General features: G+C 33.7%; 4 protein-coding genes and 1 pseudogene across 6 annotated transcripts; 1 reads left to right on the top strand and 4 right to left on the bottom strand.

The window, feature by feature from the left end:
* Nucleotides 1-975: 975 nt before the first annotated feature.
* On the bottom strand, nt 976-7379 carry LOC131606066 (aspartate--tRNA ligase, chloroplastic/mitochondrial-like; annotated as a pseudogene).
* Nucleotides 7380-21673: 14294 nt separating this feature from the next.
* On the bottom strand, nt 21674-22225 carry LOC131606065 (uncharacterized). The gene has a single exon (XM_058878350.1). It carries the CDS (start codon nt 22223-22225, stop codon nt 21674-21676), a length of 552 nt encoding a protein of 183 aa, XP_058734333.1.
* An 11924-nt stretch (nt 22226-34149) lies between these two features.
* Nucleotides 34150-35257, bottom strand: LOC131604062 (21 kDa protein-like). Its single transcript, XM_058876554.1, has one exon. It carries the CDS (start codon nt 35182-35184, stop codon nt 34537-34539), a length of 648 nt encoding a protein of 215 aa, XP_058732537.1. The 5' UTR covers nt 35185-35257; the 3' UTR covers nt 34150-34536.
* Nucleotides 35258-48747: 13490 nt separating this feature from the next.
* On the bottom strand, nt 48748-53351 carry LOC131604060 (uncharacterized CRM domain-containing protein At3g25440, chloroplastic-like). The gene is made up of 5 exons (XM_058876552.1): nt 53035-53351; nt 52769-52844; nt 51934-52387; nt 50854-51255; nt 48748-49434 (listed from the first exon to the last, which is right to left on the bottom strand). The coding sequence occupies exons 2-5, from the start codon at nt 52825-52827 to the stop codon at nt 49303-49305; spliced, it is 1047 nt and encodes a 348-aa protein (XP_058732535.1). The 5' UTR covers nt 52828-52844; nt 53035-53351; the 3' UTR covers nt 48748-49302.
* A 3685-nt stretch (nt 53352-57036) lies between these two features.
* LOC131604059 (pentatricopeptide repeat-containing protein At2g15980-like) lies at nt 57037-62454 on the top strand. 3 transcript variants are annotated; one of them, XM_058876551.1, is made up of 4 exons: nt 57037-57269; nt 57854-59747; nt 59850-60595; nt 61571-62454. In XM_058876551.1, the coding sequence occupies exon 2, from the start codon at nt 58052-58054 to the stop codon at nt 59477-59479; it is 1428 nt and encodes a 475-aa protein (XP_058732534.1). In that variant the 5' UTR covers nt 57037-57269; nt 57854-58051; the 3' UTR covers nt 59480-59747; nt 59850-60595; nt 61571-62454. The 3 variants fall into 3 exon arrangements, with proteins under 3 accessions (XP_058732534.1, XP_058732533.1, XP_058732531.1); XM_058876550.1 differs by adding an exon at nt 57387-57430 and having other exon boundaries at nt 57854-60595; nt 61571-62453; XM_058876548.1 differs by having other exon boundaries at nt 57854-60595; nt 61571-62453.
* Nucleotides 62455-72089: the final 9635 nt, after the last annotated feature.

The raw sequence follows: 72089 nt of genomic DNA, 5'->3' as shown, positions 1-72089 counted from the left end.
TCTTGTCTTTCTTGCTTTCATATTTTCTTACTAATAAACATTTTTCTTTCCGAAAACACCCATTTTTGAGTTTCGGAAGTATACTTCCGAAAAATGCTACTACAGTAACGAAATCATAATCAGGGTCAGTAATGCTACTACAGTAACGAAATCATAATCAGGATCAGTGACTAATGCTACTACAAATCCTAACCGAAAATTAAAAACTAAAACTAATTCACACTTTACAAAACAAAACCTATATAAATCAAAATAATCGATAGCAGTAACGAAAACGATTAAAAGCAGCTTAATTAAAATGGATTAAAATAAACGCAAATAATAATCAGAAATGAAGAAATTTTAACGAGGAAGAGGGTTATAGAGATGATAGGAGTCGAAGAAATGTGGGTGGAGAATGGATTTAGAGAAGAAAAAGCATAGAAAAATGGTGAAAGGGTTTTAGAAAACGCTACATAGAGGTTTTAGAAAACGCTACATAGTAGGTGTGGAATGAAAACACTACAAAAATGCATTACTTTCGAAATCCAAAAAATAAGTGTTTTCGAAAGTACATCTCCAAAAACACTCCTATTTGACGTTTTAGAAAGTGCATTTCTGAATTATAGAAAAAAAATTTAAAAAAAAATTATTTCGAAAATACATTTTCAAAGTAGGGATATTTTTTATTTTTCGCCGCGGGTGACTAAGAAGGTAGGGGGGTCTATAAAGAAAATCTCTTAATTTTGATCAAGAAATTTAAATATACCAAAAATCAGTTTTAAGTCTTCAAAATCACGTTCAATCTTTCCAAAAGTAAACCTATACCGATTTTTTATTTATTGATTTAGAATTGCAAATTATAAATATAAAAAATATGAGATTGAGATAAGAGATATTCAACAAACATAATCCAAAAGAATAACGCAATGATGTTTTCATTGACAAGTCCTCAAAGTTTCATTGGACTTTTCACCATATGAAGTTTATTTGTAACCCTTTCTGTCTAATGGGTTTGAATATTCCTTGTACTCATTTATGATTGTTGAACACAAGCCAAAAATAGTTGATACATTACAAGCACAAAGAACAAGTTGGCATTAGTTAGTGGAAAAGTTGTGTGGTGATAATGAATGATTGATTCTCCAACACAGAAATAACAAAGTGAATGAGTCAACACTGAGTTAATGCAGGTTTACATGGTACCCCTAATAAAAATACACATTGATTTAGTTAAATGTACATAAATTATTCCTTGGTAGAGTACAAAAATGGGTATGAGCAACAGAAACTATGAAGAGCGGAATACCTATCTACATAGTAATTGAAAGATCTTTCAGCTGCTGCGGATCCACTTCGGATGGTGACCTTGTGAGGGCACACTGTGCAGTAGTTGTTTTCGGGAAAGCAACATAACCAATCTGTCCAAACCAAAAGCTATGCCTCCTGCATTTGTTTCATTCATCAGCTACTAAACATATTGAGAAACAATCTGTGCGCTTCATGTTTCATAGTAGTGTTCGAATAAAGATACGGCGATTACTTTTATTGAAGAGTAGGGTCGCATAATTCTACTCACAGTTTTTTCGCCACCAATAAAACTAAAAAATTGCAGAACTATTTTCTGTTTCTGCAACTCTGGTCTCAACATAAGTTTGGTTCATATTAAATGTTTGATGTCTTATAAACATATCTATTGCTATAAACCATTTTAGAAGATTTACAAATGTACATACCATGCGGCGGAGCCCCCATGTCAAGCGCTTCAAGAAGATAACCAAACTTGGCTTCTGCCTGAAAATAAGTTATAAAGCATAATTCAGATCAGTCAGAGCTACACAAGCCTTCGAAGACAAATAAGACTAGGAATGGAGTTGCATTTACTAGCCTGCTCTATTGAGATGCCTACAATCTCCAAAACCTTTTGTTGTATGTCGCGTTTATAAATTCTCAAACTTCCTCCATCAATCTGATTATCTGACAGAAAATATAATATTGAGTTGTTTATGGAGACATCGGTCATGAAATTGTCAACCTCGGAGCTTAAAGAGAGAGAAAGGCAAGCCGAACTAAAGAGTTGAATTTGAGTACTTTTTTGCACCATTAGGTACACACAACACTTTTATAATTCCTCCACTCTCCAAGGAATCAGAGAAAACCTTGAAAGAAGACCCTGAGAAAATGTCAGATACCTGCAGCCAATGAGAAGTTCTATCTCAGCTAGATGAAGCAAATATAGGTAAGTTACTGCAATACGAAACTAAAACACAAAGTAACAGTGATTTCCAACACGGGTCTGCAGCGAGCAATGTCAAATGATAAAAAAAAGTGAGCATATAAGAGAAGATCAAAGTAACTACCATATGCTAGAAACCACAAAAAATACAGTGAAATAAAGAGCATTACATCTTTTAGTTCGAGATCAAATCTGGTATCTGGCCGGTCCGAACCATATCTATTCATTGCTTCAGCATAAGTAAGCCTAGGGAAAGGATTTGGTAATTCCACGCCCTTAATTTCAAGAAAAACCTGCAATAAACACTTCCTATTTTTAGACCAAGTAATGTGTCTATTCTAATCTACGAGATGAACAAACTCATATAACCATACAATATTTGTTCCCCTCATACAATATCTAACTTCAAAATAGCCATAACATACATTATTCAAATTTTTTAGTTTTCTTTATATAAAACCAAACACGTCCATAAAGATCTTTATCAAACAGATTTACCAACATTAACAGTTTCCCATTTCAAGATTTGTTTTTCCCTGAAATAAGCGAGACTACAAAAATCCATGTTTCTTTAGTTATCCTTTACAATTTCCCAACCAATATCAATACCTGCTTTATCATTTTTTTCCTCCATTCCAAAAAAATTATCTAATATAGTTTTGTTATTACTTCAAAAAAAAAAAATTTATACATGACATGAATTTATTTAACTTGTTAGAGAAGTGTGATTATAGATGACATAACTAACCTTTCTGATCAACTCTTCATTAAGAGTCAACATATCCTCTAAAGGAGTAAAAGCCATTTCCATATCTAGTTGTGTGAACTCCGGTTGTCTATCAGCTCTTAAATCTTCATCTCGAAAACATCTGATAAAAAGTAAATTGCATTTAATCCAAAAACAAACATGGTGACTTGCATCAAATATCTTTTAATTGTAAATCAGACAAACCAATTGCATATTTATAGGAAAAGGGGAAGAGTTTTACAAATCCTCCATAACATAGGCCAAGATATCAAAAGACAAGAAAAAGAATATCATGCCTTGCTACTTGATAATATTTATCGAAACCAGCAACCATTAGCATTTGTTTGAATAGCTGAGGGCTTTGAGGCAATGCGTAGAATGTTCCTGGCTTCATAATTTATGAGATAATGAATCAACAAAACATGACATAAATTACATATCTCGCAAAAAAAAAAAAAGTAGATAAAAATATCACATTGCTTTATATCTTATCAATGCTCCATTCATCGAAGATGCTATCCCGAGAAAATAAACTTATTCGGTGGCATAATACAGATTACTCACTTATGGGAAATTACTACAGTTTTTGCAGTCATTTTTACAGTCAAAACATAACAGATAAATATCAAAGGACAGTGCTTTTTGGGTTTAAGTATGAGGAAAAGGGTCAATGATGTGTCTACTGAGATGCATGCACAATGCAAACATGCATAAGCTACCTTAATGCCATTGAGGTATAGGTAATAGCTTTCGAAGATGGGATCATAAACCCTGTCAACTCCAAAATTCAAAATAGCAATATCTAATTGAACAATGAAAGAACAATTAATTGGTTTGATTATGCAAATATTTAAATTGCCTGATTGAACATTTGACGAGACTAATTTTTTCAAAGTCTGTTGTGTTGACTTATTTACTCTATTTTATTTAATAGCCATACTAAACAAAGAGAAACAAAGACTAACAATATATTAGAGAAATATAATAAAATTTAAATCTCATGCAATAGGTGAACAAATTTTACTACCTGGACTCTGGATGGAACTAAATAATCTCGGGCACCTTCTGGAGTGGATCTTGAAAGTATTGGAGTTTCAATCTACCTTATGAATAAAAAAAAGGTAAAGATCAACACAGGACACCAACTACCAAAGTATGGTGTGCAAGAGACTCAATAACTCAAGGGAAGGGACGAACCTAATGGACAGTACCTCCACAAAACCATGTATGTCTTCTAGATATCTTCGTATGAGTTTGACCACTTTATGACGCAGCAATATGTTAAAATTCATTTGCTGCCTTCTTAGATCAAGACATCCTGCAAATTAGTAAATGTATGCAATAAATCTCTCATATGCTTACATAATACAAAAATAAATGTGTTATGATGGAACCCATGATTTCATAATGGAAAATCTGTTTGTATTAAGAATGAAAATGGAGCAAAGCTCATTTACAGTGATGAAAGAAAAGATAAACTGGTGAATGAAAATGGAAAATCTGTTTGTATTGAGAATGAAAATGGAGCAAAGCTCACTTACAGTGCTGAAAGAAAAGTTAAACTGGAGTTCAAAAACTCCTAAACAGAGGTAAGCTCCTAACCAGAGAATACTTTCTCCTACCTGAATGCTAACAACTTTTCTGAATGAGCCTCTCACTCTCACCTCTTTCTCCTATAAACCCCCTTGCACATCCTAACCAACTCACGCTACATCAGCAGCTCTTTTCCTAACTATTCCGTAGGAGCTCTTTGCTCTCACTCTCAGCTCTTTGCTACAACAGTAGGAGCTTTGGCATAACCTTTCTTTAATATAGATCTTTGAAATCTATTTGCATGTCTCCATAAATGTTTAATAGCCCCTGATTGAATTGCATCACAAGCAGTTATCATGACTTTATTATTGTGTTGTTTAAGCCAGCGATCAATCTTAATTAGATTAATATACTTTCCAATTCCAATAAATACAACAACATAATGTTTGCTTAGCTCCTTGGTAGCATGGATATCCTTTTTTTTATTGTGGTAGCATGGATATCCTTTAATGTGTCAAACTGTCAACAGAATGACAAGGAATGAAAATTAAAACAAACCTTTCTTCAGTTGCAACATGAACTAATGTGAGCATCATAACTGAAGCCAGCTTTTTGCCTCTAAAACTTGTTAGCATAGCTTCGCATATTTCCTCAGCCTTAATATGGGCCCGACTCGTTAATTCCTGAATTAGCTTTAGCTGGAACCTTTGCAACCCCCACTCTGTTAAGTCTTGGACCCAAATGTTAATCTTAACATGGGGCAGCTTCAGCGGCTCTGCTCCGTTCCGAGTCTTAATTTATTTCCTTAACAAATTAGAATAACTTTGCACCTGGCCCATTTTGTCTAAAGTCAGACCCATGATATAGAAGAGTGCCAATCTGCACCTATTTTCATGGAAACTTCCCTATCGCAACAGCATCAAAACATACCAGAAAGGCATACAAAAAAGATGGCTCATCTGAGATGGATTGTTCCTGTTACAAGGAGATTGGTCGTCACCAGTGTCAATGGTTGGGGATGAGACCCCACCTGCAACCTGGTGTTCGGTGGTTCTTGCTCCGAAAGATGTGGGTTACAAACTGCATGGGTGGCAGTGGGGCTCACCGCGGTAGTGCAGTCGCAGGTCAACTGGTGTCCTGTGGTTTCGACGGAGGTCGCATGGATTCCAATTGACACCCAAATTGGCTCTCAACAGTAATAGTTGGTTCTTTCGATTGTTTCTCCTTCAGCAGAGTTTGATCTTTGAACATGAATTCCAATGGTGACTCATTCATTACCCCCCTTAAATCCTTGTGTGAGAACTTTGGTTCAAGTTGATGGGACACTGCCGTGGGTAGAACGGTGACAGGCGGTTCTGACTCACAAGGAGCCATCACAGGTTGGATGAAGTCCGGCAGCTCATGCGGAGGTAGCAAATTATATGATCTACCCGCATTTCCCTCCCCAGCGTGACTGGTTTAATCCCTTCATCCAGCTTCGTCAGGTTCACTACCAATACTTCTGGTTCATCACCAATACTTCTGCTCTCTTCTGTTGCATTTGGTTCACGGCCCTTGTCTTCTCAAATGTCATTAATGTGCCGCACATGTCGAACAGTATTACTTCTTTTCTTACTATATTTGTTCCAAGAGTTTGTGTATCAATTGTTTCCGTCTGGATCTACTTCTTCATTGTCAACTAGGATTTGAAAACCAAATTGTCAGTATAAGAGGATGAATGACCACCTTCCAAAAAAAGGACCATCTAACATTTTTGTGAACTCTGTTATTATGATTTGACAGCATTCCTCCATAGTTTGATGCCAAGAATTTTCCACATTTGCAAGTCGCACATTTGTTTGATCATTTTTGCGACATCTCCGGATCTTCACTAGCTCCTCTCAATAATCCAGCAGGTCGGACCAAGGATGGAACCCGGGAATTCATAATGGAAAATCTGCTTGTATTGTGTGTTAAAATGAAGCAAAACTAACTTACTATTGTGAGCATCATCCTAACCAGAGAATACTTTCTCCTAACTGAATGCTAACAACTTTTCTGAATGAGCCTCTTGCTCTCACTTTCTACCTATAAATCCTTGCATATCCTAACAAACTGCCACATCAGCAGCTCTTTTCCTAACTGTTATGTTCGTTGATAGCAGAATGCGCGGCTGGAAATTCATCTGGAAGGGTTGTAACCTGAATTTCAAGCTTAATTAGAATACACACAATGCTCAATTATAAACAACACTGATTGAAAAGTAGTCGATACATGATGAAATCATGAAAATGGAAATGGAATATAATGTAACAAACAATATGTTATGAGGACTAACAAGGGAGTATCCATTGAGAATGATGAGTTAGCAAAATACCACTGGACATGGACATTTAAGAGATCAAGCAGTTAAGAAATCACAAAGCAAGGAAACCTAGAAGGAGTAATAGTGTCAACTCAACAACAGCATAGCATAGCAAAGAATGTACCTGAATAATCCCGGTATGGTCTCTAAGATTAAGAAAAGTGAGTCCAGCATGGACTCTAATTGAAGTGCAACCCAACCACAAATCCGAACCTTTTTACCAACATGATTCAAAGACAATTCACCACAGAAATTCGTCCTTGAAACCCATTGAAGCGATTCATTAAAAGGTAAAGGCGGAGGTGGTGGTGGTGGTGGTGGTGGTATAGCATTGGAAGTAACTGTTTCAGAAGCAGAGGAAAGTGGATGAATTGAAGCAGAAAGAGAAGAAACGGTTGTGGTTGTTGAAATTAGCCTTGGAATTGAAGTGGAAATTACCGTAGAACGAAAGAAAAAGGATGGTTTTGGTCGGAGAATGATCAAAGGCATTGCTTTTAAGAACAGAGACATATCGTTGTTGGTCTCTAAGATTAAGAAAAGTGAGTCCAGCATGGACTCTATGAATTGAAAAAAGAATACACTCGTAAGAAAATATCAACAATTTTGTTTGAAAATTTCTTTAGCCACCTCCCTATGGAGGTCACCCCAGCGAAAATTTCAAAATACCCCGCTTCGGAAGTTCATTTCCGAAAGCGTTTTTTTTTAAAAAAATTGACTTATTTCGGAAGTTCATTTCCGAAAACATTATTTCGGAAGTTCACTTCCGAAATACTGCAATTTCTGCAGATTTATCAAAACACTCCCCCTCCCCCAATCATTTACACTAAATCAAAACAAAAAGTGGCAAAGGCGAAAATTTGTGCAAACAGAATTCCAAAGCTGCATCAAGGCTCCAATCACACTGTTAAACAACATTCAAAAGCCATCAATCCTAACACTTTGTAAGTTTTGAAATTTTTAGATCTATTATTCAAATGCATGTTATTTAGGGTTTTAATTGCATAAATGATATATGGTTAGGTTGTTAGTAGTATTTAGGTTGTTTAGAAGCATTTGGATTTGGTTTGAAGTTTGGTTTAGGGGTCTGCCATGGAAGTTGCAGAAAACTCCATCGCAGGGGTGTTTCGGAAGTTCATTTCCGAAAACACCTCCATCCCAGTTTTCGGAAATGAACTTCCGAAATGTATCAGAAGTTCAAATTTTTTTATTTTTTATTTTGTCTCGCATATTAATCGATTTCAATTGTTTACAGGAACATGTCAGACAATCAACCAGCACGCAGGACTGCGTCTTCTAGAGAGGGTAGGGAGTGTCCGTTTTAATTTGCAAGTACTTTATTTTTAACGCCTTTGTTTGTTGTGCCTGTTTCTTTGAAGTTTGTGTCCCTTTCTTCTTTTATAAAAGGAGGTCTCATGGACCTTTCTTTCTTCATTTTTACGCAGGAATGGGTGGCGCTAACAGAAGAAAGGGTTCTTCAAAGAAGGAGGTGAAGGAGGTGAAGGAGGCGAAGGAGAAGAAGAAGGTTTTGACTGGTTCTGCTTCTCGTCCCCTAGGGGTCCATGGCTCGGACGTGCAGACTCAGTCTTCAGGCGTGATCAACGCTGATGGTTCTGATACTGAGTGGGATGAGGATTGGTATAATTATCTTCATTCGGAGGAGTTCGCTCGTCGGGAAGAATAACGTGTTTTTATTTTGTTTGATGTGTATTTTGTAACGCTCGTCGGGCAGAATAACGTGTTTTTGTTTTGTTTGACGTGTTTTGTTTTGTTTTGTTCTGATTTCGGATTGTATCGCACAGTGTTTTTGTATTGGATTTATCATCTTAGTTTTTGGATTGTTCTGATTTCAATATGTAGATTCTTGGATTTCATCGCCGCGAACACTATCCATCTTCTGGATTATAAACATAGAACTTTGACTTTCCCAGCGCACCCCTTTGTTTGATTTTTTTGTAATGACGTCCCCTGATCAGGTAAGAAATGTGGACACATGTGCCTACGTAAGCCTTCTAAGACGGTTACCTTCTAAGAAATGTGGTAACACTTTCCTACTTAAAAGCCTACGTAACAAAAATTGGGAAGCTCCACAGCCACGCCCTATTTAAAAGAATAAAAAATCTTTTGAAATTTCGAAGTTCCCTTTTCCTTCTCCCCACCACTCTCAGACGGTTAACTTCTAAAACACTTTCCTATTTAAAAGCTTCTCACCCATTTTTCTTTCAAAATATCCCAAATCATTTTCGATCCTAAGTCTTCTTCTTTGCTTTAACGTTTTCTATCTCTTGTTACTGCTTTCATCACAATGTCTCGCCGCGGTGGAGGAAATCATCCCGAAAATCGCCGGAGTCAACCATCTCCTGCACATTCTCAACAATCATCCATCAATGCTGCAGGATCAGGCCGTGGTGGTGGTGGCCGTGGCTCTCGCGGTGGACGTACCTCCAATCCTTCTTCCTCCGGACATCCACCTTCTCCGTCATATGCTCCGGCCCCGGTTACCTCTCCTTCGTCTGTTGTTGCAGCTCCGGTTGTTCGTCCATCTGTTTCAGCGCCGTTTGTTCCATCTGTCGCAGCGCCGGTTGCTTCCTTGAGTTCGGCTCTGATCTCCATCGAGAGCCTGACTGCCGAAGTTAAACAGAAGGCTACTCTAGAGTCGGCTCCGTCGTCTCAGAAGGAAAATTGGGAAGGAAAATTGGGAAGGAAAATTCAAGTTCGTGCTAATCATTTTCAGTTGCGAGTGGCTGATAAGGATCTACACCACTATGATGTAAGTATAGTTTGCTCATAAGTTTTTTGTTGTTGTTTATTATGTTGGTAAGTTACAATGTGGTATGGATTTCTAGAGGATCAGGACTTTCTAACCTGTTGCAGCGTCTCCTCCATCGTCTTCATCCGATTAAATAAAGCGAATCGTTCTTGTTTGTTATTTTTCTTCTGTCCAGACCTTTTTTCGGAAGTGCATTTCCGAATTCCTCCAAGGGGGGGGGGAGTTCGGAGATGAACTTCCGAAACACCACATTTTCTGAAAATGTAACTTTATTTCGGAGATGCATCTCCGAAATCAATATTCTATATTAAAAAAAACACGTTTTCGGAAGTTCATTTCCGAAAACACCTTTTTTTCAAAAAAAAATACCTTTTCGGAAATGAACTTCCGAAACAAGGGGTAGTGTTGTAAATTCACCAGGGGTGAGCAAGAAGGTTAGGAGGTGGGTGAAGAAATTCTCTTTTGTTTTTCTCTTGTTGGTATTTATTATAAGAGAGGGACAAAATAATAAAGATCATGTGTAGAATTCTCCGATCATTGACATGATAAAATAAAATAATTTTTTTAGTAATTTAATAAATTGATAAAACAGATTGTAAATTGAAGAAAAAAATATGTGAATAAATAAAATATAAGAGAAAGAGAGACTAACATGTTTGCCAAAGGAAAAAAAATCCTTGTGTCTTTTATTATTGTTGCATTCTTGCTGTTTGTGTTCTTGGGTTGCAAAAAGTTTTAATCTAGAAACTCAATTCAAATCCCTCGTGTTCTTCAGTTTCTTCGCACCTTCAAGTTGCAATTGTGAACAAAAAGAGTGATAGACTTATGACATTGAAGACAAAGAATTTTGTGGGACCTGGAAAGAATCCCGGCGATCCACTTGTGATTCCTGAAGAATATTAACCAGAGTCAGGCAGCCAGCACTTAGTGTCACTACTAAGAGAATGAAGAGCTGAAAGGAAATTCAAAAGGGGTTTTCTCAATGATACAAAAGAAATTGAAGTTACGTAGTTTATGCATTTGTAGTTTATGTACTTTAGAGTTATGTATCAGTGGTGTGTACTTTGGAATTATGTATCAGTGGTGTGTACTTTGGAATTATATATATGTTTTAGTTTTATCTGTTTAGGTTGGATTTGTTTTTGAATTATGCCTTAGTGGTATGTACTTTAGAATCATGTGTCTTAAGTTGTATCTGGTCTGGTACTAGGGGTGGGGCGGGCCTACTTAGGTGTCCGAGCTCAAAAGTCATGCTCGCCCCGGTTACTAACGAGTCGGCGGATTGGTGGGCCGGCCCGCTAATTTTAATTTATTTTTTTATTTTACAATTTGATTTACCACATAATTTACAAAAAAATTTAATTATTACCAAAAAGGTCGATAAAAATTTTTTTTAACAACGCACAATAGAACTTCAACATGTCTCAAGTCCAAACACTTCAAAAAATAAAACAAATAAAGATCAATTATAACAAAAAAAATAACAAAATAAACTCAACCACAATAAAAAAGCGTATCAAAATAAGTAAATAAAGAATACATATCACTCTAATCCATTTTAAAGACTAACTACTAAAAAACCCAATTAAGAATTTACATAAGATACATTGATAACAATTACACCGCATAATACATTATGGTGCATAAATAAAATAGTAGTTCATAAAATATCAACACCTAACGTTCTCACTAATTACTTCATATAAACTTTTATATTAACCTATTCCTTAATAGTTAAATCCAAATTTTGCCACACTTATAGACTCATCAAATCTCTCATTTTCTTAAAATCAACATCTATTTCTAAAGAAAACATGTGAGCTAATGTATTAACAACTTAATAATTATGCAAGTTATACAACTATTCTTTCTTTCAAGCTTTTTCAATCAACACATGTATTAGAAAGTTATAGAAAGAATGTTACAATTATAATTCAATTTGTATGTATAATAATTTAGAATACAATTCAATCAACATAATTCTAAGAGAAGAGTGTTAATTTTATAGTTAAAGTTGTTTTAATTCTAAATTATTTTTTTTTAACAAAAAGCCCGCGGGCAAAACTCGCCCCGCCTCGGCCCGCTTTTTTAAGCGAGTAAGGCGGGGCGGGCCAACTTAAGGTACCGAGCCGAAAACCTCAGCCCAGCCCGCCCAAAATGGCAGGTCAAACGAGCCGACCCGGCGGGCCTGACCCGTTTTGCCACCCCTATCTGGTACTATGATAGATGTATGAATTTTACCCATCAATACTATCATGTGCTTTTATACACCAACCTATCTATTTTGACATTTTCTATCTAGTGTTACTATAAGCCAATTTCATAGCAGGTTTTTAATTAACAATTTCATAGTAGGTTTCTATACAACATTTCATACAGTGGCGGATCTATATGGGAGCTGGAGGGGACCATGGCACCCCTCAACTTTCTATGGCCAAGTGGGAAAGGTTATCTCTTTTCTACCAAAGGTGAAGAGTTCAACTCTTGCTAGCACCAATTTTGTAATATTTTTTCCAAAAAACAGTAGAAGAACCTTCATTTTTATAAAAATTTAAACATAAAATAATTGCCACATAAACTAATAACAAATAGTAGTAATTTTCTAAAATAATTTTTATATATTTTTTCATTTTTGGCACCCCTCAAAATTTCTTCCAAGATCCGCCACTGATTTCATACCATGTTTCTACACAACATTTCAAGGGGTTTCTATGCATCATTTCTAACAATTTCATAGCAGGTTTCTATACAATATTTCTAACTATCATCGCAAACATTAAGCCAACAACATTTATCTTTAAACTTAAAGTCAACATTTATCTTTGAATAAGCCAACATCTAACTTTGAATATTATGCGAAATTTCTGCGAATCTTAATCGAATTTCATTAACATAACATTGTCAATACGTAGAAAGTACACATTGAATAATACACTAATTCCTCTTAACATAATCCTTCAACATTTATGTTTGAATTATGAACTACAATTGAACATAAAATACATATTAAACATAAAAGAGATTACAATAAGTAACATTTTTATTTTTCAAAATATTCCTCTGCATTCAGTTTGTTCTTCAAACTCTTGTTATTCTTCTTTGCATCTTCATACAACTCCTTCAAATAACCCACAACTTCATTCATGTTTCTCCCATTTTTGTTTCCAACTTTTGCTACCATATCTTCATCCCATATGAACAATTCACAAGTGTCATCACCCCTCCAATGTGAACATCTCCAAAACAAAAAGCTTACCTTTGTTGGGTCGCTTCTTGTATCTATAGGATATCATTTGACCTTGACAACCATACAAATGTCCACAAAGATTTTTTACAGATGAAGATGAGTTGTACATTGCTTGAGTTGGTCTTTGAAGGTAAAATTGTTACAGCGACGAGGTTTTTAACTGGAAGAAACATGGAAGAGTAACAGGGATGAAGAAGAGGAAAACGGTAAAAAAATTAGGGCAACAATGTTATCCCTCATTTAAAATATAAAAAATAATAAACATTAAATCCACGTGGGAACACCAATAACTAAAATAAAATAAAAATCTACCTATAAAAGTCACGTCAGCTTCCGTTACTAACATCTAATGCAAGGACCAAAAGTGTGTGTGTGTGTGTATATAGCCTAGTGGTGAAAATACCTAACTTTATAGAAATCTTAAACATATTTAACCTTTTAATATATAAAAATATATTTGACACTATTTCTTTTACGTATAAACATTAGGTGAATGATGTAGAGTGTGTTATCATGATTCTTTATTACTTCTAATTTAAGTACAATCTCGTGACTCAATTATTATATATACTTATCAATTAGCAAATGCCTTTGAGATAAAGGACCATAAAATTCTCAACACCCTCCATAATCTATAGATAGATTGTTAAAAGATTTCACTAACAATTACAATATTATTTTATAAAAACTAAAAAATAAATTATCAATATTGATAAGTTAATTTATAGACGAGTCAAAGAACAACAAGAAAAAGACTCAACTTCATTGTTAGTTCCCGCCATCTCTAACTCAGTTTAAGCCACCACTTCAGTGTCAGGCCGAGTCTTAGTCTGAGTCTCTATATCCTCTTGAGTATCGGGCTCTACATCAAAATATCTGCCCAGTACAACTCTACTTTCTATACACTGAAGAGCATGATGTGAGAATCGGTGGGGACTATTATACCCTCTCGGAATTGGAAATCCTCTTCATCATCTACCCCTGCTCGACAAGAGGTCTCTGCGGTTTGGTGAGTCAGTCTAGAAACAATCATGTTGTCTCGTTCTTTGATCGTCACTACCAAAAAAATAAACAAAGAATATGAACTACCAATTTTTTTAGAAATCCAAAATTTTACATGGATTTACTATTTATTTTTGAAAAATATGATTATCAAAACTTCTTCTACAAGAATTCTTTAAATATTCGATCAACATGTATGCATTTTTACCGGTCATTTAAAATTTTCTAGTATGAATGCGTGTGTTTTAACCATATTTTTCTAAATCTTTTGTAAAAATACATGTAAATTATGAATTTTTATCGACTATTTTAAAAAGGCCGGTAAAAATGCATGATTTTTATAAATATAGTATTCAACATTAAATATTCGGTAAAAATTCAAAGAATGAACGTATAGTGGTGATTGCCGCTAGACTTGGTAGGGAGAACCACGGTTCGATCCCCCGTAACTGCGATCGAGAGGGGGCTGGAACCACTTGATGCCAGAACTGACCCCCGAACCAGACTAAACCGGTGGTGATAAAAAAAAAAATCTAGTAGAAGGTTTGAAATATCTAGTTAATTATACATGTTTTTTCAAAATCCAAAATCGGACTAATTATATGAGATTTTTCTTATTTTAGCCAAAGGGTAATATATGAAACACAAATTTTTGAGGGAGTGCTGATATAATTTTTAGTGGTGTCAGGTTAAATCCCCGTAAAATTATTTTGGACAAAAATTCATGAGAAGCCCAATTGTAAAAAAAGCCAATTATTTTCTTTTTATACTATTTCTCTTTCTTTCTTTTTTTAAAAGGTAGGATTATAAGAGATTTTGTCCTGCCACCCCCATTCATACCTAACATCCCCTTATTTTCATATTGACCAAAATGTCTTTGCCATTATTTACCTATTCTTAAATTATAGTTGGTCAAAAAATTTAACTTTGAAGAAGCTGTAAATTTTTAAAAACGATAGTTATTACAAAATTTTCAGAACTAAATTTTTTGTAATTTAGTGAAAACTTTGCATTGTTACCAATTTTTTAAAAAAATCTGTATTTTTAGGGGAAAATAGAGTTTTATCAAACTTTTAAAAAAATTCTATGCAATTATACGATAATTTTAAAAAAAAAAGTCTGATATTTTCTTGGGAAAACGATATTACACCTCATTTTTAGAATAATCCGGGAAGCCGCCAAATTTCCAAATTTATTGAAAATTTTGATATACCGGATTTTTAGTCTACTGTAAAAAATCTGGTAGTTCAATTTAGAATGCTTATTTGTCCAGATCCGAAAGGGAAATAAAAAGAGTAAAAATGGTTAAAAGAGTGATGTGCATCGTGATCCTTCATAGTGGGGGTTTGTTGAGGGCTCGTGAGGAAGTCAAACGACGAAGAAATCATGTACAAAACCAAATTCAAGTCAACTGTCTAGCTAGTCATCAAGATATCTTTACTTGAATAAGTTTCTTGCTTTCTTACATGGCTACATTAATGTTATTGTTGATGTGCAGCCTAATGGAAATTATGGTTTATGTGATATTGCATCTTTACTTAGCTTGGGAGTTCAAGGTTGTGACAAATGCATGACGATTCATGATATAGATTACCATATTACTTCTAGATACAATGTCATATTGATCTCGTTGTCCAAGAACATTAACATCACTTTCTTTCTACTATTGGTATCTCCATAAATGTTTGCAAGTAGACATAAGCTTATTGTAGTTGATTTTGTTAACAACAGTCATTAGGTTCAGGTAAATTTTAAATTTGATTGTCAATTGTCTCCCGTCACTAACTACTTGAGACAGAACTGTAGTGAAGGTGCAAGAGCATGAGAAACAACATATTGAGTCATGCAAGACACTGGGAAGAAGTTAGAAACTCAACATAATTTGTTTTGTATTGATATTATAGTACATTATTGGGTTAATTGTGATTGTACAAATACTTTCGATATGTTAATAATATTGTCATATGATTTTGTTAAAAATGTCAAAAATCAAGTTTAAAAAACATTTAAAAGTATCATTGTCAAAAAAAAATTTAAAAAATCGAAATTTTGGTATGTACCAGAACTTTTAATATATCTAGTATCTAATATAGGTTACCGAAATTTCTGAAAGATTTGTAACGAAACAATTGTCCAACACCGAATTTTTGGAAAATTAAATATAAAAGCACCAGATATTTGAAAATTTTAGTATTTTTTCATACTTTTTTTTAAAAACAATTTATTTTTATCTGATATTTGTTCATAAAAATTCATAAACTCCGATATCTTTAAAAAAAAAGTCTGATATAAACTATGTAAAATTCCAAAAACTAAAAAATTCAGTATTATATAAAAAAAATCCGATAATGACATCACATGACAAAATATCATATTATAATTGTTGGAATATAAGATTAACTTTTTTTAATTTAAAATTCCTTCTTAGTTTTTGGGCAACAAAGTAGCCCACATGATGTGGGTTTTGTCTCTTTTATCCCAAATTGAGGCAAGATTATAGAAAATTTGACCCAATCCCTTAACAATTCCCACTTCTACGATTTACTTAGTGCATGTTTGGTTTGACTTTTGAAAAGGCCAAAAGCAATTTTATAGGTGTAGAATCAATTCTGTGTGATTTTAAGATGTTTGGTTTGACAAAAGTAGAATTGATTCTGTCTCCAGAATTGATTCTACTTGAAGCTAGAATTTGTAGCTTCTGCCTCCAGAATTGATTCTGGATGATTTTTACACTGTAATTTATTATTTAACTCACTTTTACAAAAATGTATCCAAACATAAATCAATTCTGTTAAACTCAATTCTGCTAAAATCAATTCTACCAAACTCAATTCTACTAGAATCAATTCTGTCCACCGCCAATTCAAACACACCCTTAATTTAATCAAAATATTTTTATATTATATTTTTTTATTTAAAAGTTGCATTTTAGATAATTTATATGTAAGTTATCAGGCAATATAAAACAAATAAGTGTAGGTAACAATGAAAAATCATAGATTAAAATAAAGAAAACTAGTGGCTATTCTATTAAGTTCTCCAATTTTTTTAATAATAAATTCTCTAGTCTAAATTTTTTTTTTAATAAAATTATATTTCTAATAACTTATAAGTAAGTTATTCAATCATTAAACAAAAATGAGTTTGGATAACAATGAAAAAAATATAAGCTAAAGTAAAAAAAAAAAAAACGGTTATCTAAAGCCTTAGGCTACAGTACTTCAAATGTGAGATATACTATATACAATTTCATGCCTATTAAAATAAGCGGCGATTTGTTTTTTTACTTTATGCCAGTTGTTGCCTAAACTCATATTAATTGTAGTTATAATTATGTGGAATGTAAATTTTTAAAATAAAACTTCTAGACATAATATATGAATGAAAAAACTTAATAGAAAGACTTTTAAATTGTAGGATAAACAATAATTATTTTTATTTTAGACTGCAGTTTTTCATTTTTGGCTAAACTTTTTTTTAATGTCATCAGACAACTCATCTATAAATATTTAAAATATAATTTTTAAATTTTTTATAAATATTATACAGAGTATTTTAATTAAATTAAATAAATTATAAATATGTTTAGACAATTGTTGGGATACAATTTCCAGTAAAATACTTCATCCTTTTTCTTAATATATATATATATATATATATATATATATATATATATATATATATATATATATATATATATATATATATATATATATATATATATATATATATATTAAAAATGTATTCTAATTTATATCAAAATTACAAATATGACAACTGAATAAAAATAAAAATTTACGTAAAACTTAAAAATATAGTATCTAAAAATTAAAAAATATGATAGAAAATCAAATTAATTTTTTAGAGAATAGCTTAAACCAGCTTGACTGAACGATTGATTAATTCCACATATAAAAAAAACTTCATCTCTTTTATATTATAGACAAACAAAAATTATTTTTAAATAATTAATTTATAGACTAAAAATATTAATTATTTAATAAAATTTTAAAAAATAAAATGGGTTTATAAAGCACAGATTCCATTTTCGCTACCCCCTATCCCTTATTTGGCTGACTGAGCATAGAGAATCTGGTTACATGGCATCCACGTGGCGTTTTAATTATTTTTTAAATCCCAGTGGCATTTTTTTTAATCCCAGTGGAATTTTCCTTTTGTCACAGGTTATCCAACTCTAGGTCATTTATTTAATTTGTCTTATATGCATGTACACCCGCAAATGAATAAGATTTTCCACCTATAATCAAGAATCAAATTTAATCAATGGCCACAAATAAGGAAAATGTTGAGAATATTGTGACACATTATCTATATATATATATATATATATATATATATATATATATATATATATATATATATATATATATATATATATATATATATATATATATATATATATATATATATAAATATTTTGGCTCCATTTCTTTTATACATAAACATTAGGTGAATGACTCAATATGTGTTCTCGTGACTCTTCATTACTTCTATTTTAAGTACAATCTCGTGACTCAATTATTATACTATCCTTATCAACATAGGTAGATTGTTATAATATGTCACTAACAATTACAATATTATTTTATAAATATTAAAAAATAAAATATCAATATTATAAGTTTCTTTATTTATTTTGGGACCATAAAGAAACACTATTTCGTCTTGTACCTCTCTTGCTAGCGGAGCAAACTATTAAGCTGTCCATGTGGGAAATCTTATTATTATAAACTTTTTTTTCTTGTAAATATATTATTATAAAGTATAAAATATATAATGTTATAAACTTTTATGTGTCGTTTTTGTGTGTGGCTTTTATTTATGATAAGCATATAAAATAGCTATATGATGATAGATGATTAATTTGTGAGAGTCATAGTTGCTACTATCAACTTAGTTTTTAGTCTTTTCGTTCTTTTCACGGGATACTTATGTCTCGAAGCAAAATTCCAAGATTCTATGAGACAAAAGACAAACAATTTCCCAACATTGTCTACTTTGTCGCTATCATAACTATTTCTAAATGTTGATCGTGGAATTTTATATGAGTTACAGATTTTTGATGTTTAAAAAATTGGACCGATTATTAAATTAGTGAAGATATTGTGTCATTTGTTTATCGGTTGAATTACTGAGTTATTGGTCAAATCGCATAACTAAATCGAATTAAATTAGATAATTCTGTTGAATAAACTAGTATTTATAACAAAATTATATATTTATTAAATTGGTCGAACTGAATGATTCGGTCTCTAAAAAATATCACCACATCTAAAAAAATTTAAAATATCATAATTTCACGAGTTCAGTATTTAAATTCAAAATTTTAAACCTATAGAATCTGAAATAACACAATTGCCACTCTGAAATTCTAAACCTATAGAATCTGAAATTCTAAACCTATGAGAGTTTCTCAGAAGGTTGAATTTTGTAAATAGTTTGTTGGCGAATGAAAAAAAAAATCATCTCAAGTTTCTTAACAGAGAAAGATTAGGTTTAGATGAAATTTATGAAATTTCAAAAACATTCAATCTTTTATTAAGAGGTTTCTCTCTATTAGAAACTTATCTTTAAATTTTCACCATAATCTGTCAGACAGTTGTCATCACCCCTTTTATATGGGAGAACAAGATAGTTTAAAAAAGTGATAAATGTAAGGCATAAAAAAGAAAGAAAAGAAACAATGAGGTTGAGTCAAATCATGAGTTATTGTGATTTAAATCAAAGAAAGAATAATGTGAATTAATGGTAGTGAAGTGAAAAAAGTTTGTTACTGGTTGTATCTATTGTGTCTAACCAATTCAACATAAATGGTGAGTTCTCCAAGAAAATGGTTTCTAGAAGAGCGCTTAGACAAGGTGATCCCTTGTCTCCCCTTATTTTGTCATTATAATGGAGTATATGCAGAGATGTTTGAATAAGCTAAGATTTATTCCTGATTTCAATCTTCACTCTAAGTGAAAGAATCCAGTTGGTGAATCATAGTTTCGCTGATGACTTACTACTTTTCTCTAGAGGGGATGCTACATTAATGGATCTTATGATGAGATTGTTTAAGAGGTTCTCTGATTCTACAAGGCTGGTGGTGAACCCTAGTAAGTGTAAATCATGTTATGAGGGTGTGGATGAAGACACCAAACAGGTTATCAAAAACATTACAACTTTCAATGAAGGCCCCGCTTTCCTTTAGGTACTAAGGGATTCTACTCTCAAGTAAGAAGTTAAGTGTTCAACAATGCATGGTACTAGTTGACAAGTTGGTGAGTAGGATTTGTCACTGGAGCTCTAGAATACTCAGCTTTACAGGTAGATATCAGTTGATCAAAAGTGTCTTATTTGCTGTTAATAACAACTAGTTACAATCCCTCCATATGCCAAAGAAGGTCTTGCAAATAATTGGTTTGATCTATAGAAGTTTTCTCTAGACAGGTAAGGAGACCATATCCAAGAAATCCCTTATGGCATGGACATTTGTGTGCTCTCCCAAGAACAGTGGAGGTATGGGTTTAATTCACCTGACAAACTGAAACATAGCTAACTTGATAAAAATATTATGGAATATTGGTGGGAAAATAGATAGCATGTGGATCAGATGGATCCATGTGTATTACATCAAATTTATACTCAAGCAGAGATTGGTGGTTGATCAAAAAAACTTGTGGAATGGAGTGCTCAATAAACAAGAGGTCAAGAATAGAGATATCTGCCTTGAACTTCTTGAAGAGAAAGAGAAAGTACCATGGAGAAAATTGTTGTTTGGCAACATGGCAAGACCCCGAACTAGTTCTTCCTATGGATAGCATGCCATGGTAAAATTGCTAAAAAGGAAAGATTGAATAGTGTTAGTATGGTGACCGATGATAACTGATGTTTCTGTGATATAGAGGAAAAGTTACAGCTGCAACATAATCCTGGGAATTGGAAAATTGTACGCAGTTGGCTAGTGACGAGAAGTGGAGGCAACGGTTGAAAGGTCGGATTGTTAAAGCTTGCATACACATAAACTTTATATGAATGTGGGAAGTATAGAAATGGCACTTGTTTTAGAAATATTGTAAGTAATACGGGTATACGGGATAAAATCGTTGACACTGATTTATCGGGCTTGGATGAAGCCCAAGTTACGTAAACATATAGGCCAATTAATGATGCCCTAAGTTAGTCTCTGGTAGTTTTTTGGTTTGTAGGGTGGCGGGATCTTGTGATCGCCTTGTAATTAACAGTTTTTTGGTTAATGAAAGTATTCTTTGTTAAAAAAATGTATTTTTTTTAGAAAATTTGGAATGAGTTCACAAAACTCCTTGTTTGGAGAAAAAATATGAAAAAATTTTAAAATGATGAAATTTTATAAAATATTTTAATTTTATAAAATATTTTATAAAAGTTAAATTTTAGGAATTTCAAATGTCAATAATAACTAAAGAGTTTTAAATTGTATATTCACTTTGTATAATGTGAATGTTAAATTAATTATTATTAATTTTTCAAATTTTGCAAGATAGTTTTTATATTTTATAAAATTTTAAATTCAATTCAAAAATTACAAATAAGTCCTTAATAATTTTCAAATTGGTCTTTTGAAAATTGCAAATTGGTTTTTTGAAAATTACAAATTAGTCTTTTGAAAATTGCAAATTGGTTTCTATTTTTTATATTTTAAATTTTATAAAAATGATTACAAATTTATTTATTTTTTTGGAATAAAAGGATTTTATTAACCAAAAAACGATTAAATACTTGCGATAACAGTGATCCCGCAAATCATCAAGACAAAACTAGTAGCCTATACACCTAGGCTAGACCATCAATCTAGCAATATGGTGTCTAATAGCTTTTAAATTCCAACCCCTGTATATGATACTATCTATAATTATATCAACATTACTGGAGAAGTCACTTGTACCAAAGACAGCCTCATTTCTAAGGCCCCAAATGCCATAGATACTCTCTGCAAATGCTAATTTCAGGATTTTAGCTTTCCACCCTTTTTTCTTAGTCTCCTCAATAATCCATCTCAGTTCATTCTGTAGATCCAATGGATGATGATCCACCTCAATCCATTTCAGAATTTGAATCCATATATGTGAAGTGTTGCTGCAATTGAAGAAAATATGACTCATCGTTTCTGTTTCACTTTTACAGATGCTGCATATAGATTCAGTGATCAAACCAAACCTAATAAGTCTATCCTTTGTTGGTAATCTACCATGACAAAGCATCCAAAGAGTAAAGAGAGCCCAAGGCCTTGCAGGGTTGTGCTGAAAGAGACATCTCCAAGGAACTTTAGCATCGTCTTCTATAAGGGCAGTGTACACTTTCTTCATGGAAAATCTTCGGCTAGCAATCATATTATCCCATAACTATTGCAGCTGGTTTATATGGGCTTTTTGTTTCATAATTCTCTGAAACATCCATGACCAGGAGCTCTTCAATGTGGCTGCAGAGACTGAACTATGTTTCAGATAATAGGTATGAATCCACTGTACCCACGGATTGTCTGCTTTCCTATAATTGTTCCAAAGACACTTAAGAATTGTAACCTGGTTCCATATAGATATGTTGACAATATTAAGGCCACCATTAATTCTTGGCTTGTAGATATCTCTCCAAGCTAGAGGACTTTTCCTGCTGCTTTCATTTTTTTCCTGTCCACAAAAATGTCCTACATATACTATCAATTTTGTGCAGTACAAATTTAGGAATAGGAAAGCATTGGATCCAATAATGTGTGATAGCAAGTAGTACACTTTGGATTAACTGGACCCTTCCTGCATAGCTCAGCAGTTTGGACGTCCAATGCTTAATCCTCCAAACTATCTTGTCAATGAGAGGCAGATAGTGTGTGATGGTGAGCCTTTTGTTGGTCAAAGGGACACCATGGTATTTTACAGGCAACACTTCTTCTTCAAAGCCAGTATTCTCCTTCAGGATTGTTCTTGTAGTATCATCTACCCCTCCACAAAAGACCTTGCATTTCTGGGGATCAACAACAAGACCTGTGGACATAGAAAAATATGAACAATATTTAACATCATGTCAACTGAACCAATATCTCCTTTACAGAAGAGGAGTATGTCATCTGCAAATGTGAGATTGGATAAACCCAATTGCTCACACTTTGCATGGTAATTGAACTTGGCATCTTGATGCATCTTCATTAGTAGTCTATTTATATATTTCATCATCAGAACAAAAAGCAAGGGGGATATGGGGTCCCCTTGTCTAATACCCCTGTAGGCTTGCATTGGCTGAGTCATTTCTCCATTAATGTTGAAAGTATAGGATACTGAGGTCACTATAGCCATGATCCACTCTATGAATTTGTTAGGTATGCCCAGTTCCACCATAATACTCTTGAGAGCCTGCCAATCCACCATCTCATAGGCTTTTTGGAGGTCTACTTGCATCATGCATCTAGGAGGACCATTCTGTTAGAACAAGATTTGTTCTGATCAATTATCTTAGTTTTGATGATAACAATAATATGAATTTTGCTTAAGATAATATGGTACTCTAATCCAATGCAATTTCCCTTTCAGGAAATATATAAAGAGTACGCATAATTCAGCGCTCAGAAGCTTTGTCTCAAAGGGTTCAGCATGCAACATCAGAACATGGTCTGGCAAGACATCAGAAGATGGTCGAAGCAGAATCAGAACATGGGTCTATGGAAGCATCAGAAGAACATGAGATCAGAAGCACTGAAGCTCAGAAGATGGTATCACGCTCAGAAGCACTTCAAGGTCAGAAGATCAGAAGATGCTATGCACCAAGCTGTTTGACTCTGATGATATTCAAACGTTGTATTCACAAACATCAGATCAGAAGAAAGTACAAGTGGCAAGCTACGCTGACTGACAAAAGGAACGTTAAAAGCTACTAAAGGCTACGTCAGTAGACACAGCGTGAACAAGGCTCGAGGTAGTTGACAAAAGCGTATAACATTAAATGCGATGCTGTACGGAACACGCAAAGCATTAAATGCATTCAACGGTCATCTTCTCCAACGCCTATAAATATGAAGTTCTGATGAGAAGCAAGGTTAACGATCCTGAACAATACAATTCAAATTAACTTGCTGAAACGCTGTTAAACTCAAAGCTCAGAATCTTCATCTTCATCAAAGCTCACTACATTGTTGTTGTAATATTTTAGTGAGATTAAGCTTAAACGTTAAGAGAAATATCACAGTTGTGATTATCGCTTTTAAGAAGCATTTGTAATACTCTTAGAATTACATTAAGTTGTAAGGAACTAGAGTGATCGTGTTGATCAGAATACTCTAGGAAGTCTTAGGAGTGAACTAAGCAAGTTGTAACTAGAGTGATCGTGTTGATCAGTAGACTCTAGAAAAGTCTTAGAGGGTATCTAAGCAGTTGTTCCTGGAGTGATCAGTGTGTGATCAGAAGACTCTGGAAGACTTAGTTGCTGACTAAGTGGAAAACCATTGTAATCCGTGCGATTAGTGGATTAAATCCTCAGTTGAGGTAAATCATCTCTGCGGGGGTGGACTGGAGTAGTTTAGTTAACAACGAACCAGGATAAAAATAACTGTGCAATTTATTTTTATCTGTCAAGTTTTTAAAGCTACACTTATTCAAACCCCCCCTTTCTAAGTGTTTTTCTATCCTTCAATTGGCATCAGAGCGCCGGTTCTAAGGTGCAAGCACTTAACCGTGTTTAGAAAAGATTCAGGAAGAGAAAAACGCTTCAGTAAAAGATGGTTGATGAAAGTGAAAAGTCTACACCTACACCTGCATCTACATCTGGCTCTGCTGAGCAATACAACGGTAACAATGGTTATACTAGACCGCCGGTATTTGATGGTGAAAACTTTGAATACTGGAAAGATAAACTGGAAAGTTACTTTCTGGGTCTAGATGGTGATCTATGGGATCTTCTGATGGATGGTTACAAACATCCAGTAAATGCCAGTGGCGTAAAGCTGTCAAGGCAAGAAATGAATGATGATCAGAAGAAGCTTTTCAGGAATCATCATAAATGTAGAACTGTTTTGCTGAATGCTATCTCTCATGCTGAGTATGAGAAGATATCTAACAGGGAAACGGCCTATGACATATATGAGTCCTTGAAAATGACTCATGAAGGAAATGCTCAAGTCAAGGAGACTAAAGCTCTAGCTTTAATCCAGAAGTATGAAGCCTTCAAGATGGAGGATGATGAAGACATTGAAAAGATGTTTTCAAGATTTCAAACTCTTACTGCTGGATTGAGAGTTCTTGACAAGGGATACACCAAGGCTGATCACGTAAAGAAGATCATCAGAAGCTTACCCAGAAGATGGGGTCCTATGGTGACTGCATTCAAGATTGCAAAGAATCTGAATGAAGTTTCTCTGGAAGAGCTTATCAGCGCCTTGAGAAGTCATGAAATAGAGCTGGACGCAAATGAGCCTCAAAAGAAAGGTAAGTCTATTGCATTAAAATCCAATATCAAGAAATGCACTAACGCTTTTCAGGCTAGAGAAGAAGATCCTGAAGAATCAGAATCTGAAGAAGAAGATGAACTGTCCCTGATCTCCAGAAGGCTAAATCAACTCTGGAAGACCAAGCAAAGGAAGTTCAGAGGCTTCAGAAGTTCAAAGAAATTTGAACGTGGAGAATCTTCTGATGATAGAAGATTTGACAAGAAGAAGGTCATGTGCTATGAATGCAATGAGCCTGGACACTACAAGAATGAATGTCCAAATCTTCAGAAGGAAAGTCCCAAGAAAAAGTTTCATAAGAAGAAAGGTCTTATGGCAACCTGGGATGAGTCAGAAGATGATTCAGAAGATGAGCAGGCCAACTGTGCGCTGATGGCGACAGAAGATGACGGATCAGAATCTACATCAGAATCAGATTCTGAAGAGGTATTTTCTGAACTTACTAGAGATGAGTTAGTTTCCGGTCTAACTGAACTTCTGGAACTCAAGTCTCAGATGAGTCTCAAATACAAAAAGCTGAAAAAGCTATTTGAATTTGAAACAAAGAAGCTTGAGTTGGAAAATTCTGAATTAAAAGAAAAACTTTTAAAATTGTCCAATAATGTTGGATCTCCTTCTAATTCAGAAAAATCCACTCCTAGTCTAAACCATATTCTGAAAGAATATGATTTAAGTTTCAGGAAGTTCTTATCTAGAAGTATTGGCAGAAGTCAGCTAGCTTCTATGATATATGCTGTGTCTGGAAACAAAAGAGTCGGCATTGGTTTTGAGGGTGAAACCCCATACAAACTTGAACCTGTTGATGAAATGAAAATTACATACAAGCCATTGTATGATCAGTTCAAGTATGGCCACTCCCATGATATTAGGCACACTTCACATGCTCAAAGTTTTCACATAACACACACCAAAAAGCATGTGACACAACCTAGGAAATATCATGAAACTCACATTAAGAATTATCATGCTGTTCCTCCTTCTGCTTACAATGTTAAACCTAAGTTCAATCAGAACTTGAGGAGAACTAACAAGAAAGGACCCAAGAAAATGTGGGTACCAAAGAAAAAGACTATTTCTTTTGCAGATTCTCTTGGTGACAGAGAAGATAAAAGTCAACATGACATGTCTCCTGGACTCAAGTTGATCTCAACACTTGAAGGGAAGAAAGATTGTCTTCCAAGTTCTGGTTCTTAAATCTGTTGAAGAAACTATGTTTGTAAGAAATCAGAGAAGAAAGCTTATTAGTCTTGGAACCATCTGTTTTGTTTGTCTCTAAAGCATTGATGTTTCCTTCTTGATTATTCTGATTGATCTAAATGCTACAGAATAGACAATATTGAAACATTGATTGTGGACTAATCAATAAATGTCTGGTTTGATGATAAACATGGTTCTAATGAAACAAAGCGCTTAAGAATTTCTGCAGATACAGTTTTGTCTTATCAGAAGTAATGGATCAGAAGATCATTCAGATTTATATCAGCACACTTCAGAAGGAGTGTTTCCAGAAGAGAAAGTTAATCAGATAAGAAGCAGTGATCAGAATCTGAAGGCGTAAAGTCTATTCTGAAATTTACAACTGTCATCTAGTATCTGATGGTGAACACGTGCCTGCACGGTTTGTACAAAGCGTGTAGTTGAAAAGACGCCGACCTAGGTAACTGTTTTAAATCATTTCATTTACCACGTTCTCTCTCCTAATGTCATTTCTCATTAAATGCATAATGATTTCTTTTTTTTTAAATCTTTTATATAACCCGCTTCATCTTCATTCCCTCTTTTTCTCTCTTTCTCTCTATTTTGTGCATTCACTTCGTTGCATTTCCCTTCAAACCCTAGTTTTCTGATTTGATCTCAAAGCATTATCATCATGAACTCTTCCTCTTTCTCATCATCCTCAAAAGAAAGACCGACTTCTTCACAAATCCGTCTACGAAGTTATAAAGATGCTCCTTTGAAAACTTGCTTGATACCCACGAAGGACTTGGAGGTTTTATGTGAAACTGCTGTGGACATCAACAACCTTAAAGCTAATGGCTTTCAGTGTGATGCAAGAATCTTTGAGCAAGGATGGTCTAATTATCTTGATAGATTGGCTGGTCCAATTTATCCTGAACTTGTGAAGGATTTTTGGGTACACGCAACGGTTACACCAACTGCCATCATTTCATTTGTGCTAGGGCATGAAGTGGTTATCACTGAGAAGCTCATCAGGAAGCTGTACAATCTTGATGATGAAGAAGGTTGGTCTGGTCTTCAACCCAATACAGTTGACTGGACTCCAGTTGAGAAACAAATCTCTACGGTTTTTGGAATTGATTCTCATAACACAGGCACCTTAAGGCCTTTCTATAAAGTATGGGCTGAGATTATTCTGGGTTCTCTTCACCATAGAAAAAGGATGCTCTTCTCCTCCTACATTAGTCCGACTCACAAGTACACTCTTTTCTGCATTGGCAAAAAGATAGAGATCAACATCTCTCATATTCTGTTTGAGAATCTGAAAACATCTATCTTTGAATCAAGAGAAGATGAAAGGGCGAAGTACCCTCATATTCCAAGAACAACCATTCCTTTCGGAAGAATGATTTCAGACATTCTGATTGAAAGCAAAGTTGTGGAATCTATCAGAAATTGCAATGCATCGCATTCTCTTGGAGTAATTCAAGGTCCCATCTTCAATGGTGTTGATTTGTTCAGACTGGAACTCATTAAGAATGTACCCTTCGTGTGCACAAGCTTTCCTGACATTCTGTCAAGAAGAATTGCTGTTGAAGGATTCATCTCCTTGTTTCATAAAGAACTTGATCATGTTGTCAAGCTTTTCTTGGAAGATTGTGTTAGGAAGCAATCAGACGTTGATCCTGCTTGGATCCGTGGCAGAGTACTCCCATCCAAAGATGATATTCTGAAGAAGGATAAGAAGGAACGACAGGCAAGGCTAAAAAGAAAAGCACAAGAAGATGAGGCTGAGAGAGCCAAGAAGTTGAAGGTCACCTATGATCCTGACAAGGTGGACTCTAAAGAACGAAGAGATAAAAGGATCAGAGATTCCTTTCGCAGAACCAGATCTTCTTCTTCTTCTGTACAAATCTCCAGAAAGGTATTTACTCCACCTCCTTCTGTCCCTAAACCTTCTCCCAAATCACCTCCTTCTGAACCAAAAGTAAACTTCACCTTACCAAATCCTTCTCCATCATCCTTCTCCTCTCCCATTCTAAACCCCACACCTTTAAGTATTCTTCCCCCAACTCCTTCTGATAAATCTTTCTCACCAATTCCCTTTACAAACACTCCATCCTCGTCTCAATCTATCATTTCTGATATTCCATCTTCATCAATCATTCTCTCAGATATCCCTTCTTCCTCATCCACCGTACCTCCACCTTCTATATCCCATCCCTTACCTACCAGAAAATCCAAACCTTACTGTCTTCTCTACCCTGACTACAAATTCACCTTCAATCCGCCTGAACCTGAACCCTATACCTACCTGGAACTTTTCAGACATGAGGTGATTAGCAGTCTAGACCTTCTGAAGGATGCATTCCTAAATGGTCTGGATGATGTTTCTACAAGAAATCTCTGGAGAAGATTTCGCAAGGATTTTCAAGTAGAAGCAATGGGAGTACAGAAAAGACTAGTGGCGGTTGCCCCGGGTTACCCTGGTTACCTTCTGGAGGAAGATAATGGTATATACTACCATCCTCTCAGAAATTGTGTTGCTGCTGAGGAGAAGCCCTTTGTGGATGAATTGGAAGTATTAAGACTGGCTGCTGCAATGGAAGCAAATCCTTGCAGGGATATGGTTATCTTTATTCCTCAATATCCTGTTCTGCTAGGAGATTTCAAGACTCTCTTTGACTATCTGAGGGAAAACCCGTCTGTGAAAGACCCAAGCTTGGTCATTCCAGAAGTTGTTGACCCACCAGAAGTTGAAGGTCCTTCTGCTCCAAGGAATCTAGCTGCCATTCTTCAGGCACTTGAGAATGGAGAATCTGAAATTCCTGCTGCAGAATATGGAGATGCTTCTATGCAAGAAGCAGATGCTGAAGATCATGTTGCTAAAACTGTTCCTGTTGAGGAAATCCCTGCAAATGATCTATCTATGGAAGCTGCAGATCAACATGTCATTCCTGTGGTTGAAAGCGGTGAAGCTTCTTCTGATGAATCTTCTCGTCTTGCAAGGACTCTAGAAGAAATTCAGAAGAGACAGGATGAGCAAAGTTCACTCAATGCTGAGTATAGTGCTTTCATGGTGAGGCAAGAAGGACACAACAATATGGTTCAAGAGATGCTGACCAAGATCTTATCAAGACTAGGGCCATCTTAGATTGAGTCTGTGTTGTTTCTTTCCTTTCGTTGCATCTGTCTTTGTGCATCTGATCTTTCCCATCTTCATGTACTTCTGTACCTGCTGTTTGAACTTCAATGAAATCAACTTCTTCCTCCATGTGTTTCTTTTTGTTTATCTCTGAATCTTTTTTGCTTTTTGATGATATGACAAAAAGGGGGAGAAAGATAAATGATAAATGATTTGATTTAATCAGTTGCTCTCACTAACAAGAACTGCAAGTTCTATATGGTTTAAGTGTTTTGCAGGTATAAAGAAGTGAAGAAAATCTTCAAAGCAAACACAAGAAGCAAAACCATGGAAACTGAAGCAAGCTGAGTGCTGTCAAGCTTCAGAAATCAGAAGCAAGAAAGAAGAATGAATCAGAAGCACTGATAATAGAATTTGATCTATATTTGTCTATTTGTTCTGACAAAATTCTATTTGCTCTGATACATATAATGTTATGGCTCTGATACATTATTTGCTCTGATACATTATTTTAGCCTATATGGCTCTGATACATATAATGTGTTAGAATATACATTTTATGTTCTAACTCGTTCATGCTGACTTTTGTCGTTTAGTTTTTGTTCTGTAACATTTCAGGATGTAGAGATGCTCAGATGATGCTCTGGTACATTCAACAATGTTCTGATACAAATCTAGCATGAAGTGATATTGGTAGAAATTCAAAGCTCTGAAGCTATCCGAGGGAAGCAGAAATCAGAGGCTGCGAATGTTCTAAAGATCCAGAAAACTCAAGTTCTGAAGCTGTCCTGAATGGAAGCAGAAATCAGAAGCTGTGAATGTTCAGAAGATCAAAGAAATTCAAGTTCTGAAGCTGTCCTGAATGGAAGCAGAAATCAGAAGCTGTGAATGTTCAGAAGATCAAAGAAATTCAAGTTCTGAAGCTGTCCTAGATGGAAGCAGGAATCAGAAGCTGTGAGTGTTCTAAGGATCTAAAGAAATTCTAGTTCTGAAGCTGTCCTATGGAAGCAGAAGTCAGAAGCTATGAATTCTCTGAAGACAAGAAGCTTATGTGATCGTCTCTACCGAAATAATCAGGGAAGTCTTTTATTAAAGTTCTTCGAGTATTTATTTCAGGGGGAGATTATTTATCTCAGGGGGAGATTGTTAATCTCAGGGGGAGACATATTCATATGCTTATGCTATAGCTGTGTAATTTGTCTTTTGCCGTCTATTCTTTCTGATCGCAAATTCATATCATTTATATATGTTTTTGTCATCATCAAAAAGGGGGAGATTGTTAGAACAAGATTTGTTCTGATCAATTATCTTAGTTTTGATGATAACAATAATATGAATTTTGCTTAAGATAATATGGTACTCTAATCCAATGCAATTTCCCTTTCAGGAAATATATAAAGAGTACGCATAATTCAGCGCTCAGAAGCTTTGTCTCAAAGGGTTCAGCATGCAACATCAGAACATGGTCTGGCAAGACATCAGAAGATGGTCGAAGCAGAATCAGAACATGAGTCTATGGAAGCATCAGAAGAACATGAGATCAGAAGCACTGAAGCTCAGAAGATGGTATCACGCTCAGAAGCACTTCAAGGTCAGAAGATCAGAAGATGCTATGCACCAAGCTGTTTGACTCTGATGATATTCAAACGTTGTATTCACAAACATCATATCAGAAGAAAGTACAAGTGGCAAGCTACGCTGACTGACAAAAGGAACGTTAAAAGCTACTAAAGGCTACGTCAGTAGACACAGCGTGAACAAGGCTCGAGGTAGTTGACAAAAGCGTATAACATTAAATGCGATGCTGTACGGAACACGCAAAGCATTAAATGCATTCAACGGTCATCTTCTCCAACGCCTATAAATATGAAGTTCTGATGAGAAGCAAGGTTAACGATCCTGAACAATACAATTCAAATTAACTTGCTGAAACGCTGTTAAACTCAAAGCTCAGAATCTTCATCTTCATCAAAGCTCACTACATTGCTGTTGTAATATTTTAGTGAGATTAAGCTTAAACGTTAAGAGAAATATCACAGTTGTGATTATCGCTTTTAAGAAGCATTTGTAATACTCTTAGAATTACATTAAGTTGTAAGGAACTAGAGTGATCGTGTTGATCAGAATACTCTAGGAAGTCTTAGGAGTGAACTAAGCAAGTTGTAACTAGAGTGATCGTGTTGATCAGTAGACTCTAGAAAAGTCTTAGAGGGTATCTAAGCAGTTGTTCCTGGAGTGATCAGTGTGTGATCAGAAGACTCTGGAAGACTTAGTTGCTGACTAAGTGGAAAACCATTGTAATCCGTGCGATTAGTGGATTAAATCCTCAGTTGAGGTAAATCATCTCTGCGGGGGTGGACTGGAGTAGTTTAGTTAACAACGAACCAGGATAAAAATAACTGTGCAATTTATTTTTATCTGTCAAGTTTTTAAAGCTACACTTATTCAACCCCCCCCCCCCCCCTTTCTAAGTGTTTTTCTATCCTTCACATTCTTCCTACCATAACCTTTAATAAGCTCATAGGCTAGCATAATATGGTTATGGATATGCTGTCCTGGCACAAATGCAGCTTGACACATACTGATAACACCTTGCATAATCTTTCTCAATCTAGCATTGAGGATTCTAGCAATAATTTTGTAGAATGTGGTACAACCAGCAATAGGTCGATAATCCTTGATGCAACTCACATTAGATGTCTTTGGATCAATGTTACAACAGTCTTGTTAAAGTTACTAAGCAGCTGCCCCTGGTTGAAGAATTCCTGAATGGCAGCAACAACATCCTCCTTAATAATGTGCCAGCTAGTTTTGAAGAACTTGGCGCCATACCCATCAATACCAGGGCTTTTTAAGTCACCTATACCTTTCAGAGCCTCTTCAATTTCCTGTTGAGTAACATGACTTTGAAGATACAGTCTTTACTCTACTAAGCTGCTTCCCTTTTTTCATGACTTCAACATCACTATGGTTAAGTGTAGGGCTCTCAGCTCCCAACACTTATTTAAATACTTACAAAAATTTAACAATGAGTCATTTAAAACTTAATCTAAAAAAATAATTTGAAAATAATTGTATTTTAATTGAATCATTTAAATTATTTAAAATTTTGTTTTTTAATTTTCAATTACCTTATTCAAACATATTATTTAATTAATCAAACTTGGTGTTGTTAGTGTCCATATTTATGCGTTTTGTAAGTTAGTCTTCCCATGTTTTAAATTTTCAAAATTAACTCTAAAAGCTTTTAAAAATGGTAAATTAGTCTCTTCTTTAATATTAAATTTCATCGAAACTTTAAATTTAAGAAAATGACGTAAAAAAGTTAACAGTACAAATTTAAAATATATTTTAAAACTAAATTTACTAAACAGTTTTTTTCATCTCTTTAGTAAACTTTTTTTTTTCTGTTTTTAAAATTAGTTTATAAAACAAAATTAAAAATCAAAAAACAAAAATTAGCCAAAACTATATATTTAGAATATGAGATTAGGGAGAATGTCGATGTCATGACTCATGATCATTGCAAATCATATCCCCAAACTAATAATATTATGTGAAAGAGAAATAAAACAACCCTTTCTCCCATTGAGTATAGTACAGAGTATCCTCTAAGGCATGCATAGTATAGAGTATTGTTTAACTACTAAAGTTGTGTTTTTAGATGTGAATTAATAAACCAACTATTATGATTTGCACAATATTAACTTACTCAAACAAACGAATTTACACCCCAAAAATTACCAAACAGCAAAAGCCTCTTTGGTTAAAGATTGTGGTGGACAATGACAGACGTTTCAAACATGTTTAATTATCAAAAGTAAAAAAAGCAAAGTTTGGTGGCTTCCTCGTGATAAAAGAAACTGTCAAACCAGACATAAGTCAAAACAATTTCAAATCAAATTAAAGCACACTTGGGCATCATAAAAATTAAAATAACCTTTTAACTATAACTACTTATATCACAATATCACAGTGTATAATATAATTCATGTAATAATAATATAGTTTTTCCATATAAAATTATGACCACCAATTAGGGGGCAAAACGACAAATTGTTTAGGATGGAGACTTAAAATCTTTATTCTCCTTTAAAAAAAATTGAGAATAAGACAGGTTTTTTTTTTAAAAATGGAGGGCCAAAGCTCAAAAAAAATAAAATAAAAAAGAAACTACCACCACAACCATTCTAGTAGTGTGACTATGGAGTCGATCCTTACGGAGATATGATTTTAAAAACTCAGAAGCCTCCTCAAAGAACTTGAGGCCACTGTTTAGACATCATCTTTAAATCTTAAAAATCACAAAACTTGAGGCCACTCTTTATACATCATCTTTAAATCTTAAAAATCACAAAAATTTATGTTAATATCTACACATAAAAAAATTTAAAATCTTGACATATTATTTGAAAAAAAATATAGATGAAATGAACAATATCAAAAAAATCACTCGTTTTGCCACCAACATTTATCAAAAATTTGAAATAAACAGAACAATATAAAGTGAGGTTCTAAAAATATTATCTTAATCTTTAAAACATACATAAGCACAATAAATTAAAAACTCACACAAATTCCTTTACTTTCACACAATACATTACAACTATTTCACATCTTCACAATTTTTAATTGTGCCTATTTTTTTGTTTTTGTTTTTATATCTACAATCTAATCTCTATTCTTGAATTCTTGCGCACAGAACTCACGTGAAACCATCCACATGCATTTGTTTTTTTTCTCACTAACAACAAAATCAAAATTTACATTAAGCATTCACATATTGTTCACACTCACACACTACAGAGTGATAATAAAAGTAAAACTATTCTTTAATTGAACAATTCTGAGACTGGAAAAGATAATAACCAAATCCAACGGTTACAATCTCACGGCATTCCTTTACTGGCGTAACCGTTAACCAACGCCAAAGCATTGCTGGTGAACTTCTTCACCTTCGTCACACGATCGTTAACGTCCGTTTTCATCGGACAATTCTCCACATCTTGAAATCCATCGGTACACGTTTCTTCATCGGTAAGCGCCGCGCTCATCCACGTCTGGACGTTACTCATCTGAAAAAGAAACGAATCGGCGCCGGCGGAATTGCCGGCGGCTCCTATCTGGCGCATCTGTTTAATCGAGCCGCGGATTTCATCCACCGCGTCGTTGAGGTTGGAGAAGCAGTCATGGAGAGCAAGAGCGGCGCGGGAGTTTCCACCGTAATCGGCGACGCGAGTGAGGTTGGAGAGGTAGGAGGCGGTGCGGTGGACTTTGGAGAAGCTTACGGCGATGGCGATGCGAGCGAGTTGGCCGGGATTCTGTTGGACTGCATTGGCGTAACGAGAGAGGGAAGTGTAGCATATGTCAGGGTAGAGTGTTGTGTTGCAGCTAGAACGGATGAATTCGGTGTCCCCGGTGGTTCCGGTGGTCGGAGGTTGTTCTCCGGTGGCGGTTACTGATTGGAGATATGAGAATGTAGATGCGAAGAAGATGATGGAAAATAGGAAGAGTTGGTGAGGGCGTTGGGTTCTCATTGTTATTTTTTCTTTTCTTGTTCAGAGTTTGTTTCTTTCCGTTTGAGAATTGTAACTGTGCAGAAAGAGAATGAAAGGGAGAGGGTTTTGTAGGCAAAGATTTGTGTCAAATTACTTTATTGTTACTGGCTTTTCAAGTAATAACAATAATGCCATCGAATCATTTTATATTTTTATACTAATTATTGTGATTAATTAAGATTTTTTGAGGAAATATAATATTTTGTACGTAACACTTTAACATACGGAGACTCAAATGTTTTCTTGTTTAGGAGTTTCAGTGCATTTCAATTTTATATCCTAATGCTTTGGTAATATGTTGGCCACTAAAAGTGAATGGATGAAGGCTTCTTGTATTTTGCAAAAATGTTAATTACGGTCTTAGTTTTCAAATATATAATTTTATTTTAAGAAATTAATAAAATTGTTTAGAATTTAGTTGGATGCATCCTAGAATTTCACTAAAATGGTTAAGATATTGAAGACAAAGAAGGTAAACTAATTTTAAAATGGGAGAATTAAATTTTTATTTTTTTAAAAAAGAGAATAAAAATATTTAAATCTAAAAATTAACTAAAATATATTCTTGTATAGCATGCAATTATGCAATGCATGTACCTTGTGCAATACATGTATGATGTATTGTCTAAAAATTAATTTAAACAAATACTTGTGAGAATAAAAGATATGGTGATATAAATTTAAATTAAAAATTCAGTGTAGGTAAGGATTTCACTTAAAGATTTATCATCTTTTATTACCTCTATGGATGATAAGGATCTCATTTAGGATCCAACATCTTTGATCGTCTTTATAGGCGAAAGGATTATACTTAAAGATCTAACATCTTTGAACGCTAATATGGACGACAAGAAACCCCCTTAAAAATTTAACGTTTTGATCGCCTCTATAGTGATCTTCTTTTGAGCTTTTAGGTTTCCTGTAAAGAAAAGAATATCCAACATGGATTTTTTAAAATAATAAAATGAGGTGCCTAATTAAAAAACCCTCGCGTTATGAAAGAGCGTAGATGAAAAAGAGTGCACTCTATGAAATTGTTTGTCCTTACAAATCGCAAAGATACAATACTCGACTATACAAACTAACAACAAAGCAGCTAAATAGTAATTAAAGAAAAAAAAATAAACAATAATTATGCAGATATCTCCAAAGGGCATCCCTTTTGGACCTTCAATCTTCGATCTCCTCAGTGGTTAGAGAGGGAGCCTCATCGCCCTTGCAGGTTTCTCCTGGTGGCTTTATTCCTGAGCCCACTTTTCTTGCCTTCCTGCCTGCAGTGCGGACCTTTTTCAACTTAAGGCTCTATTTGTAACATTTCTTGGCAATCTCGTGATCTCCTTGGATAACTCTTACTCGCTCATTAGGGAGTAGTTACTTCTAGCATAAATACATAGTGGACAAGGCGACGCTCAGCTGGTTAAAAGTTGGTCGTCCAATAATCATATTGTAGGAAGAGGGGGCATTAATGACCAAATATCTGACTTTTATTTCTTTACCTTGATCCTGCTCTCCAAAAGCGGTCTTCAAGGTGATATATCCTTTTAATTGTACACGTTCTCCAAATAATCCAACCAACAAACCTTTGAAGGGTTTCAAGTCTTCAGGGTCGAGGCAAAGTTTTTCAAATTCCTCCCAATATAGAATGTCTACAGAACTCCACTAGTCTACGAGAACTTTTTTAATATCTCATTCGTCGCATTTGACAGTAATGACCATGAGATCATCATTGTGAGGGTCATCTGTATCTTTCTCACAGAAAGAGACTATGTCTTCGGGCGCTTGGGTTCCGCCTTCGGCCTCAGCGTCTGAGCGGTCTTCTATATTCAAGGTTTGGCGAGTGTACTGCGGGTGAAGTTAGTCTCCCCGCCCCAAACGAGTTCTCCTGCTATAGTGTTAAGCATGTGGCGCAAAACTTTACTACCCTCATCTTAGGATGCCTATTTTTCTTTGTTGGACCTATAATTTTCTACGTCTCTCGCCCTCGTGAGTTAGTCTTGTCTAATGCATGGGAAACGTCGCCCTTCACATATTTCTTGATGTGTCCTTCTTGGATTAGTATCCCGATTTCCTTCTTTAGTAGGTAAAAATCTTCAGTATGATTGGATCTATGTGACTATTTTGTTTGAATTATTGCTCTAAACACAATGTGAAAATTAGATTCTCTCATACTATTTTAATTCAGTTCTCTCTCATATTTGCAATCCAATGGTGGATTATCACACTATCAACAAAATAATAGTACAACGGAGAGAGAATAATAGATCAAATAATTGATAATAGGACATAATGATGAAAATATGAGAGAAATGAGATGAGAGGATTTAAATTCCATAATGTGTCACAGAATTAGGGGTGACAAACGGGCATGCCCACCTCGTTTAGACCCTCCCCGCAAAAGCCCCCAAAAAATAGGACGGGCATAATTGAGTTTGCGGGCCTAAAACTTAGGTCCACCCCGCAAAAAAGTTAGGACGGAGAAAACCCGCGGACACTACACATTTTAAGTCTAAAAACACAAAAATTTATTAAATTACCAAGCCCGTAAAAATCTACAAAAAAACGGGACAAACACATTAGAGAGTGAAGACTTAAATATTTAGCCCTATTTATTAGATTCTCATACCCGTTTTGTCACCCCTATTTAGAATTATCATTTTCATTAATATATTTATCTAGCTAGTGTTTTCAAAAAAAAAATCTCATCTTGCATTCAAACATGCACGTATTATGAAACAAAATTGATTTCTATATGCACTATACTTGAAAGATTCCACTAATTTATCCTGGGCGAAATATGAATTGAATAACATAAAGTATGATTCTGTTTGGTTCAAAAAAACAAAAGAAACAAAGTGGCAGACATGTGTAAATAATAATAGTCTACGGAGAAGGCCACTCCTTCCTTGGCGTGGGGACTCAACTTTTTTGTAATCAATGAACAAAATTTAAATAATAATAATTTAAACTACAATGAGTGGAAGCAAAGAAAGTAGCAAAGATAAGTGTTCCCTTTTTTATTAGATAAAAACAACAATAATAATGTGACAGAAACAAAAATGAAAAAAGACATCAAATATGATTTTCTATCCTTAGCATAGGCATGCACAGTGTCCACTTTGATTTTGCGGCTAGTGCAGAATCACAGTGTGTCATTTTCTAGTCCGTGACAAAATCAACGGCGCACATTAACATTATAAAATTAAGTTAACAACCCTTCATCACTATTTAGTACTACTTGTGTTGTGTTTTGAATATATATTAATTATTGCTTTCACTCCACTAAAAACAACTTTTGACTGGTTTTGCTTATTTGTAACGTTGAAGAAAAGATATGAAATGTTAATGTAGTGTCAATTGTAGTTGTGCTGTTGTTCTATTGTGATTGGGATTGCCTCACTTCTATTTTAAAATATGAATGAGCAACAACCCAATATTCTCTATTCTTACACAACTTGTATTATTGGATAAACATTGGAGGTGTCATATTTGTTTCGCACCAACTAAAATCGTGTCACAATGTTTACAAATCGAAGGTAAAAGATACTCTTCAATTCAAATTCAATAATACATTTTTTTTAAGATAGGGAGGATCGGACCACTATATCTTTAAAGTCTAAAAATTTATAAAATAAAATTATTTTAATGTTTGCTCGTAAAAGTTTATAAAAAAACATATAATAGAACAGATACATTATAAAGTGCAGACGTAAAACATTAATTCGTCCACAGACACAATGAATTTGTGCTACATATCAGATCTATTTTGACACCTCTAATTACATTAGAGCAAAGCTTAGATCAACTTAAATAATATTTTTATAGTGTGATTAACATGCACATAACCTTGATAAACTTAAAACTAATATTTCATAAACCTAATATGTATGTCCAAATATTTTTGATTGGGAGATGTATAGAGATAAGGCTTTGTTTCTTCTTTTGACCGCATGTATATGGGCCCACATAACAGACTTAACCATGCATGTGAGCACTTTTTGGCTAGGTCGGTTGAGAAGTTGGGTTGTTGGTTAGGAAATAAGAAAAGAGAATGGTATAATGTTACTCACATTTGCCCACTATTCTCCATGCGTGACACTTTTGATAATACTTTTTTCTAAACAATGTATTGCATTCTCTTCTATACACACTATTTGTGGACAATATCATCATTGTGCTCATTGTGGGAGTTAACCTTCTCCACTATCTAATCTCACAAGTAATTTCTCCTTTGGGCTAAACCTAAGCTATTTTGATGTGAACATCACTAACTAACACATTGGTGGAAAAGGTCAGCATTAAATTACTTTAAGAGTCTTGTTAGATGGAGTAACTAAAATTATAAGCAATTGACATGTTTCAATTGAATTTTATTTATTTTATATAATATTTTTTGGATAAAGTGATCAAATTCTTTATTATTATTAAATTTTGTTGGGCTATTTTAAAAAATAAATAAAAGTTTTGAATTGAAAGTATGGGTATATGATATAAAGTAATACAAAAATGTGAATTTAGAAGATTTAGATCAAATTTGAAATATCAAAAAATTGAGATCAATTTCAAAAAAATTTAAAATGTAGGGAATAGATTAAAACTTTTGAAAATCTTTATGAACTATATTTACAATTTTTTGAATTAATAGGGACTAAATTCTTTTTAATTTTATTTTTAAAGATCAATTTACAAAATTATATATATTTATGAATTTTATATATATATATATATATATATATATATATATATATATATATATATATATATATATATATATATATATATATATATATATATATATATATTAGATTAAAGAATGCATTTCAAATTCATGAATTTTAGGTATTATTTAATTTTAAAAACAATTATAATAATTAAAAATATTTATAAAATCTCTTTATTTTAAATTTTTAAAATTTGTCATCCCAACAATGAAATTTACATTTAAATTACCTAATAAATATATAATACCTTAAGGAATCTCAATTATAGCTTGTTTGAACGAGAGAGAATGTTACGAGAGAATATAATTTTAAATTTTACATATTTTTCTAAAAATAAATTAGAGAATTATAAAAGTGAAGAATTTTTATGAATTATTTTGTCAAACTAAATTTATAAAATTTTAAATACCACCTAAAAACTAATTATTTAAAACTTTATTATCCTATACGCATGATATGAATCTCAAATTAATTTTTATAACTGATGGGTATTTATAAAATTAGTATAGTATATACTTTATGGATTTTGCAAAGTGGTCCCTATGCTTTTTTTTAAAATTGAAAATTAATTTTTATCTTTTAAAAAACAATTGAAATTAATCTTTATTTTAATAATTGATTAAATTACAGTTTTAGTCCCCCTATTTTTGTTTTTAATGACATATAAAATAAAAATAAATGTCTTAATTGATGTAAAATAGTGATTATAAAATCCTTGAAAAAACTTCTATAAAATTCAAACAAATTTTCAATACACACGCATCAAACTTAAGAACTCAAAAAATCAAAAAATCAAATTCATATAAAGTAAAGATAAATTCTTCTATAATAGATGGTAACACAAAAATATTACTGTATAGTTATTATTTCATATCTAAAATCATCTTAAGTACAACTCTTAACTTCAAACATAAACAAAATAACGAGTCATAAACCTTTAGCAAAAGGATTAAATAAGTTTTTGGTCCCTATAAATATTGCAGTTTCATTTTTAGTCCCTTCTGGGTTTTGGCGACGGTTTTAGCTGATTTTGGCAACAATTTTTTGTTGTTGTAAAAATCGTTGTCTAAAGGCAGAGAGGGACAAAAAATGAAAACTACGATATTTATAAGGATCAAAAATTTATTTAACCCTTAGCAAAATAACTCAAATCAAATGACAAATGCTAATTGTAGAGCAAAATGTAACATTTAAATTGAATAATAATAACAATAATACAAATGAAAGTAGTGAAATTTTAATGTAGGTCGAGCACACAAACCAAATTGAGTTTTGATAGGCTGACCATGAGCCTATGAGATTTATACCAAGCTTATCTCCAACCTTAGCAAACTTTTAATCGGGTTGAGCTTACAAGCCAAACATGGGTTTTACACAGGATAACCATTAACCAATGTGAGATTTTATATGGGATGATCTCAAGCCATTGAAATCTTTTGAATGGGCTGAGCCTTCAAACTGAGCCAGTGACTTAGTGACTAAATCTCCAAACTAAAACTTTTATAGGGTATAGCTTACAACCCAAATCAACAACCCTAATCGGAAAAATTATTCAACCAAGATTTAAAAAATGTTCCTTGGTGAATTTACAATACTATCCTTCCAGAATTACACAAATTCCTCACTTACAAATGACATTTGTTGAAAGCTCTACAACTAAATTTCTAAGTGAGAAAACTTTTTTTTAGAGAGAGATTAAGGAGTGAGATATGAGAGCTCACGATTCTGGATGTGAAAATATGAGAGAATGAACCTCTATTTATATGCTATAGGTTGACACAAAAAAGGAAAACTTTTGTGGCCAAAATTAATGAGCCAATCGATTGGTTAGCCTAAAATCAAATAATTAGAATGTTTTAAAAGGTTATAAAATATATATAGCTAATACCATTAATTAAGACAACGTCCTTATTATTTAGGGGCACATTTTGGCACTAACCCAATTGATTAGGTATGGGTTCCAATCAATGGGCAAGTATAAAAAATTGCCTAAAACTTTTCTAACAACTTCCAATTCAAATGACATGGCTTTAAAACAATTTTAGAAATATTTTCTTAAGAAAAATAAGTTATAAAAATCGTTTTAGTGTGTGTGATTAGTCGTATAACTTATGAGAAAGCCCTTATACTTTTACAACATATTGTTCACTCTTAAGCGATAGAGCGAGCTTTCACACTTCCATTCTTTCCCACTTTGAAGTTCAAGAATTTTAAATTTATTCACTTATACAAATACTTTCTTGAATTATTTTTGAAGATAATGCTTGATATGTAATGTTGTTTTGTGCCATCATTAAGGTGCTTTTACAATGATCATTAAACCCTGGATTTGTCTACTTTGTATGATAGTATCTTTAACTGCTTGTTATGCTTGCACTTAAGTTATTAGTTGTCATCATCAAAATCATGTCCAAGAGTATGTTGTTGAAACCTTCTGTGATCACTAACCTGCAAAATATGGTTCCACATGTTCAACTGCCTTAGTCCTTGCAATCCATGCTTTCCTCTACGAACGAGTTGAATCGTATAACGATATGGGAAATTATTGTTCTCACCTTCATGGACAGATCCTTGCCTCCAAGATGAAAAATATCTTGTCATATTAATTGAGAGCTTAGTTTACCATGATCCTGTAGAAGATTGGTGGTAGTGAAAATGTGAGGTGGACCCATAGAATGTATCTCTCAAGTATCACTTCTCTTCCGGTAATACGTTGTTAGCCAAAACATGAAAAGCTTATTACGAAAAAGTACCATGTACCTTCCGGACTCTTTTATTTCTAGTATACATATTATGTATTTATCTTTTGTTAGAACAAATAGATAAAATAGGAAAATATAGCTAAGGATCCTCTTGTTTAGTGTGTCTCTATAGATCTTTGTGTAACGACACAAACAATGATAATTCTATTGTTATCGGATGCGTTGTCTTGCTCTAAACATAGGGTTGGTCGATAATGATGTCCTTAGCGTCTATTAACAACGAAGGCTTCATTTTCCCGTATGTAGGAAAGTAACTTTCTAACATTATAAATATTTCCATTTACTATATTTATACTTTTAGCACCAAATAACTTTTTTTTTTGTTAAGGTGGTCCGCATTCCAGATGAACTACCATAAATTTCCTCACTACTGCATCACGACATACCCAAATCTATTGGATCACTTGGAATGATATGATGTATTACCACTAAACTATTTATTTCATAGTGATTTATTTTTAATATTAACATTTAATAAAATAATTTATTTTTCTGTAAGTGTTTATTTGGAGGCCATATTTGGATTTTGAAGATCATCGAGAAGTGAATCAAGAAGATGTTGCCGTTTGGACTGCAAAAATATTGATTATTGCATTCACTACTATGGAGATGCATCATAGTGATCGAGTAAAACTTCAATTTGGCATGCATCAAGAAATTTCATGTCCACCAAGGTAATTCACACAATTCCATAATAGTAAAGTCTAGAACCAATAGGACTACAACCATTGAACGATATACACAAAAGCTAAGTTTCGTCAATGGAAGTGTCATTGTAACTTAGTCCTAGCTGATTCTATAATGTCATTAGAATCTAAACTAACTCTTGAATACTTGTGTTTGTATAGATCGTTAAGATTAGGTTTCTTTCCGAACCAGTGTAATTAGTTGACCCGCGCCAACAAGCTTCATCGTAAAACACCTAACCTCCAACCGAACACTTACACTCAACCTCCAAGCCAACAAAATTACCAACCAACAATCATCTTAACCTGCGACCGATACATGCCTCTCACATAACCACAATACCAATAACATACCTTATACTAATAATAACCACAAATTTTTTATCAATCCCAACACCAACAAACACAGCCAACCAACCCATCATAGTCATACACTTACCAAAACATTATTAAAACATAGACTACCAAACACCACAATACTTGTTACCCTTTTCCCATCCCAAACATTCACACCAACGTCATCATTCAACCAACCTCATTATCGATCGACCGATATCTAATCAACACAAACAACAGAACATAACTACGAAAACATGGGCAACAAACTCATTTATGACAACATCAAACTAGGTTCATAAAGTTGACGAGAATTACAAAAATTTCTTGAAGTGACAGTCGAGACTTCTTATCAAACACCTCAGACGAATCCAACAAGACCTATATGAGAGATACGGTCTTGGGAGAGTGAAAGCAGTGGTCACTTAGATCAACTGGGTCAAATCAATAATGTAAAAAAATATTCTCTCATATAATCCATATTTTAATATAAAAAATTAGTATTATATTTTTTATTTTTGTTACTTATTAATTTGTGATATTAATTATTTTAATATAGCAGAACGTTAATAATATAATTAATATTAATTAATTATTAATAATTTTAAAAGTTAATCATAAAAACAAATTTAAAAACAAAATATAATGCACTTTGACTGAATTGGCGCCCCGTATTTAAAATTGGTGGAGGCGCCAATTTGTCTGACTTCCTCTTTCAATTGATTGGTGGAGGTGTCAATAGCATTACAGGTTCATCTCGGATTAATTTATGGAAATCTCTCATTCTACTCCGTGGATCTCCCACGCATCATGTGTGTTTTCAAAGATACTCCTGTTTCTGGAGGTATATCTTCTGAAGTGCTTTTTTATTTTAAGTTGATTTGTTCCGTAGATGTATCTCCGGAATTTTTTTAACGTTGTTTATGTTGAGAATCAAGTGTGAGGAAGAAGTCCCACATTGGTTAGAAAATGGAAAATTAACACTTTATAAGTGAGAGAATCCACACACCTATCACCTTAAGGTTTTAGGTGGACAAGTGGTGTGTCTCTCACAAGGTGTGTCTCAAGTGTAATATGCTCCATCGTTGACCCCCTCCCGAATTGCCTCCAACAGTTTAAATGGTTCCGTATATATATATATATATATATATATATATATATATATATATATATATATATATATAAAAATGAAATTTTATTGGATACCTAAGAGTATTATAGGAAAGATTGAGATATCTCTTAATTTATTTTGTTTAAAACATGAATACTATGGGATATGCGAGAGAAACATGGATAATAGGACTTGGATCATCTCCTTCAGTTTTCTCTCCTTCCCTCTCCATCCTCTCTATCTCTCTCTTAATCTCACTCTCACTCATCATTAAAAAACAAAATATAATAAAGAGAGAGAATGAAATTAAGAGAGAGATAGAGAGGATGGAGAGGGAAGGAGAGAAAATTGAAGGAGAGGATCCAAAATGATGGATAATATGGTATTAAAGTTGAAAAACTGGATTATTTAGATTAAAAAAATCGCATATCGAAGTCTCGTGTTAGTTTATTCATATAAATAAATACTATTTATATTATTTGAAAAAAATTAGGTAAGAATCATACTTGTGTGTTACATCTTTTTTGAAACCTACTTAGGGGAACATAAAAGTAAAAGTGGTGGTTAGTAAAGTTATAACTATGCTCCCCATTCCCCACCATTCAAGCAACTATATGCTCTAAATTTAGTTTATATACACATTTCAACTTTCAAGTACATTATAAGCATGTAATATTTCTTCGAAAAAAATTATCGAACAGTGGCATCATACTTCATTGAAAATTCATAAAAAATTGTCAATTATTTCATTGAAAGTTGAAATTACGCTCTAATACGTGTTAGTTAAAGTTTTAACTTAAACCTTGACTTTTAAAAAGTCAAATAAACAACTAAGAGTTAGTTAAGTTTGATTTGAAAAACATTCACTCTCCTAAACCTCTTTCTTATTCGTTTGAGAAGAAAATATTTACTACATATTACGGACTCAGCGGCGTAATTGTTTCTTTTTTAATCTGAAAAGAAGTAATGAAAAAAGAAAAAAAAAAAAAGGCAAAAGTAAAAGAGAGGGTGGGACTTGGCCTTTGGGTGGAACTTATCTTATATATGTGTATTGTTCCTTTTAACACATTTCAAATAATGACAAGAAGAAAAAATATTAGTCTATTGACATTAAATTTAATCCGTTATGTTTTATCAATCCAAACATAGTCTTAATTTTATCTCAGAGTCTATTTGAACTCAGGATATCTTAAATATTGTTAAAATAGATGTACCACTGGACTATATTCATATTGTTTGATTTCTTTTTCTTCTGCAACTACTTATTAACTACTGCATTAGTTAATTTCTTTTGTTTCTACAACTACTTATTAAACACATTATTATTATTATTATTATTATTATTATTATTATTATTATTATTATTATTATTATTAATAGTAATAATAACAATAAAAATAGTAATAGTAATAATAATAAAATGGCTGCAATAGTTGAATAAGTAGCTGCAGAAGTAAAAGAAATCAACCAAAATGAATATAGTCCAATGATTTGGGACGAAAAACGGTATTTTGTCTAATATTAATAATTTTTTCATCACGGATTTATAATTTATTTTAAGGTCTTGCTAACGAGTGCTCAGAAACATTCTTTAAGCATTTTAAATAAAAAAAATATTCATTAAATAAATTATTTATTATAATTTTTAATGCATTGAATACAAGTAATTTTAAAAAAAAAAACTTGTTATTTGTTAAAAAAAGTTAATTATTTTTATTTCTAAAACATTAAATACAAGTATTGATTATCTTTTTAAACTCTTAATCATTGTCGTTGAGACAGTCGTTAACATTTTCTTTTATTTTATTAATTTTATATAGTATTTTTTAGGATAGCTTATAACTTATATTTTTTTTCTTCCACTTTTACTCTTATTATTTGAACTAAAACTCTTTTTTATTCTTTATAAATTACTTTAATTTAAAATAAAATCATTATGTATTAAATGCAAAGAATATTGAACAATTATGTTATTTTATATTTTTTAAAATAATTGAAACAATTAATTTTATCAAATATTTCAATTAATTCATTAGCTATCAACAATTATAAATTATAAATTATTGATAATATTAAATTTAAATTTAAACATTTAACATTAAATAATTAAATTGTATTTTTGTATTTTTTTTCATTAAGAGTTTTTTATTCATATTTTTAGTATATTTAAATTTTAGTTGTTTTTACTGGACTTTTAATTTTTGTTATTTGATTTTATTTCATGGAACAATGAAAAAAAAACCAAATTTATATAGAATGATATCTTTTAATTTATAAATTGGATTTGTAAGCTTAAGTTAAGTTCAACACTTTTCTTAATATATCAAAAACTTTATTTAAGATCCAGTGGACCACCTGCTATTAGGTTTTTGTTATCGGGTCACCCATTATTTATTTTCACGCTCCAAATGTCCAATCCTAAACATGAGTGACATCTAACTTGAACATGTCTATGTCCTAATAAATAAGGACAATCCTTACCCTATAATCGGATTTTATATAATTGAGTTAGCCTTTTTAACAAGTTTTAATGAATAAATATGACTCTTTGGTCGTAATACAAGAGCAAATACACCATCTTTGCTTTATAGTGTCCATATAAAATTCAGGATCCCTCTCTATCAACATTATATATATTCAAGGCCATGATGTGTGCTATAGCAATCAATCATTCTAATCAGAAAGAGAAAAAACAAGACAAAGGTTTTGATTTTCCATAATTAGAAGATCTATATGATAGTAGTTTCTATTACATGTCGGAGATTTTCAACGTTACCTTGCCATGTAATTTCAAACATGATTATTATAGTTATAATAAAACGATACAGACAGGTTAACACTAATACTTTTCTTTTTGCTATCTTGGTCATTGCATTGTACAGTAGGTCATAATGAAAAATAGATATACTACATGATATATTGTTCTGTTATCACTGTTAAGCAATCAAAGTACTAATAAGCAATTAAGATAAACCAACCAGACACTGTAAAGAGGGGACAAATATAGATAAACCTTTTCGTGTGGATCTCTAATAATGGTTTGGTATGATGACTCATCCTCATCTACACCACACATGAACATCATTATCAAAACAACAAGATCCTAGGCCAATAATAAGACTCCGTGAATGAGGGATAATTACAAAAAGTCGTTGTTAATTATTTTTGGTTGATTATGATTCCTTAGCTTTTTTTGTCTTTGGGTGGGTCTAGCTTCAATTAAAGCTATTTCCAATGGACAGACAGAAGAAGAGGCAGAGATATGGAAAACCCTTTTGAGTTATGATAAGTCACTGCCAATGTGAATTGAGAACATGTTATATGAGTTCATTCACATGTAACTGCTTAAAGACAAACTTCTTACAATATGTATTGGATATACAGCTTATCATGAGTGTGAATGCCATACTGGTAATGATAATGTTGATAGTAACATCTTTCAGTTCACACATCCTAAACCTAAATGCAGTAGTAGTTTTGAAACAAGTTCTACTAGAGGACACATGAAATCTGTTACAAAATCGTTTCAGACTTTGTTTCGGTATAACTGGGGGAATGGGGTTGGGTGGTCTTTCTTCAATGATTGGCATCCCAAAGTAATGAATGAGACTTTAGGATAGAATCTTTATGATGCATGACATTTTACCAAATTTATGTAACTGATGAAATTGTCACAGTAACAGAACAGGAACTCGCTTTTCTTTTCGAAAATCAAATCAGATATACAGCATTTCAACAAAACAAGCATAATAACATTGCTCCAATACATTGCATATATAAAAATTCTCGTGAAAACTGAGAGGCTTTGCTCCCAAAATCTATTAAATTATTCATCCAAGTCCAACAAAGAAACACCATTAAGACAGTCACTAGCCAACTAGTGAGTTCAATGATATATTTAAGGAAAATTGGAAAGTGTTACTCAGTGGTTGAAAAAATGCAGAAATCACAATTAGCACCATCATTAACACCATGAGGTAGATGACACCATCATTAACCTAAGATAATACAATTAGCATGTGAATTGTCATACACAAATCACAGTACTTAAAGACTGTAAACAAGGAATGTGAACTTTTATCTTAGAAACATTATAACTAGTCACAACTTGACATATCGACACGAGTATTGCTGCTGGCCTTGAGCCACTTCAAGGAAAGCAAAACATTTACATTTCTTCAAAATCAAACAAGTTCACTTGTCTGAGTCTCTTGTGTGACATTGCTGTCCAAAAAAATAGTCAAGCTTCCTTAATCCATGAGAAAATAACTACAACCTTGAGAGAGAGCCCGGGTTTTTCAGTGAGACGTCTATGAAATTCAGTTAGTAATAGACTGTATTGGAAAAGAATGTGTTAAAAAATATGTTATCAGCATTTTTCTTCTACAAAACAACATGATGAATTTTCTTGCAACATGTTTATTAATAAATCAGGCATCATTTATATAAATTGGGAACAGCAAACTAATGTCCACTCTAACATCTTAAGTTGTATCCTCTTTCCTTTTTTTAAACTTTGCAACGTGCTCATGATACTCTTCAAGCTCTTTCTCCAACTTTTCGATGAACTGGCTAGTATGCTCAAGTGACTGCTCATATCGATATTTCTCCAAGGCCTGGAGATTTCAAAAGTAAGAAAACATAAGCTCTTTGCTAGAAGAGAAGATAACGCTTTCTCAGCCTAACATATTCAAGCTAAATTTATAAATTAGCACTTCAAAGTTATTAACTTATCTACTCTACGAAAGCACCGGTCCTTTTATTTCCTGGAAAATAGACACAGGATTTACTAATACATGTTTATCTTTTTGAGGATTAGTCCCTCAAAAGATGCAAAACCATAGCTTCTATTCGCTAGTTTACTTAAGGACTGCGATTGGTTGCAATAGGTAGAGGCATAAATCTATAGCAGTTTTTAAACTTTTGTCAAATCGCGAATATTTAAAAAACCTAAGAATTATGAAGTTAAAAAAATTATTGAACATTATAAATTACTGATAATTAATATTAGAATGCAATATTTGATATAAATCACTCCCTTCAATGTAGTTTAAGCTCAACAAGAAACTATGATCACTGTAATAACTTAAAAGTTTTTAACTGAATGGGTTAAATTAAATCATTGTATAATCTCAACCCTCTGATATTCCAATAATATATATGAAACTGACAGGCACTTGTGCTTGATAACTGCCAACCTCAAGCAGATTCTAAAAATTTAGGACCCATTTGATTCAGATTTAAAAGAGTAATTTACACATCATGTGAAAAATGATTATTTTTTAGAGATTTTCCTATAAATTAGAAACTAATTTGTGTTTGCTTAGAATTTTTTTTTTTTTTTAAATTTTTTTATCACTATCTCTCATCTACTACACAATGATAATCATTCTCTATTTCTTGATTTTCTCCTTCCTTACCTAAACCATACAATTTCATAAAAAATAATGTATTATACTCACTGTTATCAGAATCGCGATCAGAATCGTAAAATCCATGGATTTTGCGATTTTGCTCACCCTAAACGATCTGAATCGTGAGTAGAATCCTAATCCAGAGCAAAATCCCAATAAAATCGCACAAAATCGCAGAATCGCAGCAAAATCCGCGATTTTATATGGATTCCACCGATTTTGGGTTTTTTTTTATTGTGGGTAATTTTAGAATGGGTAAAGGCGACCCGTTATTGTTCTGTTCTGGGCTAATAATTGACTGTTCTGGGATAATAATTGTTTCTAATATGGACTATGGCTAACAGGTTAATCTGTATATATATAGTTATATAGTTATATACTATTATGAGTTGAATCCATCGATTTTGGTTGCGATTTTCGATTATGCGATCTTGATTTCCCCTTTCGATTCAACAAAACGATTTGAGTAGAATCCACCGATTTTTGGTTGCGATTTACGATTTTTCGATCTTACTATACTCTTTCGATTCAAAGTAAACTCTCGATTCTGACAACCTTGATTATACTTATCATCGTCAAATACCTTTTGCTAATGAAGAGTTAATGCAAAGTCAAAATTACCTTCGCTTTTGATAATGTATCTGGAGGTGACATCACTTTGGGTTGTACATAGTTCTTTCCTCGGTAAAAAATGATAATATTATTAGGTTTGATGTCAATCACAATGCCTTTGCTCAGTCGAGCCAGCTCTTCAGCATATTCCTGAGCTTGACCCGGTTTGCAGGGCTTGCATATAACCTTCACCGTCTCATGATTCTTCCAGTGAAGATGCATGTTTAGAACTACCCCACCAAACACTCCTCGTCTCCCAACTGGAACATAGTGTTTCTTTTTCTCTCCAGTGCGCTTCAGATAATGCCTCTCCTCCTCGGTTAAAATTTCAGGATCAAATGTTTCTGTTGGGAGCTTCGGAACATCAAATTTCCTAAGCTTTTCAATCAACCATGTTTCCTTTCGCTTGGCCTGTAGATTTATGAGTTAAAATAAAAGAAAAATGCCCAAACTTTGAAAAGAAAATTCAAGGATGAAATGCATAATGCCTATTTCCAACCCATCTGAGTTACTAAATAATGTCTTCATGCGAATATACCAAAACTAGGTTAAAAAACAGAACGACAAACTGAATATACTGTTATATTATATTTCTAAGCAAGGTTAACAGATAGCTTCACAGAAAATTTCCCGAAATGAAAAGAGACTTCATGGAGGTGTTGCAGATACAAATTCAAATCCACAAGCAGCAGCATTCTGGTTAATGGTTATTTCAATGCCCAGACAATAAAAAAAAATACTACTCTTTATGTAAAGATTACCGAACAATACCCATACAAACACTGGAGAACTAGAAAATGTGAGGTTAGGGTGGGAGAGTTGAGGACTGGAGTGATAAGAAGGGAGAGGATTTGATCCCCACCCCCGCATAGTACTAATTATACTAACATTTTCTATTCAAATAAAAGGTTGAAAATGTATAATTACATGATGATAAAATTGCAAAAGTAAGCATCTGAAAAGTGTAAAATTGTCATAAAAGTATAACATCAGTAACAAAACCAAGCAGCTGAGGCAGAGTAAAAGCAGTAGCTAGCTACATAAAATAAAGCTTTAAGCATAAAAATTACAGTTACAGTAAAATCCAACCTTTTCAAGCTTATAGCGAATTCTAACTTCTGGATTAGGAGAATACATCTTTTGTTTTGCCTTCAAACGATAAAATTTGAGCTCATTCACTTTGGCCCTTTTAGATTTTTTCATTGTTTTTTTACTCTGGCTCTTCGTTTCAGAACTAATATCCCCAGGCTTATACAGAGAGAACCGTACAACATCATTTTGGGTCTTCAGTTCAACTGATGAATTACTTGTGTATCTGGAAGGTAGCCGGTTTGCCTGATTACATTGGCTTCCAATGACATTTGATCCGAGCTGTGAAACAAAAGCTGATGGAGAACATACAGGGGGTAGTTTTGAAAGATGTCTCGGTGTGCTGTAAGTTCTTGGATGTATGGAATAAGGAGTAAAAGATCGAAAACATCTTGTAAGGGATGATGCAATGGTCGGAACATCTTCAACTAAGCATAGCCAGAATAAGCTATGTCTGCATTGCGAGAATATAAATTGCATTCAGGAGTCAGCAGCACTATAAAAGGAGCCTGGGATTATATCTTATACAAGCATTAATATTATTTTTTTCTGAGAAAATGTTGATCTAAATTATGTAGAATTAAGTTGAAAAGATATGAATCTAAAACAGTAGTAGCCTTTTCATCAAAAAAAATGTAGTGGCCCTATACATATGGAGCCTAAATAAATTCAAGAAAACATAAGTAAAAGATGTTTTCCACCCTTTCTCTACCGACTTGAGAAGTAAGAAGGAAGACAACAAAAAGATAATCCAATATGGAAATCATTATGGAAAAAAAAAAAGAACAAATACGAATCCAATAAATGAAATGTTTTTTAACTGGGAAAAGTATACCTATTGAATGGGTAGGAAAACCTGTGTCTTGTTCCTCTGACTGAAGCTGCAGAAAACATAAAAGTCCAGAATCCAGCTGAAAAATCATAAAAGAAAGGAGTGATGGGAATTTATTTAAACAAAGATACTTGAGCCAAGTCTAAATTTATTTAAACAACTAGCATTTGTAAGAAGCCTCGATCTCCGAATTTTGCCGGCAAAGATGAGTGTCAAAGATGAGATGTTGGAATTGAAAGAGAAGGAATCACAAATGGATATGAACTTACTTTATATAACCGAGAGCCAGTGGCATTGACCGATGTTGGTGAACGGAGGGTATTAGGGTAATAGGGTTCAATGAGCTCCGGAACAATGTAGGGGTTCAACGAGTAGCGGGAAACGATTTATACTAGGGTTGAATAAGGTTGAATGGTGGAGAATAAAGATGAACGATAGCGTGGAGGAGGAAGAAGAAGAAGTTTTGGAGGAAGAAGGTTAACACGCCGTAGCTCTAGGGGTTGTTTGTTTTGCATGAAAGTGGCAAGTCATTGCTTCGTTTGGAATAATATGAAAAAGGAATGGAAGGATTATTGTGGATGGATCCACACCAAAAAATGTTTCAATATGATGTTAAAGTATTATGGTGGCCACAATTTATATTATTAAATAAATTAAAATTGAAAATTATTTAAGAGAAAATAGGAGAACACCGAAGGTTAGGAATTTAATTGGTTTGGTTTGAATCAGTTTTTATCAAAAAAATGTCTAGATGGACTATATTTATATAGGTTTGATTTGGTTCGGTTTTAGTACTTTAAAAATGGAAGCGAATCAAACCAACCAGTTTGATTTGATTTGGTTGATCGGTTTATAATTTTTTTTTTTTTGCAACATTATACTCATCTGTGCATTCTTCATTATCTTGTTTTTCAGTATATTTTATGTTATTATTGTTTTAAATAAAACTTTTCACATAATTTAATTCATGCTCTATTTTTTCAAACTATATGCTCTATTTTTTCAAACTATTTACAAATCGTTCCTAATCCATACGAAACAATAACATAATTTCCATTGCATCGTGAACTAAGTTTACTATTAAATATAAAAGTTTGCATTTTGCATGAGAAGGGTGGAAGTGGAAGAGATTTGAAAGTTTAACAAATAAAATATAACAATTAATAGATGGACTAATATGATGGGATAAATTTTATAAGAGATTAAATCGAATCTTTTCTTTTGTGGGGATTAATTTAGATTTTGTAATTTTTGTGAGGAACCAAAATGGGTTTTCACTCTTTATTTTATTTTTTTATAAACATATCTTATGGAAAATTTTACCTCATACTCCATCATTTATCCTCTACCCTTACATTATATATATATATATATATATATATATATATATATATATATATATATATATATATATATATATATATATATATATATATATATATATACACACACAAAATACCCTCATATATATAATTTATCTTTCAGAAACTTGCACTTTTTTCCCTCTCGTTTCTTAACTCTTTTGATACACGAAATTTCTTACATGTCGGAACACTTCCAACAACTTTTCTGGCTCACATATTACAAATCGGAGCAGATTCATTAAGTCCTCCGGATTTATAATTACACTGGAACTCTTAGGCTAAGTCTTCCAATTTTTTGTTACATACCGAAACTCATTTGCAATGTCTTTCGATTTGGTGAAACCTTCACCATAACTCATTTATGAAGTGTTCAGAATTTTTTAAAAGTTAATGCACCAAAACTCTTTCCATATGTGTTCAGGTTTATTTTTTAAATTTTTTTGATGTGTTCTTTTGTTGTTTTGACAGTGGCGTGAACATGAGTCATGGACGGTAGGATTCTAGAGCTTGGTTTAAGACGGGGCGCTCCAACGATGTTGGCCGGTGAGAAAGAGTGTATTGGTGCATCTGCATACACATTGCAATCGGTTGGCTTTCTATAAGGGTCACACGACACGTCTTTCTTAATAAAGTAATGTTGCTCGATATTTATAGTTTAGTGAGGTGAGTAAATGACATTTACTTTATATTGAATAATATTTTAATTTTTAATTTTGTGTTTTATAATACCCATACTTTTAATTATTTTTAGGAGAGAGGTCTAAAGAAAGAGTTGAAGGTTGGTGGACATGGGCTGAAGTTTACATCGATGGTTCCTCATAGTCTCCCAGTAAAGATTGAGAGGTGGATGAGTCGATATAGTCTATCTTCACTTTAGAGAACTAGTTTGACGAAGATAAACACAAACCTGGTATCATCATTTGTAGAGAGATGGCATCTAGAGAGTAGAGATATATTCATTTCACATGTCATTTGGTGAGATGGGCATTACTCTGGACAACGTATCTTATCTACTTCACATTCTTATCAGGGAAGTGTTCTGGAGCCACGAGATGCCATCGAGAAGTTGTTATTGCACTTGTTGTAGATTACTTAGGAGTGTCACAAAGTGAGGCAGTAGGACATGTCTGTAGCTGCAAGGGTGCTTATTATAAGTTGGAGTGGTTATACTACTTATTCAAAGATCATCGAGCTGCTTGTAGATGGGAGTGTGCGACCAAAGCGTAGCTGCAAGGGTGTTTATTATAAGTTGGAGTGGTTATACGACTTATTCAAAGATCATCGAGCTGCTTGTAGATGGGACTGTGCGACCAAAGCGTATAGGCTGATGTTGGTGGGTTCCATAATTTTTGCCGACAAGATTTTTACGCTTGTCGGGGCATGATATTTGTTACTATTTACATATTTGGAGAGATGGAGGGATACAGTTGGGGAGCATCTGCATTGGTTAGCCTCTACAGATATCTAGGATATTCTTCCATGTTCAGTTGCAAGTAACTCAGTGGATATCCTACTTTACTACAGGTATTTATTTTAATTTAGTTTTTTTATTAAATTTGTTTATTAATAGTATTAATTTTGTAACAATGTTGGATTCACGAGTATTTTTCCAACGCTTGGATAAAATGAGAATTAGAAAACAGTTGATAATTGTGGACTTCCTCAAACTATAAGATGGTCCTATAAGCAAGGAGTTCTAAAGGTGGATGAGTTGAAATCTATTTTGGAGGAGCTGGCACATACAGACGTCACGTGACGCCCATTTGAAGATCATAGAGCATGGCGCCAATTTGACGAGTTATGCCTGTACATGAGGTCTCTGAAGTGGGGATACACAATTGTTCCATAATTCCCTAAAAAATATATACGTCAATTAGGATATATGCAGTATGTTCCACCACTACCTCCTGGTTATTTAAGGCTATGTTTGGGAGTTTGGAGGGGAAGGGAGGGGAGGACTTTGAAAAATAAGAAGAATTGGGTGAAAAGGATAAAAAGATTTTGGGTAGGAGGGTTTTGGAGGGTTTGAGTTTATTCATAACACCAAAAACCCCATAAAATGGGGGAACTCAAAAATTGTATTGAAGGAGGGTTTTGGAGGGTTTTGAAAGGCTTACATAAATTTTCCAAATATCTTTTAGGTTGTTATAGTATTCTGAAAATTAAAAATTTAGTAATGATAATAACTCTTTTATCATTCTAAACAAAATCATTTTTTTAAAAAATGTCAAATATTTTTTTATATTTTTTTAAAATTTCATTTTTGGAAGCCTTCCCCTCCCCTCCCCTCCAAACTCCCAAACATAGCCTAATGGTTGATTACATTGATGTTGAGTGGATTGGTTACCATCAGAACGTCGTAGATGTTGGATACCTGAAGTGATATCATCGTGTTTCACATCCTTGGTTGATACTTCCCCTCATGACGCGCCAAGAGAGGTGCCAATTCCTTCTTACGAAGCATGATCATTTGATCTGAGTTGGGCTCATGTTTCCACCTTGCTTCATCGTTATCTCCAAAAAGTTGCTGCTGACGAGGATGACCCACTATTTTTTGATTTATTTGAAGCTTTGCACATTTCTCGTTCGCATTGATTTATGTTTATATTTTTAATATGTATTAACTTTTAGACTTATGTTAAATTTCTTATCAGTTATGTGATCTTGACACAAATGAAATTAAAAATCAATGACATAGTTTAATCTTCAAGTTTTGACTACATATATTAATACTCAATGACATAGTATACTTATGCTAAGCTAACACATGATAGTAATATAGGCGTAAGTAGTTGCCTATGTTGTAGACGTCTTGTAAATCCTAACATCCAAAATGTTGCATTTGGAGAACCAAATTTCTTCCGTTTAATATGGCTGGTGGCATTAAAGAAAGATCTTTATCCGTCAAAATCACTTGTGGACAAAAAAATTTTCTTCACTAATAATTGTTTAAAAACTTATCCAACATCAACATAAATTGCCTGTCTCCTCATATTCCATATAAGCAAATGCAACACTAAATGTAGACTCGGTTGATGTCATTCCATCACTTACACCAATACAATTTCGATTCACCTCCATTTACTCCCCCTCATCTTCACACGCTTCAACAAGCCCCATCTCAAAACATTCCCCATTCTGTAAGAAAGATCTTTCCTTGACATTTTTTGAGTTCAGTAGAGTAATTGCTTTTGTTTTGCTAAGAGCATCTTGAACTATGAATTATAATTGATCAATTTAATGTCGTTGTTATGCAGATTGATTCTGTGTGCATTTCGATTTTTCTTTTTTCATCTAAGAGGTGAATAAATGAGATAATTCCATTTCAATTCTGCACTCTACGTGTTTGGTAAAATGACACAGTAGATTTTATTCAAAATTTGCATCGAATGTATCTTAGTTTACGCAATTTACTCTCACCTATTTAGTTTGTTATTAGTAGTATTAGCTCTTCTGATGCTGCTTTTTCAGTTAAGTTAGTTAACATGCCATTCTAAGTTTTCTATCATTTTAGTTAATTACTTCATGTCTATTTTAATTTCATTCCTTCTGCTGGGTGAGAGATACTATAGTTTTAAGATTGAATGTGGATTTTCTTAAGTATGGTATATTTTTTAGATAGTTTTGTTAGTGCTGTTGTTTGCTTTTCTAAATTGTATGCATTATTAATGCAAATGATATATGAGTAGATTTAATAAATGTGATGTTCTTTTCTCTATTTCAGAATTGGACTGTGGGCTGTGGCCATTATCCAGTGTACTTAAGGTTTTTTTCCAATTGAGAGATGAAAATATGCTGTTGATTTCATTGTTTGCGCCGCTGCACTCTCACACGTGAATTCATTTATTTCACGCCAATCAATTCTTGCGAAATATTACTATAATGCAACTGTTTTGCAGCTCCTGATTCTATTACACAAACGATGATTCATGTTCAAATAGCTAAACACTTACTAAAACCCTTAACCCTCTTCTTCTCATCTTTTTCTTCATCATCAGAACAACAACAAATTGCTGTAACTTCCGCAGTTTCAATCCTCACCAACCAACGTTCCAAATCCCGCTGGAACACTCTCCATTCCCTCTACCCAAACGGCTTCAACCCAACCGATTTCTCCCAAATCACTCTCCACCTCAACAACAAACCCCACCTCGCACTTCACTTCTACCAATGGACCAAATCCAAATCCCTCTGTCACCACAACCTTTCCTCCTACTCCACCATCATTCACATCCTCGCACGTGGCCGCCTCTACTCACACGCTTACAACACCATCAGAACCGCTCTTCTCAGCCCCGAGACGCCGGTGAAGCTTTTCGAGATTCTTGTCAATTCTTATCGAGATTGTGGTTCTGCTCCTTTTGTTTTTGATTTGTTGATTGAAGCGTGTTTGCAGTCTAGAAAAATCGAACCTTCCGTTGAAATTACTAGAATGTTACTCTCCCGTGGGATTAGCCCCAAGGTTATGACTTTGAATTCTTTAGTTTCTAGGGTTTGTGGAAAATTGGGGGTGGATGTAGGGTATGAGATTTACCGGGAGTTTTTTAGGTTAGATGAAGAAAAATATGATTTTTCGAAAAGGGGTTTTAGAGTTGTTAACCCTAATGTGCATACTTTTAATACATTGATGTTGTGTTGTTATCAAAATGGTTTGATGGAGAAGGTTGAGGAAATTTGGGGTGAAATGTGTGAAATGAATTGTGATCCTAATGCTTATAGTTATAGTTTATTGATGACTGCGTTTTGTGAGGGAGGGAGGATGGGAGATTGTGAAAAGATGTGGAAGGAAATGAGGAAGAAGGAAATTGAGCCTGATGTGGTTAGTTATAATACCATAATTGGTGGGTTTTGTAAGATTGGTGATGTTGGAAAAGCCGAGGAGTTTTTCAGAGACATGGGATTGGTTGGTATTGATGCAACGGTTTCGACTTATGAGAATCTTGTTAAGGGGTATTGTAATGTTGACGATGTTGATTCAGCTGTTCTTGTTTATAAGGATATGTGCAGGAAGGATTTTAGACCTGATGCATTAACTGTTGATATGGTGGTTAGGTTACTTTGTGATAGAGGTAGGGTTGAAGAAGCTATGGAGTTTTTCAAGAGTGGAGTTGGTAAGTTTGGTTTGGTTCCAAAGGAGAAGAGTTACGAGGCCTTGATTAAGGGGTTGTGTTTCGAGGGGAAGATGGGAGATGCTTTGAAGCTTCAGGCAGAGATGGTAGGAAAAGGGTTTGAACCGAATTTGAATATATATGAAGGTTTTATTGATGGGTATATTAGGCAAGGGAACAAGGAAATGGCAGAAGCTTTGAGGAAAGAAATGGTGCAAACTCATGCAGAGCTAACAGATTAATTACTTTTTGTTTGCTAACTATAAAATCCGAAATCTGTATACTAGTCTGTTTTCTTGTTTCCTTGGACTCATTCATAATAGCAGATTGAACATGAATCTGGTACTGGTAGGCTTTTTATGAATTCCTGTTCTTGGTGTATCTGATACATGGTAACTTTGTGCGAGAAACAGAATCAAACAGGTCAATCTGATAATAATGTCGAACAGAACTGAACAGATCAATCAAAAATGTCGAACTCCATGGACCAATTTTGTATTACAAATGCATGTGAGTTTTTAAGTCATACATCACTAATAAACTAGGATTGTCTCATGTAAAATATGGAAAAGTATTGCAGAATAAACAATGCTTAATCTAATATTTTTACAGGGGAATTAAATGAGAATCACAGAGAGGGCAACAGATAAAGATAAAGGTTAAAAAGAGAGGATGCCAAGGAGTGAAACCATGACACAAAGGCCAAAGCTGCAGATATCCTGTACCTGCAGCAAAGCTTTATAGGACAAAAAGATCCTTGAGAATTAAGCAAGAGATCTACAACACTAGCTGTTGAGGAAGCTGCTGCTAGTGTGAGTGTTGATAAAATCTGCAGCAAATAAACTCAAGTTACCTACAGATGGTTGGTTGCCGGTATCGGTCGCGGCCAATTCAAACATGCACTTAAAAAACTTAATAGATTAGTGAGAAAGTTAAGTATATACCCAAAGCTAATGTGAAACTACCAAGGCTAAGTGCAAAAGTTTGGTCTGGTTATACCTTGGAGTTTCACATTAGCTTTAGTAGATGGAGTTTCACATTATCTTGGAGTTCTAGACTACAAACAAGCATATTGATTTGTTGTTGTTCTGATGAAGAAGAAAAAGATGAGAAGAAGAGGGTTAAGGGTTTTAGTAAGTGTTTAGCTATTTGAACATGAATCATCGTTTGTGTAATAGAATCAGGAGCTGCAAAACAGTTGCATTATAGTAATATTTGGCAAGAATCGAGAAGCAACAAGAACAAACGACACGGTAGTACTACTTCAATCTGGACTAGCTGTAATATTTTGTGCTGCTGTGCTCTTTGAGACGCCGCCGTAGTATTTTGCGCTGCTTCACGTGTGCTTCGACCTTAAGGTTCGTAGTCATTCATTTATCCTATATTGATCTAATTTATAGTTTGATCTATTCCGTTTTGTTGATTAATTTGTTCATGCAAGTTTAGTCATTATACAGTTGTGTTATACTGTTTTGTTTGCTTTGTCGCTCTATTGGGTAGTTTAGTTAAGCTTTGTCCTACTTTCAAGCTCCAGCTAGAGAAAGAAACAAGTAGCTCTTCGGAAATCTCAAAGATCTTCTCTTTCTCCTTTCTCCAAATACCAGCTAGTATCTCTTAATAACCCCTACCAATCACTTCTTCCCTAATCAATCTCCAATTATTATGGCTACCCTTTATTCAACATACTGTCGTCCATTTCCATCCGCTTCGTTTCCACCTTCTTTTCTTTCCTTCGGCCAATCTGTTACATTCTTCAACCGTTTTCTTTGCCCTCGATGTTTCTCTCAAATCTCAATTCCATTTGCTACAATTTGTTTCGGGTTTCTACTTGCGTTTTATAATATCTTTTGTTTATTTCATCTAAATTTTAATTTTTATCATATTTTTGTATGAATTGGACAATGTGTTGTGGAGGCCTTAATAGTGTTACTGTTACCACTAAAACAGCTTTCAGTTCATACACAATAACATGGAGTTAGAATGACATATGCAGATAATGAGGAACCATAAGACTGAATTATCTGGGATGCCTGCAAAATGCGGAGGGTTTTCTTGACTATAGCATGTTTTTTAGAAAAAAAATTCACCTTTTTTTTTCCGCATTACTAATGTAAATGACATGGTTATTACTGAATAGTTAATTAGTGAACTGAGTGATGTATGAGTAGATTTTGTAATTGTGATGTCGCATTCATGTCCAAGTGTATGAAGTACTGTGATTTTTTCTGTTAGTTTGATTTGCTTTAAAATGTTTCTTGCAGCTTTATTTTGATCATATATTTTCAGTTCCAATATTGTTTTTAATCTGTAACTAACTGGTTTGATCGGTTCAGAGGTTTGGATCAGGAACAATGGCTGGGAAGGTGGCGAAGGCAGCTTACGATCCAAAGATGAGGAGGCTTCTTCGAGAGTACACACAAGTTTTGGTGGTTTCAGCCGATAATGTTGGATCAAACCAGCTTCAGGGTATAAGAAGGTCACTGCACGAAGATTCAGTGGTAGTAATGGGGAAGAATTCATTGATGAAACGCTCTATCATCCAAGAAGCGGAGAAAACTGGGAACAACAACGCTTTCCTTAATCTCGTTCCACTCCTTGTGGGGAATGTTACGTTGATTTTTACGAAAGGTGACTGAAGGGATGTTAGTGAGCGAATTGCCAAGCTCAAGATTGTTAATCCTATTCTCATGTGCCCCAAGTACATGTCATATGACTCGTACAAAACTTGTTCATATATGCAAACCGGACAATTGCCTTTGGGCCTCACATGTTGTAACCAACAATCTTCTCAAGCTTCCGAGCCTTTTCTCGTAAGCTCAAAATTCTCGCCTCCTCATCATTGTTATTTGATGAGATCAAGACAGTTCTTGGCGACAAGTATATGGTCTCCTTTTCTCCTTTTGGCTGGTAATCTGTGATGCAGATGGAAGATTTTGATTTTGATCCCATGATTTCTAATTCCATTAAGGGATGCCTATCACAATATTCATCTTCTCCCCTCAAACTTTTTATAATTAAATTCTTATTTTTTTTAGGGAATGATGGAGAATGGAAATGACATTGTTTAGGAATTCTTTATAAGTTTTATCCAATGTTTAAATAATGATAGAATATGTATGTCAGTGGGAATTTGATGCCCTCGTGTTTATTGTTTCACAAAAATATATTGTTTTAATCTAGCTTTTGGCTTTAGCTTTGATCTGTATGCCATTTTCAATCTTGTTATAATTTTGGTTTTGCTAAAAGTTATTTTAAGTTTGGATTTTTAAATTGTGATGCAGCTGGTATAATATGGGACGTAGAGAGTTGGTTTTGATATTAACCTCTGAAAATCAGTGTTTTGGAATATTTTATTTAGGTTCGGAAAACTTTTAAGTATTTGATAAATTAGTTTGATAATTTATAATTGGTTTGGGTTTTTGATTAATTAAAAATGAACTTGGAATAAAGCCCAAAATTCTAAGTTGTTTTGAATTAATTTTAGAGTGTTTTAAGGATAAACAATAAGGTTTAATGATAGTACTTAAAATTAGTATTTAAAATGTGAATGTGTGATTCTGGATTGTGATTTGTACTTGTAGAGTAATTAGGAGTGAAGAAAGTGAAAAGTTTTAATAATGTTACTTGAAAATTTAGATGAGTACCCCGACTAAAAAGAATTTGGGTTGAGTTCGGGTACCCCGCACCGCCATCATCCATTTAGTGAAATCAATTTAAAAAAATATATATTTTTTTCCAAAATCAAATTACATTATAAATAATAAAATAAACAATTTCAAAAAATTTCATACATACATTTAAAATATTTTAAATAATAAATACAAATATGGTCACATATTTAATATTCTAAATTATCAAATAGGGCAAGTTTGGGTGGGTACTAGTGTCTCAATTATCCGATCCTTCTACATATTTTATAATCAGGGAAAACCAAAATCCGAACCCAAACTCAATTAAAGTGAGTTTTTTCCGTCAACTTCTGAGTGAATTCGAGTGAATAACCGTGGGTACAGATTTTGTTGTCATACCTAATTTTAGAAAGACTTGACTCACTCAATTCAAAACTTTTGAAAAGTTATAAATACATCAATATCATTATATCGAAGGAGATCCAATTTCTAACACAAAAAACCATCTATATAGAAATTTTAACTTATTCATATGAGTTACCTCCAATTCTCAATAAACTTTAAAGTTTCTTTTAGTCTTTATTCAATAAAAGTCACGTCGATAATATTTTATTCATTAGAGTGAATTTACTTAAAGTTAAGGAAAGTTATTTGAAGAAGATTATACGGTTCATGCACATGGTGGGTTGCAAGCAAGTTACTAATGAAGAAAGCATGGAGGTCTTGAAGTTTGTATTGCTAGGTTGGAGATCAAAGCACAGCCTTGATGGGCATGCTTGTTTGGAATCTTTTGCATTCTCCAGGTAAATTATAGGTTTAAATTCTTGCATCCAAATATATATTAAGCATGGAAATGTATGTATGTTTATATTATAGTATTTTGTTGAAAATTCTTTAGTCTTAGTATGGTGATGGCATGTGAATGCAAGTGCAACCACTATACCCCTTGTTGGAAACAACCATAGTGGCAAGCGAATGGGGCTGAATTATTGTCGGATATATCCTCAAGGATTCTTAAGTTGAGGTTGATTTTGAAATGGAACAGCCAATTTCATCTTATAAGGTGAAAGAACACCTTATAAAAATTTGAAAAGTGTTAGTCTAATTTTACAAGTACATCTCCGAACGTATCACACACATATAAATTCTATAACTAAATTTATTTTGAAAATGCATTTTCAGAGTTTTTTTAAAAATATATTTTTGAAGCCTAGCATAATTATTTGCGATTTTTGTGATGAGAACAACCTCCAAAACAGTCAAATATTTCAGAAGTGAGACCTATAGAACTCATGTTTTTTCTGTTTGTTTTAGATTTGGTTCCAAAAAATATGATTCTATTTTTTTTGTGTAATCAAGGAATATATATATTAACGCGAGAACAAAGGGTTCCCGAACCTTTTACACCACAAAACGAGACTAACCCGCCAAAAAAGGAGAAATTACAAACCAATTTAATTACGACATAAATAGTAAAGGATCTTTACTAAATTCGTAAAAATTAGAATGGGATATGTAATATCGCCTATACAATTCCATTTCCAAACCAAAAATTTAATACTCCATACCATGTCATTGACATTCCACGCATCGTTTCTGAAGCAAACCCCATTACGAATGAGCCATATGGTCCAAGTTGTTGCAAGCCAAATGACTCCCCTTTTTCTTTCCCTTAATTTCTTCCCTTTACAAAAAAAGTACCAATCCCAAAAACACGAAAGACACTCCTCCTCCGAAACGTACGGTTTACCAACCCATAACGCTATTTCTTTCCAAATAAACTTCACAACTTTGCACAAGAAAAAAAAGTGTTTCCTATCTTCCAACTCTACACCACAAAAAGCACAATTTAAAGAATTCAAAGGAAACTCAATACCTCTAACTTTCAATAAATCCTTCATTGGGAGCCTATTTACACAAAGTCTCCAACCGAATGTCTTTATCTTGTAGGGAACCTCCATCTTCCATTTTTTCTCCAAAGAAAAATCGTACCTATTTGCATGATTTTATTGTTGTGAACTTAAAATAGCATTAATAATAATACATAGAGAATTATTATTAGTATTAAATTGAATGTATGTTAAGTCATTAACAACATATATTAGAATAGATTCATTACAGTGCATTTATGTTGCTACTTCAAATCTTAATAGTTTTTGGAAAAGTTTTTCAGGTGATTTGAAATGCATTTTCGAAATAAATTTAATCAAGAAATTGACCCGTGATTTAAAAACGAATGAATTATACGTGTGTGGGGTATATTTGGAGATGCATTTCCGAATTCTAAAAATATTTTTAATTTTTCAAAAAGGGGGAAAGTAATTCTTAGAACGCGTTAAATAATTCTCTTTTGAAAATGATACAAATGAGAGTCGTGTTCATGTGTACATATTGTTCAAGACCGACCAATGAGTTCTAACAAGCACAACACCCAGCATACAAAGAAATTAAAATATGATAAGAAGAGATGGATGAAAGGCCTACCATATTCGTGTTACATCATCCAAAAACATATTTTCTATGATCAACTTCATCAAGTGGCTGCCAGCAATTCATTCCCATTTTTCATAATTTCAAAAATATCATCCTATTTAAAGGGGATTAGCGTGTCATATTAAGGTGTGAACTTCATTCTCAAATTGAAAAACATTATTTATTTTCTTCATTGACTTGAGCTTTAGAGTGCTAACCTTACAGGTTAACCTCACTCCACCACATTAGAACTCAATTTTACCGCAACACAACGATTAACTTAGCTTATTTGATCATCATTTTGTTCTTGAATAAAACATTGGCGTCGTCTGTGATCGATATTTGATTTCTACGATTACCACGAAGCTATCCATATCTCCTTCAACTAAAGCATAGATCTACATCTCTAAGTCAATCTCATCAAGTTTGCAATCTAATTCTTCTCACAAAAATCATCAAGCAAGGACACCATCGAAAGCCACATACTCTTCTGCGCAACGACATGTTGAACATGTGAATCCACACACAAGAGGGAGTGAATTACAAAGGTTTGACAAATCATAATTTAAAACTAAATTATTTTTCCAAATCAAAGTTTAAAATATTTTAAAGAAAATGTTTAATTACAACAATGAAAAGAGAATATGCGGAAAATAAAAAGATAACAAAAAAGGGAAGGCACCAGAATTTACAGAGGTTCGGTCTAAATTAAGTGACTAAATCCTCTTCCCAAGACTTGATATTGAGAGTATTTAGTAATGCTTATGAGATTTTAGTATGTTAAGCTCACCATCCCCCTTATACAAGGAAAATAAAGTTTCAGGCTAACTTTCAACCAAACAACGAACAATGGACTGAAGTGGTTAGTTTCCTTCCAAACACGAACAAAGCTTTGAGCGGTTAGTCCCTAAGCTAAATCAATATTTTAAATAGACTTATCTCGACTAATTGCAGAATTTTGAACTGGCTGTCCTTTGAACTGAATAGGAGTTTCACACGGGCTGACCACAAACTAAATTGAGATATTACAGTAGACTAATCTCGAACCAAATAGAACTTTTACACTGAATCGATCTCACGAACCAAAGAGAAGATTTTTCACTAGTTATCTTCAAGAATCCATAAAAGAGTTTTTCTTTAAGTAGCTCAACTCATGAATCAAACAATAACTTATTACTAAATCCCTAAACAAAGGTTTTAACGAGTTTAACTTTGAATCCAAACAAACACTTTTTTTAAGGAAAAAATATTCAACTAAGAGAAAAATATCTCTTGGTGAATTTACAAATTTACCCCTTTCCAAAACAAAATTTTCTCACATAAACACAAGTTCTTTCTCAAAGCGCTATGGCCAAATTTAAGCGAGAGTAAGTAGAAAAATATTTTTAGAAAGAGAGTGAGGAGAGAGAGAGACAGAGAGAGGGAGAGAGACACACACACACACAAATCACGATTCTGGATGTGAAAAAGTGAAGTGAGATGCCTATATATATAGGCTTGAGGTTGACACTAAAAAGGAAAGGATCCATGAACCAAATTAATGGTCTAATTGATTGGGACCTTAAGCCAATTGGTTGGATGACCTAAATAACTGATTACAAAAGCCCATTTTGGAAATATTGGATCGAGAGTTGTTGCCTTTCATTAAGACACTATCATAATAGATTATGGGCGTCATTTTCTCTTATTCAATCGATATGGAAAATGCTCCAATCTATTGGGCAGTTAAAAAATGTTCCCTAAAATCATTCTGGCAGTTCCTGATTCATCTGGCTAGGCTCTAAAATATTTTTAGGTTGTTTTATTTAAGGAATATAGGCTTTAAAAAAGATTTTAGTGATTATGTGATTTAGACATATTACTTTGCAAAAATGACCTTGTGATTTTACAAAATAATGATCACTCAGACACGATCAGATGAACTTTCACACTTCCTCTCTTTCATATTTTGAATCTTTAAGACTTTGCTGGATACACAATTCATATAAGTACTTGCCCGAGTCTTCTTGAGGCTTGAGATATCTTCAAGTTGGATGTCATTATCAGAGGAAATTTATAGAGATCATCAAAACCCTAGTTCACTTGCTTGATTCTGAGGAAGAGCTTGAACAAACTATCTTGTGCATCTTTAACCGCTTGACATACTTACTTGTCTTTGAGTCAATTTTAATATTCACAACCATCATCAATGAAACCAAGTTGTCATTACCAAAACCAAACCATGATATGTAGGACTTGGTTAGCTTTAATCGCTTTTTGATTGAACATGCAAACACATAGTTCTACAATGGAATTCGCTGCAACCGTTGAAGCATCAAGAAACATTCCTCCACCTTTAGTCGAGGAGATATGGTCTAACTTTAACACCGAATCTTTCCACTCTACCACTAAATCTCGCATAATCGGCGATGATCCAAGGAACTCTTCAATTTCCCCTATTTGTGGCAACTAGCAATTTCACGTAGGAGCTTCGTCTTCCAAACCAAAAATACCTCTCGCGGCCGTCGAGCGAGAAACGCTTCTCTTTTTCCAACTTTGCAGACCATTCTAGGTCCCAAAGCATCTAAAGCTGATGAACGGTAAGTTCCAGATGAGTCAACAATATAATTTTCAAGCCATCGTGGGCAGACTCACTTGGATAAAAGAGAGCTTTTAAAATGTCGCCCCCAAAGAACAATACCATCTAAAAAGCATCCTCACAAAAGGTCGTTAGACCAAAGAAAGACTAGAAAGAAGCCCATAAATATATAGGACACCAGGACATAAGCATGACACCCTTTCACCCAACCCCGAATATTGAATAACCACATTCTTCCAAAAATCTGTCAGCCAACAAGAAGGGAAAGGATGTAAAATGTTGCTTTAACTAAGTCGAGGAAGAATAATCCTATAACTACTTGTTTCCTTAATGGTAGAATTCCACGATCCCTGAAAAAACCCCAAAGCTCCAAGATTGTAATGGAAATACTCACCCCAAAGAACATGTCGAACACGTGGGTGATCAGTTGGATTATTACTACATAGACATGGATGTATAATCAAAACTCTTTTCACTTGATTTGACTGAGTCCACTCGAGCTTGGTTCAAATCCCTCCGTGACGGGAGTATAAATTCATGGTATGAATTTTATGAATAATTTACCGCCCACTTTATTGCTGGGAAAAGCAAGCGACAACTATGGCCTCTCTCAATGGAGTAACCCAAGGAAAAAAGGAAATTTTGTGTGTACATTGACTGATTTACCAAGGTAGCACTTGTATTTAAAGGATCATATGAAAGCCTCAAATGCTGGATTTTTGAGAAGTAACTCTGACCATACATCACATAATGATAAAAGCGAGGTACAAAGAATCCAATAAACTAAAAGACATGTTGAGTTAGGCGTAACCCTACATTAACTATGAGGAAAAATTGTTGGTCGACGAAGGAAGCTGGGGAATAATTAGATTTGGTCGAGTGACAAAAAAAGATTAGAGAAGTCTAGAGAAGAGCATCAGCAAAAACCCTGCTCAAAATTTGACTCATAGACTCTTTTAAACATCTCCCGAGAAAGGATTTTGACAAAATACGATAACATTGAATTCAAAGAAGTTAGGATAAGAAATCTATACCTAGTCAAAGAATATGTTTCCACCGATTGGTCAAAATATTAGTTTACCAAGGTAGCATTCCTTTATATGAATGCAACTATTTGATCTTGGACCTTCGACATCCTTTCTACTCCTTTTGAGATGGAAGTTCTTAAGCATCTGGTAGTGGCTCCATCGCAACTTCATCTTGTAAGTTGGGCGTACGTGACAATCTTTCAGCATTGGTACAAATATTTGAAGGGAAAACATTCTTTCACTCTTTTCTTTCATCTCTTCAAAGTTCATCGTGGCCTTGTGTTTGTGTCCCAAATGCGGGGTATAAGCTTAGTTTCTTTGGTGTCGACCATTCGTAGCTTTAGGGATTTCTCGGAGGATCTGCAACATTTTAAAGATCAGTTCTTTCTAATTACCCTTATCCATCTAGAGGCTCGTGTTGCAGTTTACACTATTGGGAATGGAGTTGATGGCAGATGTACTGAGTTGTTCCCTAAGTACTGGACCGAGTGCCATTTTCTCATGGGAAATAGGGTATATGTATACAAAGAGGAAGATCTTTTTGAGGAAGACATGTACTAGAAGAAGCGACTGATGAGTCTAGCTAAAGACTTGAGTTATCTTGGGTGTGGCATTCCATACGATCAGGCCGACCAAAAGCATTTGAAATGCCTCATCGATACTCGCCTGCTGGTGAAGGCCTGTACTAGGGAAGGAAGGAAGATCATTTTTGGCAAGTCTTGAAGGCTTTAGGATTTTTTACTTTCAATATATTTACTTATGACGTATCAATTTTGATACTGATTGTATGCAGATTCAAAGGTGGATGAAGTAGCACTCTGTATTTTAAGGCGAGGAATATGGCCAGAAGGCAATATAATAGGTTCTTTCATTACTTTGAGCCCCTCTAGGAGTGCCTCTACTTTGCTTGTTCTTTAGAGGATTAGAGGTGGTTAAGTGTTTTATGTCCTCCGATTATTAGGTCATTGACGGGGTCAGGCTTTCGCTCCTCTAGGGAACGCCAGGTTCTTCCATCAGTTGGGTTAAGGTGGAATGGAGAGGTTAGTTGAAGTGTGGTTGAGAGGGAACGAGTGAGCAGTGCAAAAATTGAAGAAGACGTTCACAACTTTTTTGCTTTTTCTTTAGTTTTTTCGTTTTAATGCATTTTATCTTCTTTTTTCTCTAGATTTTTTGTGAGAATGACATGTTGTCACCCTTTTATTTTCTATTGGAATCTTCCCTCTCAATTTCCTCAACTGGTTTTAAATACCAACATTTAGGGTTTGGTCTTGATACAAAGTCTTATTATACCCCTTAGATGTAGATATTTTATGATAAATTTTGTTTTGATTTGTATTAAAAAGACCAAAAAACAAATCTAAACAAAATATATTATATTTTCCTTGTGTAATCTTCCCCACAGTGGGCGTAATCTTCAGCGTTCCGTTAGAGTAGTCTATAAAGTTACTGAAGACCAAATGATATATATTATCCTATACGTACGATTCCTATTGACGAAGATCTGGTAGTTTGATCGTAAGTTGTCGCCAGAAATTTATGCCTACGAGGTATCTCATAAGGACTTTCGTGAATAGTGGAAACTTTTGCGATCACTAGTAGGCATGTAGTTGCGATTCTTGGAACTTCCTAGTTCTTTAAACGTCCCTGTGCATTTAGATCTTCATTTCCTGACTCAATGTCAAATTTCTAGGTGGAAGAGGTGTTCTAATCAATGGGACGCCACCAAATATAACAACGTTATTGGTCTCAGTTGTGATAATAAGATATGATAGAGTAAAATTTGAATATGTAACACTTTGTGTCGTAGAGACATATATCATGATTCATGGTGGTAACCACTTTAACCGCTGCTAACCATGTGTTTGGAGTTTGATTTACTTCATCGCGATCTAGTAACTCTTGTATGACGCGACCATTGTTATGATCTAGTACTTTTTGCGTGATATGATCTTCGTTCATCGTTAGTGGGTTCTTCGCCACCTGAAGAAGGTACTACGATAATGGATCTATGCCAAAAGTCATTACAAATTTGCCATATATTCAACGTTGTCACCGTAAGGATCGGATGATGGATAATTGAGGTTGTTGAGAGTCTCATATCGGATAATATGGCTTGAGCATGTGCTTATAAGTGAGGGCAATCCCCACCCTATAAGCCCGTTTTGTAGGGTTGAATTAGGCCTAACTCACACATTCTAAGATGGTATTAGAGCTCGATTTAAGATTCGTTGGCCCCCTCTGCTATTAGGCCACCCATCATTTAGTTTCACGCTCCATACGTTTAATCCGAGGCATGATAAGGGGTGTTAAGAGTTCCACGTCGGACATTATATAACCTGAACATGTGCTTATAAGTGAGGGCAATCCTTTCCCTACAAGTCGATTTCGTAGGGACAAGTTAGACCCAACCCACACATTCTAATAAAAGTGATGCGAGATTGAAATGTTAGTCGAGGATCTTTTGTTGGATCTTGGAGGTACTTAGCTCCATTTTTCGGTGACTCTAATATGGATCTGAGTTTGTATCTAGAATAATCCATTTGTGGAATTTTTGCGGGAATTAGGAGTCAAATCCTACAGTGGCGCCACTGTTCTGTTCTATAACCAGAAATGTAGAGAGGATTAGAGATAATGGTAGATCTAAGATTCCAGTGCGAGAGAGAGGGAAGAACTAAGGTTTATACTCCAAAACTCAAGTCAATAATTGTTCTATGTAGTTAGTTGTTCACTCAACAATTAGGAGAAATGGAACATCTTGCCATATAGCAGTTACACAATGTCAAAAAATTCTAATAATAAAATAAGTTATAGTGTGGGTAAAAAAAACTATTTTTTGATATAAAACTCATTTTAAAATTGTTTTTTTAAATGAAAATAAAAATTGATTATGAGAGAACCGGTTTAAAATTGGTTTTTTTAAAAATTGGTTTTTGTGAAAAATCGATTCAGAACCAAACCAATTTATATTTAAACTGATTTTAAAAAAATAAATAATTTTAATAAAATAGTTTTAAGATCCAAACCAAATCAAATATATGATTCAATTTGATTTGATTATTGAATTAAACAAGCCCTTTCGCTACTTTAAGATTGTTCCAACTAAAGTAAAATATAGTGTGTTTGTTTTCACGGTGGGAACAGTGAA

This window comes from Vicia villosa, linkage group LG5, assembly GCF_029867415.1.
Source record: "Vicia villosa cultivar HV-30 ecotype Madison, WI linkage group LG5, Vvil1.0, whole genome shotgun sequence".
Classification (NCBI taxonomy): Eukaryota; Viridiplantae; Streptophyta; class Magnoliopsida; order Fabales; family Fabaceae; genus Vicia; species Vicia villosa.
Note: the sequence above shows the minus strand (reverse complement) of the source record. Positions and strands in the feature narration are given on the sequence as shown.

Bases quoted from the DNA above. Each gene is read 5' to 3' on its own strand.
- LOC131606065 (XM_058878350.1), bottom strand. From the start codon at position 22,225: ATGATTGCTAGCCGAAGATTTTCCATGAAGAAAGTGTACACTGCCCTT.
- LOC131604062 (XM_058876554.1), bottom strand. From the start codon at position 35,184: ATGAGAACCCAACGCCCTCACCAACTCTTCCTATTTTCCATCATCTTC.
- LOC131604060 (XM_058876552.1), bottom strand. From the start codon at position 52,827: ATGTTTTCTGCAGCTTCAGTCAGAGGAACAAGACACAGGTTTTCCTAC. The intron at 51,256-51,933 runs GTTGGATTTTAC...ATAAATCTACAG, and splicing joins TTCGCTATAAGCTTGAAAAG to GCCAAGCGAAAGGAAACATG. The intron at 49,435-50,853 runs GTAATTTTGACT...TGAAATCTCCAG, and splicing joins ATACATTATCAAAAGCGAAG to GCCTTGGAGAAATATCGATA.
- LOC131604059 (XM_058876551.1), top strand. From the start codon at position 58,052: ATGATTCATGTTCAAATAGCTAAACACTTACTAAAACCCTTAACCCTC.